At 37.7% G+C, this 72,089-nt stretch overlaps 1 protein-coding gene across 1 annotated transcript; it reads right to left on the bottom strand.

Moving 5' to 3' along the window:
* Positions 1 to 12,279: 12,279 nt before the first annotated feature.
* On the bottom strand, positions 12,280 to 59,015 carry FNDC1 (fibronectin type III domain containing 1). The gene is made up of 19 exons (XM_029285348.1): positions 58,820 to 59,015; positions 57,852 to 57,950; positions 56,286 to 56,403; positions 55,329 to 55,516; positions 53,986 to 54,093; positions 51,302 to 51,490; positions 46,342 to 49,011; positions 45,515 to 45,633; positions 45,314 to 45,425; positions 42,723 to 43,088; positions 36,501 to 36,566; positions 34,464 to 34,634; positions 29,834 to 30,064; positions 28,681 to 28,789; positions 22,603 to 22,682; positions 19,802 to 19,831; positions 16,900 to 17,061; positions 15,406 to 15,528; positions 12,280 to 13,152 (listed from the first exon to the last, which is right to left on the bottom strand). The coding sequence occupies exons 1-19, from the start codon at positions 58,872 to 58,874 to the stop codon at positions 13,037 to 13,039; spliced, it is 5,112 nt and encodes a 1,703-aa protein (XP_029141181.1). The 5' UTR covers positions 58,875 to 59,015; the 3' UTR covers positions 12,280 to 13,036.
* Positions 59,016 to 72,089: the final 13,074 nt, after the last annotated feature.

Consider the following 72,089-nt stretch of genomic DNA (forward strand, 5'->3'; position numbering starts at 1 on the left):
CTTATTCTCTGAAAAGATAGTGGTTTTAATTAGCGAATTAAACTGCAGATGAAGCCATAATTGCAAGACAATAACCAATTAAACTTCTCCATGTCCTTGGAGTTTGAAACAGATGATGACAAGAGACAAACAAACTATGTATTTCACACAAATGTATGCAAAAATACTTAAGTCACTTCTGAACAATAAAAAGCAATACTAATGGGAAACTGGAAAGAGGCAGTTTGGTATAGTGGTTAAGGCACCAGGCTAGAAGCAGGAAACTAGATTTTCTAGTCCCATCTTAGACACGAAGCCATATGGGTCACCTTGGGCCAGTGAATCCCTTGCCCTCAACCCTAGGAAGGAGAGAAGGGCAAACCACTTCCAAAAGTCTTGCTAAAAAAAACCCCCACAGGAATTAGTTTATGCAGTTGTCAGGATTTGACACAGACTTGAAGGCACATGCATGCAGACCCACACACACAGTGAGACAGACAGACAGACAGACAGACAGACAGACAGACAGACAGACAGACAGACAGACAGACAGACAGACATAGAAGCTGGAACAAATCCTGACAAACTCTTAAGTCAGAATGGAGGCTCATAAGATTTCTGATTGACTGATGAGGTATTTGGGCTGTCAGGAAACCAGATTAGGTGTCAAAGATCTGTGATTGTGTCTTAGCAATTCTGAAAATAACACACCATATACAGTGAATCACCAAATTTTGCTACCATGACCCTTTCAATTTGTAAAATATATGGACAATCATGTAAATCTACATTGTATGCCCTCTTGATTGACCCCACTCAGAAACACATTGAAATATCTGAGAAAAAATGGATATCTGGAGCAAGAAGGGAAATAGAGATCCAAAACACAACTAGGATTTATTTATTTTACCATATTTATACCTTCATGCCCCCAATCCAATTGGACCCTATGCAAGTCAACAAAGTCAAAATAAAACAGGAGGCTAAAATCCATATATAATTATAAAAAAATCAATACATCATAGATGTCATTGATTAAATTAACTGAAACAATGTCTTCTTTGGCTAGTTTTTGTAACACAAAAGGAAGGAATTTTCCATTTCTTCAGAATAGGAGTGGTCAACTATGGCCCCCTTACAACCTGCAGATGTGAACTCCCAAAATTCCATGCCATAAAGGGGCCATAATTGCCCACCCCTTCTTGAGAAGGAGATCTAGATATAGACGGACATCTTCAGGATTTTAATCATAAAAATTTTAAGAATGAAACATTCTTACAGTAGTCATTAACTGCAAATATTTTGATTGCTGCTTATACTGAACTAGATTTATAAAAAGCCCTATGAGACAACGGTATGTGACCTATCTAAATCAAACAGAAATGGGAAAATCAACCGATGCATTTCTTAGAAGTCTCGGTATGCTTCTAAGAATGAAAATAAGAAAGCAATGACACAATTGTGCACCGAAACACTGCATATTTATCTGACTGAACAAATATATCTTCGTATGATGATGGTGTATATTTCAACACATTCATAAAAAGCTCACTAGATATTTATACTTCCTTCACTAAATATATATATATATTGTTGAATATGAAAACATTTTTATGCTTGCTGCCATAATGGGAACCAGGCCAAGAATGGTTCGATTTCTGCTCAGTTAGTTCTATTTGGTATTGTTCTTTGGGGATTTCTGCTAGAGATAACAGAAATAATTTCTTCTGGCTATTGGGCTGGTAGTTATTTAGGAAGGAGCAATAAACTGTGGATTCTAATAAAGTTTCTACGAAGACGGAGACTGGAACACAAAACTATCTCTAGTATGAGAACAAAAGTGTATGCCAGTAATAACAGTTCTAACTTTACTTATGAATATTTGCACATTTATAGTGGAGCAATACAGACTCCAAAAACGATTCAGATGAAGTGTTTTAGACCTCACAAGTACATGTATGCAAGTGGCTGCTGATCATTCAAGCATCACAACTTTTTTTTTGAAAGTGTAAGCCTGAAAAAATATGAAATAAGTCAAATGGCACATTGGAAAAATATAAATAAATAATAAAGAAGCACTATTTCATTAATTCAGTTCAGCGCTTCATTTAAATCACTTTTGAAACATGACCAAGCTTAATGTGTAGCATTACCAATCAAAGGAATCGGTGTGTTTTTACTGCATGCGGGGCAGAACCTGGAAGAGGGAATTATGATTATTATTTTAATAAACTAAGTCCCTTAACTCTTGCAGCCTAATTGATATCAGATTGTGTCCATAATTACATGACTTATTTACAGAATCAAAGCAGAGTAATATTCTTTCCAGCCTTTTCTTGACCAGCTGGTTTTGTGTCTAAAGTGGAACTAGAACTCATGATCTCGATTCTAGCCTGATGCCTTAATCACTACACCAAACGGCTCTGTAATGTTGCATGGATACAATTTATTCTACAGACAAAAGAATAGGTAGGTAGGTAGGTAGGTAGGTAGGTAGGAAGGAAGGAAGGAAGGAAGGAAGGAAGGAAGGAAGGAAGGAAGGAAGGAAAAGGAGATAGGTAAAATGCTATTAATACAGTTATCCAAATAAGCCTAGAAATAAAAGATTAAGAAAAAAAGACAAACTGCATTGATGGGAAATCTTGAAGCTAAGGTATTCAACCTGTTTCGGGAATACTTTCAGGGCTAATTTGTTACTTAAACAGTAATCATTGTTTTCAGGATTTCTTGCACCAAAGTTTTTCCAGATAGACAAAAAATGAAGCATACAAGGACACAGTAAAGCCTGCTGGATTAACTGCTTCATCTTTACTTGACTGAATGGAACACTGCTGAGGAAATGGATCCAGTGTAGGCAGAGAAGTTGGTTTATTTTTACTTCTTTTTTGTTGCTGAGATGCTGAAAACATTTCCAAATTACTCTAACCTAGTAAGCAGACATTTCCTAATAAACCCAAACTATGACTGGTACCTTAGATACTTAAATATATCTAATTCTTCTGAGCTTGATGCACTTTTGCCTTGCAGTGTTGAAAGGACTTCTGCATCCCAATGATACTCTGAGCATCCCAGAAGAGTTACTGTAGAGGGGCTGGTCTTAGGTAAGTGGTCAGTCTAGGTCAGGGGTCTTCAAATGTGGCCGCTTTAAGACTTGTGGACTTCAACTCCCAGAATTCCTCAGCCAGCATGGCTGGCTGAGGAATTTTGGGAATTGAAGTCCACAAGTCTTAAAGAGACCACATTTGGAGACCCCTGGACTAAGTTATATCTGCTGGAGGAAAAAATGGCAACCCATTGCCATGAATCAGGATAAGGTCAATTTAATACAGGAAGGTGATCCCCTAGGTCAGAAAGTATCTAATGAATTATTGGAGAAGAGCAGAGGATATGTGCAAATAGCACTGGTGCTTCTAATATGGCAGGAAGGACATCCAGTTGCTGATGCTGCCAGAGGCAAAAAGAACATCTGATGTTATAAAAATTATGTATACCACTGGTATGTGAAATGTTAGAACAATAAATCAAGGCAAACTTAGTATTGGCAGAGCAGAAATGTCAAGACTGAATATTGACATTCCGGGAACCAGTGAACTGAAATGGACTGGAATGGGTCACTTCACTTCAGAGAATCACCAGATGTTCTGTAACATGAGCTTGCAAGAACTCGGAAGCAGTGACTGACAAACATTCCCAGCAAAATAACACCCATCCGAACATGGAAGCAACTGAACAAGTTAGCGAGAATAAAGTCCGTATGATTGCAGCTTCTTCTGATCAGTTAATTATAACTGTAAAACTTGCAGATAAACCAGAAAGCATCTACTGCTACAAAGTTAGGACATTGCACCAGGATATCAAATCTTGGCAAACTTGTAAGCCACCAGCAGTTTCTATGTTTTGCCATCAGATTACAAAGATTGAAAAGAATATCCGAAAAATTGTGGGCTTATCAGGAAAGCTCTTCATTTTGACATGTGTTGTTCATTTAGAGACATTATCAAAAATGTTCATATGCTGCCAAGGCGGGGCCCACATTTTACTCCATAAAAGCCCAAATTGGTGCCCAAATAAATTTTATAAAGTTAGGGCTTAATACATTTATTTGGTATAAAGCTGCATGCTTTGGTTGGCGGATATGAAATGCTTTCACTCCCAAGGAATCACATCATTGTCAAAAGAATCGACACATTGAATTATGGGTCTAGTCATGGCTCAAAAATGGAGAAAGTTTGTCAGAATAGATATTGCCCACAAATTCTGTTTAGAAAAGGTTTTGCACAATGGATGTTATATAAAATTTCATGTGAAATTTGGCACATACCAAAATAAAAAATGACCATGTTATTTTTGAAGAACAAACTGCTACATTTGTCATCCCTGCATTCATTTCCCTCATGTTATTAACACTTAAATAAAGCTGTAAAGACAAATTGTACTCTATTACAAAGCTTCTTTTTTTAAAAAAGGCAGACTTAGTATGGATCAATTTACATTTGGATTTACAGATAACAGGCAATAATGTAGAGACAGTACACTTTAAACTCAGCACCTAAGCAAGTAGATGTAACCTTTCAAATGACCTTTTAGTCATGTGTGCCTACAGAAGGAAATAAAGGCAGTTGATTTGTGAAAGTCAAATAATTTATTATGGAAACCCAGCTGACCTCCCTTGAATAATGAACATGCTTACAGAGTGGTAAGTCCCACCAACTTCAGCTGTTTCTACTAGCTGCAATTTCTTCATTTTCCCACTAGTCAAGCTGCTCAGTTGCTTCTTGCAATCAACATCATTCAGATACATAGATTTGTAAAAGCATGTTCTGTAAATTATCTATTCATGTGTATTCTGCTTTTCCATCCAAGCCAGTGGTTAAGAACACAGTAAAAATGAACAGAGAAATATATTTAAAAAATGTTTTAAATGCAATTCAAAGTATAACCAAACAAAAGGACGAAAAGGTAAAATCTGTACATGAACAGAAAAAGTATAAGTGCTCTAACTGTTCTAAAAGAAGCTAAACTTAAATATTTCCAGAAAATTTAACGTAAAAATGCTGTTGCCAAATTGCTGGTTGTGTGTGGATTCTTGATACATGTTATTTGATCTGTATTAGTTGTTTTTAGGTTGAACTCAAGATTCCGACTGGCTTGGAACTACATTTTTGAAGGACTAATTTCTCGTTTGTTCTAGCCTGGTCTTTCTCCTTAGTTTACTGTCAATTGGGCCTTTTTGGCCCTACCAGCTGCTACAATCTCTTGCCAAAGGAAGCCCAACTTGCCACAAACAATATACTTTCAGGTTCCAAGTGGAATTTGGCTCTTTCACAGACACTTGGAAGTGGCTGAAAGTTCTATTAGACATGTTGTCATGTTTTTCTGGGTTTAATTGCCATTTCTTATTTATCTTTTTCCACTGTTTTGGTTGATTAACTGGATTTTTTATATATATATCTATAAAGATAATAGATTGGTTACCACAGACAGTAGCTGACGGCTTAGCGGTAGCATTGGCAACACTATCTGACCTAAATTCCTGGAATTACTGGTGCTCCATTTTCATTCTGCTGGATTGGAGACATTGCATTCTGTGAAAATTAAAACAGCTCCAAGTAATCCTACTTCCCAGCCCCAACTCATGTGACAATCCTGTATTTGTTAATGTAATTATTACGTTAGACATTAGGAATTCTAGATTTTTTTCCCTCCTCTAGTCTAAGTATGCTCTAATTAGGTCACAAACAGAGGTACTACAGTAGGTAGTGGACATCATATGGACATCATATTCAAATGTTACATATTTATTTCTGGTTTGTCAGCTAATAAGAATAGACCTCCAAGGGGATTATAGTAAACACTCCAATAAAAAAAGATAGAATATCCAACTTCAAAAGTTTCTTGGACATAGGTAGAATATGTATTTTGAAAATAATCCTTCAGTTGTTTGTAATCTCAGATTACATATTAGAGCATTTTGAAGCTGAAAGAACAGCTCTGTGCAACAACTTTTCTCTTTTTTTGTCAAATTTTTGCCAATTTTTTTTTTTGCCAGCTGAATAACTTCATGATTTAAGGTAATATTCAATAGGAAAAAAATACAGTTCAATGAAGGTATAAGAAAAAGTAGAAGAGATGGAAAAGCAAGAAAAAGACAACTAAACTGCACAGCCAATAGGAGCATAAACATAATCAAGAACAGATTGTTGGTGTTAATTCAGAATAAAGTAAAGACAAGCAGTCCTAATTTTAAAAACATATTGACAGTACTCTTCTTATAGAGATAGTAAGACTCTTTTTTTTCCTTTCTTTTTTCCACATTTCAATATTAATTATGTTTTTTTTTCAAGAAATATGCCATCCTGTTAAGATTTTAACTAGGCTTTAGATGACCTTTCCCATAGTTCCCTCATAAAATCTGCCCCAAAAGTGAAGAATTGGATTATTATACACTATATTGCCCTGCTTATGATGCTAACACATTTTGAAAATTTTGAGTGAAACTTGTGAGCTCAAGATCCACCAAAGATTTGAGAAAACCAGTAACAGAAAACTTTCTGATGCTTACATGTAAGCAAGTGGAACTTATTTATGGGGGATGAGGATTAGTGTTAATGGATCTATTCAGTGCTTTTTTTTTTTTGTCATAGAACGCACCGGAACAGAGTTCCAGCACCTTTTTTCAACGGATTTTCCAAGTTTTAAAAGTAACTTTTGAAAATTTGATGTTTGGTCCACATGGACTTGAATCACCCTGTTGAGCGTAGCAGGTCGGTGGCAAAATCATTAAAACGGTGCATGCGAGCTGCTTGTGTGCCGAGTCCAATGCATGCGTATGTCGTCCGCGCTGATTGTGATGCCACTGCTCGGCTTGTGGCACTGCTCAGCTTGTGATTGGTTGTGTGGTCGCGCGCTGAGTGCTTACTGTGGAGAAGCGACCGTTATGTTTGTTACACAACTGACGTGTGGGTAGGTGTACAGTGATTGACTATGTGCGAAAGGTAAATAATTTCTTTATTTTAAAAAATTGTTGGTGAATTGAAAATCTTTTAAAAAAATTTAGTGTAAAAGTGTGACCCCAAATTTAAAAATGAAAAAAAAAATTACTAATTACTTCTCAACCACCGGTCCTGCTAAACTGAATATATCATTTTTTAAAATAAAAGATTAACAAGATGTGAGTTCTGGCACCTTTTTTCTTACAAAAAAAGCACTGGATCTATTAGAGGGGTCGGCAAAACTGAAACAATTTCAATATGGCTCCAGAAGGCAACATTTTCAATTGGTACATAGAAGCAAAATTTTATTTCTCCTGAGTATAATCCAAGGCAAGCAATAATCAAGGACTGGAACAGCAAAAAAAAAAAAATCAACATAAAACAGATAGCCATAGATAAATGCAATAAGAAGCAAGTCTGCAAAAAGTTGCTTAGGCTGAGATCACTTTGAATATTGAAAGTTACACATCTCTGAGTTTGATCGTGTACACCTGAATATATTTCTGAACTATAAACTCTTCCAGATGACTAACTCTTTCCATCTTCCAACTCTGCTGAATCAAAATTAAAAAAACACCTGGGGCTGAGCTGAATTGTTTTAACTATTTTTAGATTTGTTTGGAAAACTGGACCTTACACGCACATAGGCATGATAATATTTTTGTGCGACTAGAGCTTGTGGAGAACCCCGAATCAATGCTTACCATTCAAGCCAGCTTTCTGCTCTTGCTAAGCACAGAACAAAACCAGCCCATCAGTTGCTAGACCATTTCTGACTACTTAATCTTACTCAGGTCCAGAACTATACATCTCTTCAGGCTTTGTTTTCAAAACAAAATAGTATATGTTCCTGTGCATCCAGGGTTATCAGACATCTGGCAAAAGAAGGACATATCCTCATCTTCTCTGAAGGCATAGCCTTGAAAGCAAATCTTATCTAAATTTTTGAGTATTTAACAAGCTTATATTTTCCTGAGCCATTTTTCTCTGTGGTGTAGCACTCCCAGAATAAGAGGTCTGTTCTGTGACCTTAATTAGTTGATTAGTAACCTCTTCCTAGCTTGGACTGCTGCCTGAAATTTAATCAGTTAGGTGCTGAAGGCTTTTGCCTCCTAACTGGCCTTAGTACATTCCTCTCAAGATGTATTCCCCATTATGTTCCTGCCTACTCACTTGTAATCCTTTCCTCTCCTGTGAATATAAATGCAAATATTAAACAGGCAGCTTCTTCTCCTTTCCCCCATTTGTTCTTCTTTCCAACTGCCAGTCAGAAATATGGTAACTCTATGTGTACCTTTAATTTCCCACGGCAAATTTCTGATGCCTTCTGGTTTCTCATGCTGTCCCACTGGGCTAGCAGTTCTATACCTGGATTCCTTTAGCTAGGCTAGAATGCAGCTCTAATGCAGGGATGTCCAACTTTGGCAACTTTAAGACTTGGCAACTTTCAACTCCCAGAATCCCCATGGGTGGCTGGGGAATTCTGGGAGTTAAAGTCAACAGGTCTTAAAGTTGTCAAGGTTGGACACCCCTGCTCTAACGTGACCCATGAAGTGTGGCAAACCAAGAATATTCTCCAACAAGAGCAGAAATGGCTATTTCTGAAGCAGCATTTCTACATAGGTTCAGCACCAGTAGCCCTCGGGAATATCAGATTGTATTTATTTTATTTATTTCTATGCCGCTCATCTCCCCTACAAGGGCTGTTCATCCCACCCAGCTAATTGACTGCATATCCAACTGGAAGATCTCTCAAACAGAGGACATTTATCCTTCATAATATCAGATGTAGAATATAGATTACTGTAGGACCAAATATTTGCAAGTTATTTTATTTTAGAGCTTATGGACATAACACTGGCACTTTGAACAAACTAAGGAAAATGGTAACTTGTACTGCTGAGTCTGTTTCCAAAAGATCCCTTATCTATGAAAATAGAGAGATCAGCTTAAATGGCAGGCTTCATATGGTCTCTTTAGAAAGATGTGATGAGAGGAAAAGAAAGAAATATTTCTGAATATGGTTGCAAAGAGGCCTGAAAACAGTCAGAATGACAGTTGAACTCAAGGGAAATTGCTATTTCTGTTAGTAATATATCAATTGTGGCAATATCTTCCAGAAAGGCTACTGTCAAAGCAAAAGAAAATGGAATTTTTGTAATAAGTCATTTTATTACAGAGTGCATTGGGATGTTTGGCAGTTGAGATAAATTACCTGCTGTCTTCATATATTGAATGTGTTGAAATCCACAGTATAAAATATAGGAAGGTAGCAGGAAATAGCTTGACTAGAAAAATGGTGAATATTCCAGGAGTGTTCTTTTTTCCAAGACGCTGCTAGAAAAGGTGGAAAAAATAAAAATAAGTTGTAATAGAGAAGGATCTCCTATATTGGTGCTGCTTATTAACTCCCACAATTTGCACACTGTTACTATACTTTCACCCAGGAATCCTACCCTTTTGTTTTGCACTGCATTTCAAAAGCAGCAGATGGCAGAAAATCAGGTTCCATCTATGTGGGGAAAACATTATTGAATGGAAAGTGTTTGCTGGTTTTTTAAACAGGATGGATCCCTTAAGCCAGTCTCTCTTGGAAGTATAGCCAACTTGCTTGATTATTTGGGAAGAATGTAGGGTCTTAGCAACTCAGGGATGTTTTACAGTTATAGTTCTCTGATGGAGGCTGCCAGAAAGCACTTAACTATGAGTGTTTCACGTGCTGGAGACATAAACCAATGTTTTTCAAACTTGGCAACTTTAAGATATGTTGACTTCAACTCCCAGAATTCCTCAGTTCCTCCATGGCTAACTTTCTAGTGTTTTTCAAGAAAAAGCTCATATGGTCCTATTTGGGACAGTTCATGAACTTTTGGATTATAGTAGTGGCTTGTTATGCACCATTTATGTTCCAAAAAGAGAATTCCAGGTTTAAACAGGCGGTCAATGAAATCTGCTTTGAAGGAGGAGGTTTCCTACATTAGCAAGTCTTGTACAGAGTTTAGCAAATCTTGTACAGAGTTTCCAACTACAAGTTACTATGGCATCATTCAATATATCATTATACACTCTTATACGCTGTCCTCAGGACCACCCATGAAAACATATCTGGCAACCACATCGAGAAGTAGTGCCTCAAACACTTATCAGTATCCTCTGTTTGGGATTTGTCTGCCATTACATTTGCACAATGTCCCAGAGAGCTAAGGTTAGGGTTAATCCTATGGGTCAGTAATAAGGACTTATCAGTGATGTCAAGGCTCTGTAAGACTTGAATTGCTTTATCAAAGTACTGCATATTGGTGCCAGGCCTAATGTTTGCATCTACAAACCCACAACTAACTTGTTCTAGAAAAATACTGCATTGGCATAGGAAACACCCTCTGGAATACGCAATTCTGGTTTTAATGGAGATAATTGAAAAGTAAAATCCAATATGCAAAGTATGGACATAAACCAAAAATAATGATAAACAATCATTGCCTTCCAGTGTTTTCATACAGTAGTCATATTTGCCCATTGGCAATATCAAATGGGGCTCATAAACATGGAAGCCTGGAAACCACAAACTTTGTCACACTTTGGAAATTGGTTATTTACATCCAGCTCTGTGGATGCTTCCAATTCTTTATTGTTTATTGCTGGAAGAATCTGCTAGTTTGGCTTGAAATCAAGCGTTCTTCGTGATTTTTTTCCCACTTGCTTTATTTCCCAAAACTTTTGGTCTTTAATGGAGAGACACTACTCAATAAAGTGGCATCAGAAAGTATTATTTAGTATAAAAAGGTATACCGACTTTATTTCCAATTGATTACTTATAATATTATGTAGTGTCAACCAATCAATGCTAAAGAGATGTAAAGTCTGTCCTCATTACTGTAATTTTGGCATGATGTTGAATGGCTATAATTGACCAACACTGATACAATTGTGCAATACAAGAAAATTATACTAAAAAAAGATGCATAGTAAATTGGAAAGCAAAATTAACATTTAAATACCAGTTTAGTATCTATCCAGCTATATTTGCATCCTGTACTTTTTAAACACATATGAGAATTCTGTGTGTTCACAAGGTTCATCTGAGAAGAGGGTACATCATTATTTTTAACAATTTGGTTATACAGGAAGGATGTGACATAAACAGCTTGGTTCCACATGTGCACTGGAGAACTGCAAAGTATCTCAAATATCTCTTCTTAAAGAACAAGTAATGTATTGCCATACTAATAGGATTAGGATGTTAACAATATAAATTAAAATGTGAAAGTCCTGCATACTATATGGCTATATGCTAAATCAGGAATGGGCAGTTAATTTTCCCAAGAGGTCACATGAGCAACTGTTGTGGAGGGTCACTGCCGCCCTGCCTCCTGCCAATGATGCCACTTTGCTCCTCTTGCTGATGCCCCCCACCCCCTGCTGACGCCACTGATGCCACAAACACGACAGGGACAGCCAAAAGGCCAGATATGGTCCACGGGCAGTAAAATGCCCAGGTCTGTGCTAAATAGTTGGTGAGAGGCTTTGCTTCTGAAAAAAAAGAGATAGTCAAAATCTGAGTGACTCAAGTTACAGTTGGAGCTCTTGCATTTTTTTCCTTCTTTTGAAGCATGTGACTTCCAAGCAATATTGTGAACTGTTTTGAAACTGTCGTCCCTTCAAAAGTAACTTGATACTGTTTTTCATGAAAAATAAGCCTCAAATTGACCAGGTTGGTGGAATTAATTCTCAGAGTTTGATTTTTAGGTTAAATAAATATGTGTTTGAAAAAGACTAAAAAGTTTTCAGCAACTGAAGGCTTGATGTTCAATCTAAATTTTCAAATTTAAGCACATGTGCAGCCAGGGGACAGAGTATACTAGTTGTGATATTAAATATTAAAAATCACCACCTTGGAAAAGAGGGTATGTCTGAGGCCATGTGGGCAAGGGAAGAGAGAGGTAGAATTAATTTTTTAACTCTTCTGACATGATTTTGTGTAGCCTTCTTTGGTGTAAATGTACATAATATGACAGATTAAGCATACTTCACTGAAATCAAACTCTCTTTCTATTCCACTTAAGTAAGTTTGTGATTTAGAGTGTAAAAAGCATCTAAAGTACCTTTAATGTACACTTGGTTAAATTTATACTGAAGTTGGAATTTTAGCCACATTAGAATATGGACCAAATAACCCACTGTTGCTGAAACATGCCATACTCAATAGTTTGATGATGAAATTTCCCATTTTTTTCTTGTTGTTTTTCTGTTTTCTATTTCATTATAATTCAACACCATCTACAAGAATAAAAGCCTGAGTCATGTATGATTAATGTATTGTGCATAGTATATTTTTCACAGAATATTTTCAGAAGACTTGTTATGAATAGCACCTTTTACATAAACATTAACCCATAAACGTATTTATCTAAATTCTTTTCTTTACACAATCTCAGTTTAAAAAGTATTTCTGCAACTATAGTGTACTGGTTGTTCATTGTTTGTGCTAGCTGAATTTACAGAGTGACCTGGTATTTTGTTCAGCAATGTGCAAACCCCCAGAAGAAGCTGTGAGCAACACTTCCATTTGGTTTTCAGGGGCGTTTTGTAACATAGTGCAGCTGTAAGCTAACATTCTGAAGCTCACAACCCAAAGTGGATAACAACAAAGAATTCTATTAATAGCAGTGGAAAGTGGTTAACATTCCATAATGCAAGCACAGCATGCTTAAGTCATCTTCTTGCAAGATATATCACAATTCCATTTTTTTCTGTGTGGTTAATCAAATATATTAGGCTTCACTGAGCATAGATAACTGCTCATTTCAGTTACGTCCCCAGGCCTATTAGAACCAAGGAGAAAAAGGCAGGACAACCCCAAATTCATCCTATATATGTCCTGAAGCAAAATAACCAAGCAGCACCATTGATTTAGGATAAGGACATCATTGAGTTCCAGTGAGCTTCTCTTGTTTCTTCTTTGAGGGATTTTTGTTTTCTTTCATTCCCAGATGCAGTTGCTCCAAGTCCTTCAATGGTAGTTATTCAAAAGTTGTGGTTACGATCTGCAGAGGACCGTAGCACAGCTACCACTTCCCTGGAATTGTTACACCACACTCATACCAGCCCACATAGTAATAGGGTGTCATAAAGCCAATGCGTCCGAATGATACAGGCTCTTGTCGATACTGGCGGTAATAACCTGAAGGAACCAAAATATTGAAGTTACTATCTTAACCTTGAGGGATGTAACTATTAATTTTACTTAATAATTTTAATTTTAGTTCAATAATTACTTAATTACTGTAAAGAAAATGGAGATGGGGGAAAATAAGTGAGATACACCTTGCTAACTGAGCATTCCTCAGAAAAATCCAATTGTTTCCTTGTGTTATTCCTTATGGCATAAAACGTATCCTGTTCTAGAAGCAGTTTAAATACAGTTTGTACTGTTCTACTGTATACAGAAGGTTTGAAGTAGAAGGGAAGTAAAGTTTCTTGGCTTGCAATTCTTGTGAACTTTCTTATTGGCGTGTATCACCAGCTCTTCTTCCTCTTCATCTTTTTTGCTGCATAGCCTCTGCTAACAATAATCCTGTGCTTCACTTGATCTTTGGTTACTTCTCTTTCTACATTACAGATTTTTCCAGTTTTGCTGTTGACTGAAGGCCCCTTTCTGAAACAAATGGTAGTGGTGTGGGGCCAGCCTATTTTCTTTCTGACACATAGAAGTTCTTTCACTCATTAATTCATTGTTTAGGTTTCCTTTCTTGGCTACTGCAAGAAGTGGTGCCTGGTACTTCAAATCTGAAAGAAAGCTGTTGAATCCAGATAGATCTTTACATTTATACCCTACCAATCTGCCACACAGATCTCCTTCTATAACTGTAGATCAGTTGGAAAACTACCAGCCAGACAAAAGGGAGGGATCAAGCAGGGAATTAGTCTTGAGTCATTGCGCATCCACAAAAGTCCTAAGTTCTCCTAAGTTCCATGGCACCTTATCTGTTTGTTCCCAAGAGAAGGCAAGCAGTCTGAGCAGATTTTTGTATTATAACTAGAATACAATAAACTAGCCAACCTACACCCTTCACGTGCACATTGCTTGTGCCTGACAAGATAAGGGCCAGAGAAATATGTTGCATAACTGCATTTCCATTCTAAAAATTGCTTGAGTGCATATTCCAAGGCACTGTCTGGGTTATTGTGAGAATTAGAACAACCCAAAGTAATATATGCCGATTTGAAGAGACAGAAACAATATGTATCACATAATACAAGTTTGCCATTTCACATGTTAGTGGGACTTATTCCAAACTAATAGGCAGAGACAGCTGTGTCCTGTTCTGATGTACCACTAATACCAATAATGCTTTCATGTCCTTTGTATTAAAGTAGGAATGGCTCTTGCCAGCTAAATAAAATTACACTAGTGTTTTAGCAGATCATAGCATTAAGAGCCTTGAAGGTGCAGTGGTTAGAATGTAGTATTGCAGGCTAATTCTGCCAATTGCCAGCTGCCAGCAATTCAGCAGTTTGATTCTCACCAGCTCAAGGTTGACTCAATCTCCCATCCTCCTGAGATTGGTAAAATGAGAACCCAGATTGTTGGGGACAATATACTGACTCTGTAAACTGCTTAGACAGGGCTGTAAAGTGGTATATAAGTCTAGGTGCTATTGCTATTGCTATTTTTCTTGCAACCTGAAAAAAGTTGCAGAGGTGCGTTCTGGCTCTGCCCCACCAATCATAGATGACCAATGGAAAGAAGAGAACACAGAAGGCAGAAATATCAGTGCTAGCAATAAAAAAGGGTAAAATTAAGAAATCAAAAGGAATCAAAGATAACCATTTTCAAATGATAGACAAGCCGGTAGAAAGAAGTGGAATGTTTAAAATGTTAACAATTCTCAGCACTCCTTTCCACATGGATGGAGGGCTACCTGAAATGCTGTCTTCTATGCTATGTCCATTACTTCAGGGTATTTTGTGATTCTTCTCCGTAGTCAGCCCTATCTGGATCACTCACTCTTGCATAGAAAGCAAAGTACAGCATGAAACTAGCATTTCAGTAATTATTTCCTTTTACGTGCTAAAATGCCAAGGTTCTAAAAAGTCTGCCAGTCACTGCCTAGACTGGAAATGAAATAATTTGCCATAAGCTTCCCCAGCGTGGTGCTTTGCTAATGTGTTCCGTCTCTAATTCTGTTGCTGGTTGGGAATTGACACCCCAACAGATGTGGAGAGTACATTGAGGGAAGACTGGCTTATAATACTGAACTGCCTGAACACATTTGCTGATGCATTGGGGGGACCTGGGAACAGAAAGTCCAACTTTAGTATTACAAAAATCACAGTTTTTGAAGAACCAGGCATAAACTGCCTTTATTCTACAACTTGTATGGAATGTAAATCTCCAGACCCCCATCAAATTAATGTTGCACTTATTTTTTACCTTGAATAGGAGGCAGAGCATTCACATAGGACTGTGGTCCTGTTCGTCCATCCAGGTGTGAATCTACAAACTGACAGTGATCTTCACCTCTTCCCCAACTATCCCCAATGCTGTAAAACATATCTGGAAAAAAGTGAAGAGGGTGAGAAGCACTTAGAATGGGTTTGCTGCAGCCAAGACTATAAATCCAGAGAGAAGAATCTCCTGTTCCTTCCTTGGTAGTAACTTATTTATTATATTTATGAATTTCTGCAATAATAGGAGCATTATAATGAAATAATCCACTGGCACAGTATGAAAGTGAACCAGTTGTCCTTGCCAACATTCCTGCATTCGGTCAAAAATAGTTGGCTGAGAATCACGGTTAAAGTTTCTTGCCTTCAAGTGGCACATTTGCCATTGGGCTGGCAGCACTCTTTTTGTATCGTGGTTACCTTTTTTCAATGTGTTAGGAGCAATAAATATGTATAAAATTAAGAACTTGCACTAAAATGAGGTAGCAGTATTCTTATTCCACATAAAACAGAAGATGATACAAAAATGCATACATGAATGTATACAGAAATATTCTTCTCTAACTCATTGAACAGAACCAAGTCTAAGAATTACAATTAGAGATGAGTAAATGAGTTTATTTCCAGGCAGTTTTCCCCCCATGTGTAAACCCTTAAGTCCACTTCATTCTGTTTCTACTGTATGATAACTTTTTTTTTAAAAAAAAATCACTTCTAGGTTACACACATACTATTTTAAGCATTTCCCCCTAAAAACAATCCATTTAAAATGTTTTCTATAATGATTTAAAAATTAAAACACAATTGTTGCTTCTTGGTCTGGTTCTGATATGCAATGTTTCCTTTTAAAACGATAGGACTGATTCCATTTAGATCTGAGTTAAAACATTACAGCATCTCATTATGCACTTGCTGAAAATAAAGTAGTAGTTCTCAGATTTTCAAAGATTGTGAGGGAATGAGAAATCTCCAAATTTCCAAAACTGTGGTGAACTTAGCTGAAATGATTGAAACTGAACTGATATTTTGTATTATGTGACAAAGTGTAAATCTATTTGTCTTGAATGATCTTACTAGGACATAGCACTGTTCAAACCAAAGCATTATGGAATGATACCATAGCCTACTAAGACACAGGATTGCAACTCTTTGTAGGGGGGCCCAAATCAAAATTTTAACACTGCAAAATATGGCTTTTGTTTTGTTCCTGCTGCATCTCACTCACTTGAAAGTGGATAGAGAACTCAAATAATAGAATTTCAGATTACCCCAAATTATTAAAACTGACTGGGAGACAATCCAAAGTGTTTTCAATACAGTATATATCTTGGATAGGATTAAAAGAAATGGGCAAAAAAGACTGAACTATTTACTGTACTCCAGCCAATAGTTTGGATACATTTTAATCATACAAGGTAATCACATTTATTTTTGAGGCTTTACTATATCTTACTCCAGCGCTGACAGATCAAATACATACCTCTTAGATCATCACTGAGGTAAATCTTGTATCTCAATGAATTACAAAGAACAACACCTACAAATTTCCTGTACCACGTCCGTTTCACATATTGTTTTCCACTGCATTCTGAGTATGTAGGATCGTATCTAAAATTGAATGGGATCCAGATGGGTTCACCACCTACAAAACAGATTAAAATCTTGACTATGAAATATGATCATATTAACTTAAGAATAACTTACTAAATGTTACTACTTGACCAGACCAGTACACAATCTACTAAAATGGATTTACTTTGATTCGGAAGTGATCATGCACCCATAAGTGATATAAGTGGAAGTAGATTACTAAATGGTGAGGAAGCTTTTTGTTTCCTTCATTATGGCTCTCCATACCACTGCAAATTGTCTGGAAGGAGTCTGAATGAATAATAAGCCTGAATAACACATTCTACTAGAGAGAAATTCCCTGAAGATGGGCTCCAGCACAAGTCCAAAAGCTCAGAAGGCTAAACTCTGGTCCTGGTGACCAACCCAGATTGGATCCTGCAACATTATCCTGGGACACGTATATTTGCCTTCATTCGAAGTCTGAATGGTTACACAGCAAACCACAATCTGGGCACCATGGACCAAGAAACTCTTCAATGTGTATTCAACATTCACCACAAAATCTGGCAACCTACAATACGCTCCAAAAGATTATAGGAATTATCTGTCTTTTTGAAATCAACTGTTCTTATTTTGCAGCCTGTGTGCTCTGGCATGTAAACTTAAGCACGAATGGACTCTCCTAATTTTTAAAATTATTAGAGTTTAGAAGTACAAAAGAAAACACCGGAGAACTGCCTTCTCAGCCTTAAAAATCAGGGTAGTCTATGTGTGTGGGAGAGACCGCTGCCTGCATCAGTGCAGGAAATCATTAGGTTAATTTGCACAAAATACTTCCAATTTAAGCATCTGATCTAGCAGGTAATATAATAGCACATAAAAGTGTATTCTTGCTTACAATGGCTTTTGCTTCTAAAATACGAGCTTTCCCTATATTCTCTGCTCTCTTGCACTGGTGGCAGCGGTCCCATGGCTTGAGAATCATATTTTTTTTAAAGGAGGGGAAACACCTACCACAGCACTATTTGGCCTTTTCAACTTGGAAAAAGGCTTAAGCCTATAGACAGACTTCAAATGACGAATAACATGCAAAGATAAGCCCATTGAGCTCTGACTGAAATTTCTACGCCAAGCTTCTCACTTTTCCTAGCATTTCAGCCACAATGTTATTTGAAAAAGGAGAAAAAGGAAAGGAGAAAGAGACCTATACAATGAATCTGGATCACAACATTCCACATTCTTGTGCTCTTCATCAGCAGAGTGGTTTCCCATGAAGAGGTGCCAGTGAAATCGACCATATACCACTACAGTTGCAGTTGTGAAGCCAGCCATATGGTTTCTGTTAGGCACTCAAAACAACTTGCAAGAATTATTTGGCACTTTCTGCATTTTAAATATTAAACATGAAAACCCAGGAACAAATTATGATTCCAAGACACAATTTTAATCCATTGTATGATAACATTGTGCTAAAAATATATTAAGTGTCAAGTTAAGCAGTCATTATCTTGAATTATATAAGGAAAGATGCACTGCAATATTCTATCTAGATTGCTTCTAGAACTGTAACAAACACACAAAAGTCACTAACCTGAAATATTGTTTACTAACTTGACAAACAGACATAGAATTCTGCTCTTCCTCTACTCTAAGAACTGATGAACTCCTTGGAGTTTTCTGGAGTGTAGCCACTCCGTCAAATTTTGATGTTATATTGGAACTTTTAGTGTGACAGAAAGCAAAATGACTAATTGTATAGAGAGACAATTATACTGATAGTCCTTAAATTTTAATTAGTCTAATCTAATTATAATAAACTGGATTAAACAAAGTGTAGGTCTCCTTCAGATGGCTCCATTAAAATGCTATCCACTAGTCATTTTTAAGGTAGACTAGACTAAGATGCTAGAGGTATGAATGCTAATACATGATGATGATGATGATGATGATGAGGAGGAGGAGGAGGAGGAGGAGGAAGAGGATAATGATAATGATGATGCCACAGTAAAGAATCTTGCATCTCTGAATGTGTGCTTCCCCTCTTTCTCCCTTTATCTTTATGAGAATTAGGAAGGAACATGTCTGAGATGCTACTCAAATTATATTTCTGTCCTGGACTCAAATTCCTTTTATCTAACCATTGTCTTGGTTGTGGTTTTTTCACTGGTTCCTCCAAGTTATTCCTACTGCCCATTATTGTATACATTTGGAGCGGGGTGTGTGTGTGGCTCTCAGAAGCCTAAGTGATCAATAGGACCTGAACGAATCCTAATTCCTGAATGTCATGCATCAATGAAGCATGCCAGATCAGGTTGACAGTCAATGATATGTTGGGAGAAAAGAGAAAATATTACTTTGGAACAGGCTCCCTCAGATAGTAGAGGTGGATGAGACAAAGGCAACATCATGAGACACAGCAGAAAAAAGGAGTAACTGTAGTATATTCATGCAATGGTTAGAGAATTGTGAAGAAGCTGTCCTGACTTAACACCTGTCATTTCATTATTTCAAGAGCAAGTGTGGCTCTCAAACTAAATAAAGTTCTGCGATTATGCTGTAAGGGTTCTTAAGGTGAGGATACTCTTCCAAACTTTGATTTCCACTGATTTCCTTCCTTCCTTCCTTCCTTCCTTCCTTCCTTCCTTCCTTCCTTCCTTCCTTCCTTCCTGCCTTTCCTTCCTTCCTTCCTTCCTTCCTCTCCTCTCCTCTCCTCTCCTCTCCTCGTCATCATAGATATTAAATCACAATTTTAATCTATGCCACTCTCAGGAGAAAGTAACAAAGCACCAGAAAGCAAAACTGAGACTTACCTGGAGGTCTGACAATAAGAAGAGGATTATCTGAAAGGAAATAACAAGGAAATGTTTCAATTATTTACTCTAAAATTCAGCATCCTCAGCCAAAATATGACAACAGGTAATTTCTAAATCTTGTTTATTTGTATAATTCGTATCCTGCTTAATTTCATAAACTCTGAATGGCTCACATACAATATCATATAGAAATCAATTAAAGCAACAAATGAAATTAAAAACAGTATGACATACTTCAAAAAAACCTGACAAAACAGCAGCATTTTTACCACCTTCTTACACTGGAGGGTCATTTTTTATTTTATTTTATTTTATTTTATGCTCCCACTCCTCTTAATATCTCTGATGAAGGAGACCTGAAGCAGTGCTATCCTTTGTAATTTCTCCACTATTTTAAAATATATAATCATTAAACATCATCTCCTTTGACTCCTCTTCCTTGGCTTTTTCTTTTAAAGTCTCTACATACACTACATCCCTTTCTTCATTGCACTTACCATATTTTACCTCTTTTTTATTGATTTTATTGTAGTTTTTTATTGCTGTGAGCTGCCCAGCCATTGAGAGTCAGGCAGCATACAAGTTTAATAAATTAATATGGTTTGTTGCACAGTCAGCCAGATGTTTAGAATGGATTAGGCATTTTATCCACCAGCTGAGCCTTTCCCATGGACCTGGGATAGGTAGATATTATTTGATGGTATTAAAGGTTATTGTTGCAAGATGTAAGCTGTTCTAAGCAAGCTGCATTTTGCAAATGACTGATGGTGACCTTATCAATGCTGATGGTGATCAAGTGGTGCTCCAGCTGCTTTGCGATTTTATTCTATTTTTGACAATGAAATTTCCATATCTGAACTTTTCACTGCCATGGATGGTAATCATATGATAGTTACACAGGCTCTTTATTAAAATACTGGTATTAATAGAATATACATTTACTACTAATTCAGTGAAATGATTCTTTAGTAAGTGTAAAAGCTTATTTTAAAAGTCTCTTTTAATCAATCTAATCAACCTAAGTATCTGCAGGCTCCTGTTGCTTTCAAGACAATTAGGGAAACAACATCACTGCTCCATGCTTCAGTCTGTGCCTCTTTTCATGTGCACGGGACCTCACTGTGTATATACACAAAAAGGGCAGGGCTTGCAGTACAATGATGTAATTGCTGTCTTTGTCAAGCAGACCTGTTGATTCCCTTGCAGATATAGGTGCTAACTAATTAAGGCAGGGGTGTCAAACTGCTGGCCCACGGGCTGGCTGTGTCATGCCGAAACCGCGCCCACCCCATTGCTGGCAATGGAAAAAAGGTCGCGATACGTCACGACATGTCACATGACATTGCGAGTTTGACACCCCTGAATTAAGGCTTCAACTCATTTTGTCCAGGAATCAATGTGGGAGTACTCAATTGGACATTACTTTTACATCCCACATATGCAAAGATTCCTACTCTAAATCCATAACAAGAACTATTAAATTGATTTGGAGGCAGATTTTTTGAAAGATAGTTATGTACATTGTTGGGATTTTCTGCTATGGTCAAGTAACTTTGCTTTGCATTAAATGTAGATTTATTGTCAGAACCTGACAATAAATCTACATTTAATGCAAAGCAAAGTTACTGAACACTTCCTCATGTATGTTGCAAAATAAAAAGGAGAACACAGGATACGCCCTGGTTCACTTGTCCAGAGGATAGCCTGTATGTTGTCTTCTCTTGTCAGTCAAGATTCATGAGTGACCCCACCCTAATGTGGCAAGCCTGAAAACGCCACAGTACATGAATTCCAAGTCAGGAACTCAAGAATCTAAGGTTAGGGGGAAAAATAACCTTGGAGTTATCCAGAGTTAGTTTAAGGTGTCAACCCCATTGTGTTTTGTTGTTACATTGTGCCAAATGACCTATGCTCAACCTTGCAAGTAAAAATAGCATGGAAAAACATGTCTATCACTGGACATATTTTGAAATTATTTAAAAGCCTTTGATTTCAAAGAACAGGATCAGCTTTATGAAATGAAAACAAGCTTCAACCCAGAAGGAGGAAAAATCTAAAAGAAAAATTGTTTCCCAAACTTTTTTTGCAGACGCAATTGCTTCAAATTACTCATCTGCTCAGGATTAAAAGAAAGAAAGAAAAACTATTCTGCAAGCAGCAGAAATGGAATTTCCTCTTTTCATTTTTTAATTTAATCTTTTTTCCACTATCAGGGTAAAAATATATAGGTAAACTTTTTTTTGTGCTGAGATTGACCCCTGATGACCTAATGGAAACAGCCATGTAGTTTTCCTGAGAAGAAAATAGAACTGGTCTGCCATTCATTTTCTTTATTACCAGGATAGCAAAGACTAAATCCACATTGGGCAACCTGAGAAGCTATTAGAAAACATTGATGTTGGCTCTCTGCATAGAAAAAACCAAACCTGAAGCACAAACTCACTCCTGTTTGGCCGGAGACAATCAGCACTTTGTTATTTTGTTTTCATTACTTTGATTCTTAACCAGCCCCCTCTGATTGGTACTGTCCAGATGTGCAAATTCAAATCCCAGAATTCTCAACAATAGCCATTCTGGCCGGAGAAGTTTAGAAATAAACCCACATATCTGAAGAAAGTTCAGGTTGGGCAAAGCTGTCTTTATTTCTTAACATTATTCCTCCTCCTTTACTGTATAGTCCTTTGAATATTCCTGTTGTCCTTTGTTTTTATTCTGAAGTCTTAATACACATTGGATTCTGGTTGACAGTGCAGTTTAAAACTTGTTTTATATTTTAATATTATATGAAACCACCATACCAGATTCAGTGACATAGGAGATAGATGAACTTATAGGACCATAACCATATGGATTCGTTGCTTGGACCTTAAAGTAATACCTAAATCAAGGAAAGAGAGAAAATGAGCATCCATTAAAATGGCAGAATAATAACAGCTTATGGTAATATAATTAGACAAATTCCGAACAGGCTTTAGAAGGAATGCTGAAAAGTTCCACAAAAGATATTAAATACACCTTGGGTTTTTTTGAGGCACTTCTAATGATAGCTTCATCAAAAAGTTTTATTCAGTCATGAAACCATGCAAGAACCAACAAAATTTGATAATGAGCAAAGAGCAGACAGTGGTGAAACACAATAGGTGAAGTGTTTAAATATCCGGCATTATCTCAAGCACTATGTTTACTTTCTGTGAGATTGGTTGATGTAGACAGATGGAAGTCATCAAATGTTAAACAGCCATATTAAATTCTGTGGCATGGGCACATCCATGAATTAGCCCATACTTTCTTTGGAAGGAGATGTATCAATATCTTCCCAAAGAGTTGGGGGCAAAAGAAAAATCTGGTGAATAAAAATAGTCTTCTGCATATCCCTTGTAATGTATATAAAAGCCACCTTGTCAATTTGAGCGGCTCCAATTGCCGGCCTTATTTTAATTCTGAGCTGGAAAGATAAACTGTCTGATATCTGGTTTAAACTAAGCCCTCGGTTGTTCTACATGCATTGTTATCTAACCAGGGCACATGCAGCCAAGATACTTTATGTGAATGAAATGGACATGAGGAAAATTAGCGAAGAAACTTAAAATGTAAACAATTAATTTTTGAGGAAGAACAGCAACAATAATAATATGTTACCAAAAAGTCTTATTTCCCAAGAACATTGATTTTATGGCAAGACATGCATTGAAACTTGTGATTAACTGTAGGAAAATATATTATTTTGATAAATGTCCAGTTGACATAATATCCAAAAGCTGCCTCTGCACATGTATTTAGGCCCAGCCACTTCAGATTGTTTGGAAGAAAGAGAAGTACATCCCTTGATCAATGAATTATATATTAACACTTGCCATATTCTCAAATATCCAAATGAAAGGTAGGTGTCCTTTCAAAACTCTCAGAACCATGGAATTGAAAGGGCTATAAATTCTCATATTGAAGGAAAAGAGAAACTATTAAAGATAAACTTTGAGTTCTAGTACTGCGTTAGGCACAAAGAAAGTTTGGGCCAGTCACTCTCAGCTCCTGGAAGATTGCAGTGACAAACTACCTCTGAAAATCTTTCCAAAAAAAAACAAAAAAAACCCTACAGGAACTAGTTTAGATGGTCACTAGGAATTAACAGTGATTTGAAGGCACACAGATCTTCAAAGGCACAAACTCTAAGGCACAAAGTCATAATGCAATATAAGGACATTTTAATAGAAGAATTGTGGTATTGTAGGGGTTCTTTAAGCTTGATTTTTTATTTACAGGTGTTTCACTTCTCTAGAGGCTACTCTAGTAAGTAGCCTCATCAATATAGAAATTTTGGGGAAAGACTTCTATAATTTCCCAGTTGATCTTTTTAAATAACAGTCTTTGACAGAGAAAATGCCACCCAAAATTGGGTGAATCCCATTGCCAACATCCTCTTCAATTTCTAATTGTTTTACAGACAAATCTGATATGAATACAGTTCAGGTCCTAGGACTTCAGACTAGAAGTTGGGCTGAAGAGAAATAATAATAAAAAAACTAATATTGAAAACATCGTAAATGATTCATTTTTGGACAAAAATTACATTCAGTAATTAGAAAAAGAACTGCCATAACAAACACGGGTTTGTTAAAAACAGATCATGCCAAACCAATCTTATTTCATTCTTTGATAAAGTGACTAAACTAGTAGACCAGCAAAATGCTGTGGACGTAGCATACTTAGATTTCAGTAAGGCATTTGATAAAATAGACCACAACCTACTCCTTGATAAGCTAGAAAAAGGTGGAATAGACAACATATCCACCAGATGGATCTGTAGCTGGCTGGCAAACTGTACTCAACGAGTAGTCCTCAATGGCACTACATCCACATGGAGAGAAGTAAGCAGTGGGGTACCACTGGGCTCTGTCTTAGGCCCAGTACTCTTCAATATCTTCATAAATGACTTAGATGAGGGAATTGAAGGGGAACTCATCAAATTTGTAGATGATACCAAACTGGCAGGAGTAGCCAACACCCCAGAAGACAAACTCAGGATCCAAAAAGATCTTGACAAACTTGAACAATGGGCCCTATCCAACAAAATGAATTTCAATGTGAAGAAAAGCAGTGTCTTACATTTAGGCAGGAAAAATCAAAGGTACAAGTACAGATTAGGCGAGACCTGACTTAAAAACAGTGATTGTAAGAGGGACCTTGGAGTCCTAGTAGACGATCACTTGACTATGAGCCAGCAGTGTGCAACAGCAGCCCAAAAAGCTAATATAATCCTGGATTGTATAAACAGAGGCATAGAATCAATAATACACGAAGTATTAATACCGTTTTATAAAACCCTAGTAAGACCACACCTGGAATACTGCAGCCAGTTTTGGTCACCATATCACAAAAAAAGATATTGAGAATCTGGAAAAGTTCAGAGAAGAGCAACTAAGATGATCAAAGGCCTGGAGACTAAAATATACGAAGAACGGCTGCAGGATTTGGGTTTGGCTAGTCTAAAGAAAAGAAGAAATAGGGGAGACATAATAGCAGTATTCCAGTATTTGAGGGGCTGCCACAAAGAAGAGGGGGTTACATTATTCACCAAAGCACCAGAGGGCAGAACCAGAAACAATGGTTGGAAACTGATCAAAGAGAGAAGCAACCTGGAATTAAGGAGAAACTTCCTGATAGTGAGGACAATTAACCAGTGAAACAGCTTGCCTTGAGAAATCATGAGTGCTCCATCACTGGAGATTTTCAAGAAGAGGCTAGACAATCACTTGTCTGAGATAGTATAGGTTCTCTTGCTTCAGCAGGGGGCAGGACTAGAAGATCTCCAAGGTCCCTTCCAGCTCTATTCTATTCTATTCTATTCTATTCTATTCTATTCTATTCTATTCTATTCTATTCTATTCTATTCTATTCTATTCTATTCTATTGTAGTCTAGTCTAGTCTAGTCTAGTCTAGTCGAAGATAAATCAAGTAATTAATTGAATTGCACACAGTATTATAATTCCTATTTGGTTTTGGACTTGATTACTACTTCTGAAATTCATTAATGGTGACTTTATATTGCCAGAGTTCCAATATGATGGAAAGCAAAAACAAATTCCTTAATTTTAATTGAAGAAAATATTAAAATATATTATTTGATCCACAGATCTGGTTTAATTATTTAAAACCTATCCTGTAGTCTGTTTTCCAAAAAGAAAAAATACAGATCAGTCTAGACACAATATTCCTTGTCTTCCAATACTGTAAAATAAAAATTAATTAAGAAAGAATCATAGTAGAATAAGAAAACTCTAAGGAGTATTTAAAGTTGAATTTTACCCAAAATCTGAATATATAAAGCAGCATTCAGTTGCAATTGCAAAATTGCAAATTGGAGGGATCCTAGTTACAAGAAAGCAACTGACTTTGTTTAAGAAGGGCAACTTTTTAAAATAATAAAATATTTCAGTTTATAGATGCTCTGGATAGCTGAGACAACCTATCCATTTTAAAAGTAAATTATATTAAAAATAAAACCATACTCTTCCTTTCAGAGAAATAAATACAGTATAAACACGATGGCAAAGTATTTTAAACTTGATAGATTAAGCAATTTGCAACATAGTTCGAGATTTAGCACAATCCATCATGATTCTGAGTTCCAAATTTTTTTAGCCAACCTTGGCTGATCCTTGGTTAAACAGGATTGGCCCTGATTAGAAGTTGGATGGAGGAACGCCTGGGAATTCCAGAGCTTCTGACTAGACTGGAAAGTTGGAAAAACACAGCAAATTACTGGTGTAACACTGCCACGAACGTCGGCGGGAAAGAGTAATCAGGAATTAAGCTCAACATGAAGGTGTTTATGCTTCTACTTAAGTGTCTACAGATTATTTTTACATGTTGCTAAGTGTGAATTTTAAGTAGGTAAGATCTGAGGTGTTAGAAGGCAGCTATCAAACGGCTGCAGAGCTTAGAAGGTACAGAGGATAATAATAAGCAAGAAGAAGAAGAAAATCTTAACTCTTGTATTGCATTAAAACAATGGTGTGTCAGTTATTTGTATATTTTAATCTATTTCTGGCTATATTAAAATTTATACTAAATGAATGACTGCACAGATAAAAAAATACTTTATCCAGGTATTTAGCAAGCAACAGTCTAAAACTCAATTGAACAAGTAGGCATAAGATCCTTCAATCAGGAACCACAACAAAGTGGGAGGACCGCACTGCAGGCAGCTCAGTTTCTGTGAATCAGAGTTTCCTCACAATCTGCACATAATCATCAACACATGGACTGAAGCTAGCTTAAACTCCCAGTTCAGGTTGCTAAATTGCAGAAATTTTACAGTGGTTGAGGGGCAATTTTAAAGTCACAAGACAAGGGGCTATGTTTGCCTGGGAGAAACACTGCACTGGTGGTGCAGATGATAGTTAGCTGTCAAAGAAAAGACAAAGGCTTCAATCCTATCCTGAAATTCTGTTTCCTTATTATACAATCTAGAGCGGGAGTAACTTGGTTAACAAATATAAGCAACTGAGCAGAATGACTTGAGTACAAATGAGCTCTTGGTGCTTTCTGAGCTTGGTTGAACCAAGCTCAGAGAGCACCAAGGGTCCCTCATTTCACGTCTGAGCTACACTGTAGAGAGAGAGGTCATGTAGAGGCCGTGTGCAGCACACTGCCGCGGCCCAAATACCTACATGATCTCACCAAGTTCACACCACCAGGATGTTGCAGAACACTGCCCCTGGCTGGTGCCCCCTGGCTGATATATTCTTAAGGATTGGCGAGGAGAATCCACCAATAAAAATGCTGTTGCTATTTTATCTTATGCTGCTTAGAAAAACTGTAAAAAAGCAATAAACACTGCGAAGGCAGTCAGACATCTTTACACCTGCAATGATTGGTCTCTGATTCCATCACTACACATGTTCTCCTTTATTGGTATTAATGAGTTCCTCATATGCTAGTGTCACTGCTACATTTTTTAATATGTTGTTGTGATTCCGGATCGTTCCCCAGATTCTGAAAGATGAACATCTTTGCCTACAACATCCCCCCACAATTGGGTATTGTTAGACTCAGATGCTTGGCCTTATTCTCAGCACTGTGGGTACAAAAACGATTGTGCCCAACAAGGAGCAGAGGGAAAATGCTTAACAGCTACAAAATGCTCCAATGAAACTCTATGGAGATACTCAATCATCCAGATCATCGTAGTCCCAAAAGTGCTTTTCAAAAGGCTACTGGACTTTCTTTCCAGTTGCCTTTTGAAAGGCACCTTTGGTCTCCAATGAAAGACTCCAAGTGGAGAATACTGGAGCTTAGTGGAAAAGAGGACACAAGCAGTGGTATTCATAACAAGCCATAATGATATCACAATGACAACGTACAAAATGGCATCACTTACATTATGACATCATAGCCCTTGATGCAAGTACATTTGAAGGGGAGGCAAAAATCAAGTTTAAGTTAACTTTCCATGCTGAATTTTTTTGAGTCTGCCTAAATCTTTGTGCTCATCAGAGATTCTGGACACTGTCCTTCCTATTCATCTGGGTAAATTATTTAGGAGTACAAAGAAAACACATGATATTTTCAGTTCCTCCTGCAACTTTGATAACTTGTGAAAGGGTACAGGAGGAGATTAAGTAGCAGATAAAAGAGCTGGTACAAATCCAAGATCGACTTGGTGACTGAGTTGGATTCATAACGGTTATGGGATTTCTGAAAGCCTACTCAGTTCCTGACTTCAAATGGTTAAGACATGGATTTCTGCACTGCAGGATGGGTGTGGTATGTGTGTGTTAGATATGATGATTTCCAAGACATCTTTCAACTGTAAATATGTTTCTATATCCATTTCCCTTCCCACCCCTCCAAATCGTGTCTTTTGGAATAATACCTTGTATTTGGCTTCAGGTTTTCAATGGGTAAATTAGTGCTTGCTGCACTCTTGGTTGACCATTTGTTCCTAATGACATCTTCATAGGATGCGCTGTAAACTAAATAACCTGTCAAAAAAAAGATGACATGGATTTATTAGACTCCAGTGTACTTCAGTAGCCTAATACATCATGCAGCATCATATGTTCAAAGTTGGAAAGAATTCCTTTTTCTGCCAAGAAGACATGGCAGCAAAGCTAGGTGGGGAACAGGGCGCAATCAACATCATGCAAGTAGGCATTAGCTATTTATGTGCATTAACTATGCCCATGTTCAATAAAGATGTAGAACACTTTGGATTCTATCAGAAAAAATGCTTCAAAATGTGCATCATTAAAGCATCGGACCTTTTCCCAAGATCATATGGCTCCTATAAACCTTTGAAAAATCCTAAGGTCCACATTCCTAATGTCACATTCTCTCAGCCCCCAGAAGAAGGCAATAGCAAGCCACTCCTAAAGCTCTTGCCAAGAAGACTCAAGGACTAGTCCGGGCATTTGCTAGAAGTCAAGACTGACTTGATGGTGTCAATAAATAAATTTGTATTAGTGGAGGAAGAAAATAATAGCCATAGATAAGTGATCTTAGGCTTCTAAGGGTATTGAATCCTTCAACACTGTAATTTCCTACCTCTTTAGCAGCTTCTGGACTTTCCCATCAAGTAAAAGGGGTTCTGAATCCAGAAAATAAATTAGCAGTTTTTATGAAAGCAAAATGTAGAACACATACAAGACTGCCTATGTATCCTCAAATGAGAGCCTTTTCCAAGTACTATCAGATGTTGAAGTCTGATGTATATTTATAAGAGGAAGGGATCAATCAATAAAGCCTCTCAAAAACAACGTGTATAAAGTAGAGAGACTGATCCTCACATTATAATTTTTCAGTTGCATGTCAAGACACGTTTTATTTATTTAGTCATCTTAAAAAGAGATTAGCTCTGTAATTTAGGCCAAAATTTATTTCGTATTGGAAAGAAACCTGGAATATGATTGAATGAAAGGCATCAGGGAATTTATTGCAAAATAAAATGCAGACAAGAAATAATAAAAAAGTTCTGTTCAATTCAGCCTCTATGACCAGTCCAACCTTTGCAACAAGCATTAGTGTACCTGTTACCAGATCTCCATGGGTAGGTGCAGCCCAGTCAACAATCACAAAAGAATGGCAGCCTTCCACAGCTACTATGGTGATGTTGTGAGGAGTCTTTGGAGGTTGCATCCCTGTATTCTTTAAGTTATTGGGAACAAGTTCATCCAGGCTCTCTACTTGGAAGTGATCTAGTGCCTCTGTCAAAGAGCATGGAGCTGCTGGGTCTTTATTTAGATAAGTCACATAAGGAGCTGGAAAAAAATCACAAAAGGAGATCATTCAGTTTAAAAGTTTGCGGTGGTGATAGATTAGTAAAAGGAACACACAGTTTTGACATTCAGACAACTTTCCAAGACTAATTGAAAGTGCAAATTGGTTAAAATATGCATTAAAAAGGACAGTTCCAGAGCCTAGGAATTATCTATTTTCCTATCATTTGCTAACTTTGCAAACTGGAAAGAAGATTTATTTTAAGTCTACAAAAAGAAAGAAACAGAAATTTAAGGGGATTTATTTAAAAGATGCACAAAAATGGATTTAGGCACTGCACATATTTGTAGCAATGAATGAGGGCAAGTTTCTGTAAGTGTAGAAAAATGAGTCCTGAAAACATATTGCATATATAAAGGAATGCTGTGTCTGTTTGTTTTTAAAACTACAAATTATGATATAATACCTATTAAAAATGTACTGATGATGTTATCTAGTTTGAATAATGAAATGCCTGCAAGAAAACAACCAAGTTCAGAGAGCACCAAGGATCCCTCATACCAGGGGTCTTCAAACTTGGCCCTTTTATGACTTGTGGATTTCAACTCCCAGAATTCCTCAGCCAGTGTGCCTGGCTAAGGAATTCTGGGAGTCGAAGTCCACAAATCATAAAAGGGCCAAGTTTGAAGACCCCTGCCTCATACCTATTAAAATGCCTGTACAGCAAATAAAGGGATTTACAAAGCTGTCTATATTAAACAAAGTTGCAAGCAACTACAAGGTTGGATTTTTTTAAAAAAAGCATCAGAATATACAATATATATATACCAATTTTAACAGGTTTCTGTTTAATGTTCCCACATAAATTGAGCTTTATCTTTTTTTTGAATAAACTCAGTACAACAGGTAAGCAATTGGTAGTATTAAATGTTGGCTCTTTTAGCAGCTACACCATCCTTAGAAGGAAGTTTAGGAAATAAGTAGGGTCTTATTAGTAACATATTTAAGTAGTAGTAAGGCTGCTATTTGCATATTTGGTTATTTATTTGTTAAATTTATATGCTGCCCATCTCACTATCCAAATGATTCTGGGTAGCTTATAATGACATAAAACATAACTATAAAAGCATTAACATTAACGACAATTAAATAATGGTTAAAAGCCAAGAGAATGGTTGTGATTATGATAGTCTCAACTAGGGATCACTATATTTTCAAACATGTGCTTAGAATCTGAGTACTTAAAGGTTAACCATAATGCTCAGAATACTGCAGAGAAGGTACACTATGGATTTGAAGCAATTTTATGGTTATTTTTTTCTCTCTACAGCTACAGCTGAGATGTGAAATGATTAAATGATCCCTGATTGGCTGCATCACGCTTAAGAAACTCATGAGGTTTCAACTGTACTTTTATGGCTGCAAATCTTGACTTATCTTTTTAACCATACCTTGCAAACAGCCTTAAGCAGCAACCTACAGAAATAATGAAGATAAATAAATAGCAGCATTTAGCAAGTAGGCAAGAATGCCAGTTTGGTTTCCTCCTGAGATATGAAGTTCACCTTCCAAATTCTATGAAGAATATTGCTACCCCAGCTCCATTTATCACTTTTGTATTTTATACCAGTAAGAAGGGCTCAGGCAAACAGATCTTGTAAATTAATGGGCATACATATTATCTCAAAAGGTCAGGTTGAGGATGAAAAATCTCTTTGCACTAGTCAGTGGAAATATTTATTCTGCTATAGTTTACAGTTCTTGTTAGAACATTTTTTCCCTTTCTCCTCATGAATGCGACAAAATGTTTATAAGAAAAGAATGTCTGTTAATCTCGTTAGATCTGGTCATTCTGAAGGAATTATTTCCAAGTATGCATTTATTTTTAAGCGAAGGGATTGCTTTTTGTTCCCAAATGACCTGATCTCGTTGGTGAGAGAAAAGGAAGACTTCTTGACAGCTTGATAGACATACCTAGTCAGAGGCTTGATTGAAACCAAAGCAAAAAGTAATTTCTTCAAAGGAACAAACTGATTCAAATTCACCACCTAAAAATCATCTTTAGAAGCACTTTTTCCCCTTTAAAAACAGCTTTCTCTGGGACAAACTTTACACGCAGTTAGTTCCATGTCCTGTTATATAGATTGGATTTTAAAAATGAAAGTAATACTATCAGCTCTCTCTCTCTCTCTCTCTCTCTCTCTCTCTGTTTTTGTGTGTGTTTGTGTGTGAAAGAGAAAGAGAGATTGTTAATAAATGGTGTCATAAGAAAGGAAATTCAGCTATTTCCTCTCCTGTTGCAAACCTTTAAAAAAAATCTTGTTTTGAAGAGAACATTTGCTTTGAGAGAAATCTCCCTACTTGGCATTGAACTGCAAAGGATCACCTTCTGAGATAATAATAAACTTTGGATATTGTTCTTCTTTTCCTTTTCACATGATGCAATTCTTAATCCAGAAGTACAGCATTTTTCTATTATTTTTCAAAAATACAAGTTTAGATTTGTTTTGTTCATAGATGTAAGGGGTGTGCCATTTATAGCATTATAAAGAACTTTTTAAAAAAATTATGCATCACAGCATAAAACAAAATCAAAGGCTTGCAATTACACTGAGGAGCAGAACATGATGTCCATCATTTCATAACTGTCCTTCCAGTCTCTTTGTTATGCACAAAGGTTTGCATTGATGAAAAAAAACAAACAAAACCTGAAGAAATGGTATTTACTTTGACCACTCTTCTCATATTAGGTTTAGAGTTAAACTGTGGAGCAGCAACATAGTACATAATGTTAAAATCACAAGTTCATATTGTGGGAAGTCAGCCCCCCCCCCCCGAGAAAGAAATATTTTGGGGAATATTAAAAAGGCAGAAACTTCTCCCTCCCCCTCAGCAGAAACCAGGCCTGTAGAAATGCAAATTCAACAATCCTTTCAGAAAGGTTGGAGACAGGAAGCTAGAAGCTGATGAGATTAAAAAGACAAAGATCCCTAGAATCAACAACCCAAGAAATCCAACACAGGAAGTAAGCCATCAGCCACAGTCCCAGAGAAGCAGGATATGACCTTTGGGACATAATAGGATTAACCCACCACCATCAGAATACCAGAAAGGCACACTGAAGCTCAGGTCAAGGTTCATGCCACAGGAACAGGAAACAACCTCAAAAGCCCAAGAAGGTATAAAAGCCCACCACTTCCAGCAACATGTGGTCAGTTTTTCTCAGAGTCCTCTGTCTGGCTCTGCTCTTCAATAAACTACAACCTTCTTTCTAAAGCAGTCTCCATTTTGTTTATTCCCAGCTTGGACTGGACCCCAATGAAGATTTTTCTTTCAACAATATGAAGCTGAATCTTCTTCAAAAGAAGGGAAATGAATTGCCAGCTGAAAGACACCTACTGGACTGAAAGAATTATTCATACATTTCTTCCTATATAGGCCAACGTCTACATTGGAACAAGATACTGCATTTACTGTATAATTTCCACTTTTTCACGAGGTTGATGAATACTGTACAGATTTTGAGAAAATATTCTTCTCTTTGCCAATTCCAGGGGGAAAATACCTTTTAACATTTACCACAGAATATGCTTTATTCTTAGAAGGAGCAGACTCAATTTTTCTCCTCCAAGCTCTTCCAAAGAGGATCAGAATTGGGAATACTATGTTGTCAAGATCAGAATGAAAACCAGAATAATTTCTTTACAACTAAAGGCAACAATGTTTGAATTACTTAGTTTAGGTGGGGAAAAATCTGTGTAAAAAGGGATAGAATTGATTAAAAGCCAACAAACTTTGACAGGCCTTTTCCATTTCAAACCTTACGTGGGAAAAGATTGCAAGAGCTTTTCATGTCCTCTTAGGCAAGATCATGTACATTTCAAAAAAAAATGCATAAAGCCAGAAAAGTTTCATAAGATTTTGTCAGTCCGGTAAAGTGAGCATTCTAGTGCAAGGTGTTAGATTTTATAATCTAATTATAAAAATTAATGATAATTATACAAATTATAAAATTATAAAAAAAAATATAAAAAATGATAAAACACACGATTTCATAACTTTGTAAGAATTCAGAATTTTACAGTTTTACTTTATGAGCAGGGAGGGGGAATTCCTATAGGGAGAAGGATCCAGCAAAAGTCCTGATGCTCATAGACACACCAAGCAGGTCCTTCTGAAAGATGTTTAAAATATGAATTTATAACTCTATCAATGGTGTAGAGTAGTGTATTTTTTATTTCCTCTATTTGACTATGATTCTTATTATGATCTCATAAAACAAATGGTTCCCAGGTGATGTGCACAGGACATGTTTGCCATTAACAAAATAATCTTGCTGACAAGACTGACAGTCTAGTATTCTGGTCTAGTATTTAGCTTCAGAAGCTCTTATCAGAGGACTGGTAATCTTTGTTCTTTTAACAGACGTTTCAGACTTACCAGTAAATCGTTTCTTTCCAGCAGAATCATATTCTGATAAAGGATCTGTGCCCGTGACACTAAACTCTGGAAAGTTGTTTTCAGGCAATGATTCAGTGGTGGTAGTAGTAGTAGTGGTGGTGGTTGTGGTGGTGGTGTATGGTGGCAAAGTAGTTTCAAAAAACTCATAATCTAGACAAAAGAAAATAAAATAAAATGTGATGCATTTGTTTAAAGAGTGCCCAAGGTTGGTCATAGGCCACTGAAGAAGCAGAAAAGTTATTTGGTCTATACTTCTATTGAAGAGGTCTACATAGCATCTCTGACCATTCACTCTCTGTTTGAAGACCTTTAGTAAAGGAGAATTTATGATTTTATGTGCATTCTGTTCCACTGTCAACTTCCACCATCAGGAATTCCCCCCCCTTTTTTTCTTTACTTTTAACTTTTAACTCACTGGTTCCAATTCTGTCCTCTGAGGTAACAGAGAACAATCTACTTGCTTTTCTGCAATCATATTTCCTTTCATCATCTTTTCTGTAGGCTCAGTGTGCCAGGATTCTTTAACTGTTTCTTGGATCCCAGAACTCTCTGCAATTGTCACCATCCTGGTAGTCCTGTTTTAAATTTGTTCTTTTTTAACATTCTGGAATGCTCTGCCTTTGAAAGTATGAGGAACCTACTATACGTATTGTAGATCACTGCTGAAAACTCCTTCTTTACCCAAATCTTCCTGGGTGAAGGTTGCATAAGTGGTTTCTGTTTTGTTTTCCTACCATCTTTTTTAAAATAAATACGTTGTTTTTATAGTACTTTTAAACATGTTTATATTATTGCATTTTAATTGTTACATTGTAAACTCCTTTGAGCTGAGAAGTGATATATAAATAAATTATGGCATTGAAGTCCGAAGTATACTGTGCATATCCAGAGCTCCAAGTGGACAGATAGTTAATAATTGGAGAGAAGCTTGGAGAGACATAGGGGAACCCATCAAGTGTAATTGGCCAAAGGCCCCATAAAATATGGAGATGGATTTGCATCATGGATTGCCTTCTCACATGTGTTCAGCAACTAAAACAGTCGCAGGAGGACCTCTAGCTATTTGTGCCTGCAAGTTGGACCAGAGTTCTTGGCATTGCACAACAATTGTGGTGGGTGAGCTGGGATTCCTCTTGGGTGTCCAGCTGTTGCTTAATTTACAGTGATTGGTTTTATGGGTAACTTCACTCATACAAGATGGTTTGTGTCTTTTGCTTGGAATGTTTACTTAGAGAACTTTAAATTTCTTGCTTGAATGACCCAAGGAATAAAACAAACACAACAAAAAGTGTCCTTGGCCAATCTGATAGCCACTGGTGAAGGACAGCAGCACTGTGATATTTTTCCAGAAGGCACAATCTCTGGAAGAACAAGACACAGAAATATGATCAATATTATTAATTCCAGGAGCAAAACAGATCACTGGGATATTTGCTCTTGATTATTTTTATCTGTTTTGCCTTCTGTTATGTAAAAAAAAAAAAAGCTCCATGCCAATTTTAATGACAAAAATCCATTTAAGCCAAGATTAAAAAACTCCTTCTGGTATACAATTTGTATTTACTTATTTTCTCCTATACGTTAATGGCATTATCCAAGCTTAATATAAAAAATGAGCATGAATAAAAATAAGATATAAGAAAGAAAGTAATGAATGAGGTAACTCTTAATCAGTAGCCCCCTCCAGCTATTAAAATCTGCTTACACCATCCTCTTTCTACATGGTTGGAAAGATTGCCATTTAAAATTTTGTTTAAACACACATCTCTGTCTGTCAAGTGTATGTTTATATAGAAAGTCATGATGCCTGCAGACCTGCTAATTTTTGTTTGGCCTGGAGACACTAAAATCAGAATGTGGAAGTCAGTGTTCCCGTTTAGACATATTTAGATTGGAATTCTGTCTAGGCTACCAGTGCGTTCGTAGAAACTCATTATATCTTTCTGGAAATGCATTTCTAGAAGCAAATGAAAGGTAAAACCCATTTTGGAAAAGGACTTTTCAAGTAACCAGTACCTTCGTCATAAACCACGTACGATTCTGTAGTTCCTGTTATATCTGCATCAAACCCTGAGAATACATCTATGGAAAAAAGAATACATTCAAACAGTGAAACAGATCCCTTTTCATTCAATGGCTAGTGATTATCCCTATCTAAAGCCAATGGCTTCTATTGTAACGTGCCGATCAAACAACAAATTGATTTCTATGCTGAACTGCTTTGGAAGTATAAAGAGCAAGTGGGAATTTGTGGAGAGAAATTCAGGTGCATTATTTTGCCAAAATATCACCTTCCATCTAACTAGCTGCCAATATGGTAGCGAAAAGTTGGGCGGGGAGGAGATATTTTGTTTGCATTTTGTTGAATTTTGCCCTCACTACAACGTATCTGTTTTCCCATAGGAATCAGCATTAGCTACTCACTTACATGATATTAATAAATAGAGGGATGGAAGGATATTCCATGAATAATTATTGACCATTAAGAAGCACCCCCAGCTCCTGCCTTTCTGCATTCTCTCTATCAGAATGAAAGTTTAGAATTTACTTTTGCATAGTTAAACATATTTAACAGCAATCTATTTCAAAACATTAAGTTATAAATATTGATCTGTAAGCAGCACAATGAGACAAAAGATGGCAGATATAGATCTAGAAACGCATATCATGTCTGTCTGGGGTTACTATATTACACTTTTAAAGGTCTATATAAGATACTCATTGCCACCCAAACGATAGTCAACTGCTAGAAAAAAATTCACATGAATCAGAATCATTGTTAAGCCAGTCTTCTTCAGTTTGATATTCTCCAATGTGTTGGCTAAGACCAATGAGCATACTGGCAAAGGATGATGGGAAATGTTGTCCAACATCTCTGGAAGATTTTACAACATGGAAGCAGGTAAATCCAAACTAGTCCACTTCAATTATTCAACATCAATTGCAACACAATCCGAACAATTTCCTCATTTCTAAGCCTAAGCACTGTCACTTCATCTCAGGCGACTTTCAGACTTAAGAAGAAAAATACAATTTTAGGAGCTATGTCAAAGCAAATCCTGGGAAGGGCAAAACAAAATTGACCATTCATTTTTCTATAGCTGAGTTGCCAGTAATTCTTCTTTGGCATATATTACCTACTTCCTTCCTTCCCAGATCTCTCCATAGACTGAACTCAACATGTATAAAGGATCAAAAAGGATAATCTAAGCAGAAAAGGTAATCTAAAGGGTCATCCACAGTCTCATGAATTCTGAGTGCAGCTAGTTCGAGTGAATGCTTGCTTTACTAAACTTTAAAAGAAAAAAGAAAAAAATGCAGCCTAGAAACTACTGGTTCCTTAATAAGCTCATAACTGTTCATGTTTACGGGCCTCTATTTTCCAGTAACATGATAGCAGCAGTTATAAAAGTGGCTTTTAATGTTGACTATAGTTCTTCAAAGATGTTGAACCGTCTGGGATTTCACTGCTGCATCACTTGGACTTCCCAAATGTTCCTTGTCTGTGGAACACAACCGTCTCTGCTAAACTCATTTTTATAAAACCCCAAGGAGAAAATTGGACCAAAAGATTTTAGCAAAACCCACAGCAGCATTCTTTTCGCACCGCATTTCCCTGAGTCCATTTGGAAGCTGTCAATTGATCGGATTCCTGAGAAATGACAAAGTGTTTGACCCAAGATGCCGCTGCATTTTTCCATCCTAAGAGAACTTTCTGGAAGGGCCACTGGAAGATTATATTGATTGCATTTGGCAGGACTGTGGTAAAGCTGTTATCTATCCTCCAACACCACACAGGGATAGATAACATTCTTGCAATACATTGGCCACTGCTTCTGTCATCTAGCCGTTGTTCAGAAAATGCTCATCACATTCAATGAGAGCTGTCCAGGGACACCTCAGGTGCTCAATCAGTCCATAGCAAAAATAGCTCACTTAACATCTGGCCTGTCGGCCTGTCGGCATGTCCATCTGAATGACTTGAAAACCCAAAGTTCTTGAAATCCTGGTCCTTTGAACAGAGTCAGGTTTTGTATATTCCAGACTGGTTCTTGTACTGCTGTGCTTTCAACCATGAATGACAGTATGTAAAGAGTGATGTTAAAGCCGTTGGAGAAGTGGTAGCTGGAAAGATGAGAGATAGAGAGATTGCATTTCAAAATATGATTTAGGCAAGTCTCCTCTGCATATGCATCACCAAAACAAACTTCTCTGCATACATAAACATTAATTTTTATTACAGAGAGAATTCCACTGACATCTGTGTTCTCATTTACTCTCTCTGCATCTATAATAGTCTTTTTCTTAATTTAGAATACGTATGTACTGCCTGATCCTATAAGTTTTAAACTATGAGTCATGAAATGTTCAAGTGCACTACATTGACTTTTTCAGTTCTAATATCAGTATTAAGACTTTGTGCACCATTCCTTATTATTACTGTACTGCTGTTGTTGACATATATTCCACTTTTCTTCTAAGAATTCTAAGAATCCAAGACAATCAACATAGTAGACTCCTCTTGGGTCACTATAAGCTGACATGCACATCATGACATAATCATATAAAAGCTGCCACTATAGACTTCTGTCAGGACAGCTGAGGGAAATAGATGAATTGCAGCATACACATCATGCCCATGTTGGCATTCCCCTCTACCCACCTTGTCCTCCCTTCTATTTGAGCCATTGTAACATGTCATAAAATATAAAATATGCTCTAGAAAGACAGATAGATATTGCAGGATCCAATCTGGGTTGGTCACCGGGCCAGAGATGACCGACCCAGATTGGATCCTGCAACATTATCCTGGGACACATATATTTGCTTTCATTTGTGACAGATAGATATTGATACATAAGTTCAAGATAACATGAGAGAACTAAATCTGTGGGTTCTTTATAACCATAGTTTTCTAAAAATGACTTTTAATTGTTGTTTACACTCATAACATCATGATGGCTTAAAAATTCTATTCTCTGTCATGAACACTGGAAATCTCTACCAATAGCCTTTCATAAGAGCAAGCATATAACTTTTCAGAAAACGGCATTTGTTGGTTTTTTAAAAAAACAACAGATATGTACATGGGTTTGTCTTCTCTCTACTGAAAAACACCATTTGAAATGATGATGTTTTCTAACAGCTAAAGAATTATTTGTGGCTTGCCATTTTTTTTAAACTTTTACTAAATGTAAGTAATTTGTTCATTATTTTACCTTATGCACCTGCAGTAGTGGCCAAAATTATGGAAACCTTTTGGGAAAAGTGTACAGTAGAAATGCCACCTTTGGTTAAGTTTCCACCAATTTTTCTTCTCATTTTTTTATAACTGTAGCCTTGTTCACTTAATAATACTATTTTACATCGCTTTCTGGGTGACCAGTCAACTCTTTGCACCATTACTTTAATTTTATTACGTTTTACAAGCTCACTAAATGAAAGAACACAAAAAAAACCCAACCAACTTGATAGCGATCACATAACACACTGACAAATGTCCTCCTTTCAGCTTCAATACATGACATCAATAACTGAATCCTACTGTGATCTGATTGACTCATTGCCAAAACAAGATGACACCTGATTGGCTCTCTAAACACTCATGCTCATTGGCTACAATCAGATGAAGGAAAGCTACCTGATATCAACCTAAACAAGTTGTGCTTCCTTTTTCTGGTTATTTGGCTATAACTTTTCATAGAATACAGTACAGATAATTGAACAAACTTTGTTGCATTACATTCTTGATTAAATTATCTTTCCATTGATATATAATTTTATGGTACTACTCCAAAAAAGTGGTGTTATTAGCCATCAAACCTCAAAAATACACTTTTCCCAAAAGGTTTCCACAATTTTGGCCACTACTGTAATTAGCTTTAGAAAAGCTACCACCAAATTAGTTCTTCCCAGATGTGTTGATCTATGGCCACACATGTGGAAATTATAGAAATTGTAGACCAGCATATTTTGAAGGCACCAAGTTGGGAAAGCTGAATTAGCACTTTCTTCCTATGATCATTACTGCTATAATGCCCTTTTAATAATGGCCTTTCTTTGTTTCTGTTGCATATCTTAGCAGAGCAAATTACATACTCATAATTTAAATAGTGTTGCATGAGAGAGGACTGCTTAATGTTGCATGTAGGCAACTTTTAAAACAATTTGTAGTGCAACACAGCTTCTATAAACAGCAAAGTCCATGGCAGATGTTGCTGATATCCAGTTTCTAGTAAACCTTATCATAGATCATACTGAGTAGGTTGTTAGGAGTTGCAATTAACTCCACAGTGGTACTAAAAATCAATAAGTAATGCTATTCAGGAAAAAAAAACATGCAAAACATGCTGACTTACCTAATATCATTTTGGAGGTAAGAAAACTTTGGCCATCTCTTGCTTTCATGCTGCAATTTTGGTTTATCCTTCAAAATCATTGTCAATTGTTTAGTCCTTTGACTCTAGTTTCTTCTGGGTTGCCTTTAAAGGATTCCAGATCCCACACTTTGAGGCATTTTTTGTAGGTGAGGTCTGGAAATAGTTTATCACCCTGCTAAATGTAAGTAACCATTTCATGATGTTACATTTATTTACTTATAGCATTTACTTATTTATCACTTTTTCCCCCTCTACAGCACTTACAATATATGCCACTCCAATGAAAAACTCTGGACATTTCACATATCAAATACTAACACGTTCAGTAAAACCAACCGATTAAATCATCCATAAATAAATGGCAGCTGGCTCAATATTTTGCATTCTACACTCCAAAGGCCCATTCCACCTTCTCAGAAATCAACAGAAAGGGGGCTATCCTGGGCCCAGGGTATAAGCTGTCCATAAGGCAAGAGAAGGGCCTGTGGGATAGGGGTAGAAATCTTCAACACAGCTTCTCAATTTACACACACAGTTTGGGCATCGTCCAATTGGGGAAGATGGTCCCGAGGTCATAAGAGCTTTATACTTCATAACTAGCACACTGGAAACATATTGGCAACCAACTCAGTATAAGTGTTACCTTGGTGAACTGGCTCTTGTATTACGTTCTGGTCCAACAGGAGTTTCTGAGGAGTCAAAGGTAGCCTATTGTGCACGGTCGCAATTCAAGCACAGCGTCATAAAGGCACGAACATCCGTCACTAATGCATTAGGCATGAAGGCCAGTTGCGTGACTTTGGGGCAATCACTGTCTCTTAACCCAACTTACTCCGCAGAGGGAAAACAGGAAGAGAAAGGAGTATGCTTGCTACCTTGAGTTATTTATAAAAATAATAAAGATGGGATAGGAATCTAATTAATTAATTAAATAAGTTTGCTCCAAGAATGTTTGCAATTGGCAAACTCGTTGAAGTTGGACAAATTCTGTCCTGGATTTCACTGGCTGTTCCAGCAGGACCTGCATGTCCAGAACCACCAGATTGCCTCCTGCTCCTTCAGGAGGAGTGAAATCCTACCCCAAAAGAAGCAAGCAAGGAGCCAGATGGTTTCTAAATAAACAACAAACTAAGTGGGCATTCAAATGTGAACAGGAAAAAAAATCTTCTCTGTTCCTTCAAATGATGAGGGAAAATCTTTCTCTTCTTCTAAAATCCGAAGCATTTTCCTTAAGATTTAATTAAGGATACACCACAGAGAACTTACCCTTGATAAATGGTCAATTACAGTATACCAATGCTCTGTCAGTGTGGGAAGTGATACTACACATTATAGGGACTGACAGAAGAGTTTTAAGTGACTTCTGCATGATCAATGTACAGGAGAGCTAAGACACTGATTCTATGAACAGAAGTCAGCTTTGAGAGATATTATTACATGCAACATGCTCTCAGGGGCTGATGAGATACAAGCTTACCACAGAACAGAAGCCCCACTTGAAAATGAACTGTTTTGTATAGTTAATGTTTTTCTCCTGAGTTTAACTTTTGCTTAAAAACTATCTACATAAAGGTCTACATCTGCCTAAAGCACGCTTTAAAGAATTTTGGGCTTTATTTCTCCATTTTGCTGGTTTAAACAGCTCAACAATTTATCGTTGCAACAGATGTGAGAGAACAAGAAATTATTTCTTCTTCCACAACCGCTAATTCAAGCTTTTGATAGCTTGAATCTTACCTGTTTTGTAAGCCCAGCAACTGTAAAGCTGGAAAATAGATGCCTTTCCCCCGCATCACAACTTTTGATGTAGGTATATTCAAAGGTATTACTGATCTTTAGCCAACGTAAGAAAGGGTACCTTCAGAATAGCATTCAGGCAGACCATCTGGGTCTAATACAAGATTCCCTTGTTCATCGTTCTCTGTATGGGTGCCTGGAGGACAGGTAGGTGGTGGTTTCTCTGTTGGCGGCTCAGTAGTTGTAGGTTCAGGAGTAGTTGTAGCAATTGTAGTTGTAGGTTCAGGAGTCGTCGTAGGTTCAGGAGTTGTTGTAGTTGTTGTTGTATAAGGAGTGGTGGTTTTTTTAACCATTTCAAGGCCTATCAACGGCTTACCTCCAAGACTTATTATTGGCTTGTCCTGTGCATTTGCTACAGGTTTGCTAAACCTTCCATGTCCAAACAAAGGTAAGCCATCTGGACTTACTACTGGAGCTCCTTTAGAATCTATCAGAAGACAAGAAGAGGGAAATGTACTTCAATCACTGCCTTAGGACATTAGGAATTGGGAAGTACTGGATTTAAGTGAGGTCATTGTCTAGAAAACTGGACACATGCCATTTAAGATGCCGGAACTATTGAATATTTAAGTAATCATTCTCAGGGCTGTACCACAGGTAGTCCTCGACTTATGACCACAAGTGAGCCCAACATTTCTGCTGTTAAGTGAGATGTTTGTTAAGTGAGTTTTGCCCCATTTTACAACCTTGTCACAGTTGTTAAGTGAATCACTGCAGTTGATAAGTTAGTAACCCACTTGTTAAGTGAATCTGGCTTCCCCATTGACTTTGCTTGACAGAAGGTTGCAAAAGGTGATCACCTGACCTTGGGACACAGCAACGGTCATAAGTATGAATCAGTTGCCAAGCATCTGAATTTTGATCACATGATTGTGGGGATGCTGCAAAAGTCATAACTGTGAAAAACGGTCATAAGTCACATTTTTCAGTGTTGTAACTTTGAGAAGTCGCTAAACAAAATGTTGTAAGTTGAGGAGTGCCTGCATACAAAATGTTTATACCCTTAGTACCCCCTCCTAATATACTGACTTCTTCCAGGCAGCCCTCTTTAGCTTCAATCGTTATTTTCCATATGGTGCACAGACTTTTTAATAAAAAGACTGATGAAGCAACTATTCATTGTGATCAAAATGCCTTTCGTAAGACACGCAGCAGCCATTACGAGTCCTCTCCAACCTTATTTAATTTTGTGAGAAACAGCAGATTCTTGAGGCTACCACTGTTATCCAATTAAATACAGCAGATATTGAAAAGAGACCAGGTTGTGTCACCAAACTACAAAAAGGCCAGTGGTATCTTTCACAAGGAACGCTACTTCAAGGCAGTGACACATTTACCCAAATCATTTATTTTTTGCGGGGGAGGGGGGCAGAGGGTGTAAAGGCTCCATTTTAGCAAACTATGCAATGACATCCAAAGAGCAGTAAACAGAGACGCACATTTTTAAATCTTTTGATGGCTTCCTGGTATACATTTTGCTTGACAGAAGAGTTTGAGAGGTGGGGGGAAAAAAGGCTCATATGATCAGATGCCTTTGCCTGGTCCTAGGTACGTTATCTGAATAATGTGACACCTCTGTTCTATGAGCTGCATTGGCTTCCAGTATGTTTCCAGGTACAATTCAAACTACTGGTTGTCACCTTTAAAGCCCTTCATGACTTAGGGCCAGGTTATTTACAAGTCTATCTCGCTCCAATTGTTTCTACCTGCCCTGTCCAATCTGGTAGGGTGGGCATGCTCCAGGTATCATCAGCAAGAGAGTGTCAGCTGGCAGGGCCTTTTCTGCTGTGGCCCCCCTTCCATCTGAGTTTAGATTGGCTTCATCCAATCCAAAGGCTGTGAAAACCTGGTTTTATGCTCAAGCCAGGAGCCAGGAGCCCTGGGCATGAGTTAGAGCCCATCGCCTGATTGTATGGATGGCGAATTAGATCAGAGGTCACCAACCTTTTCATGCTGGAGACCCGGAGGGAAAGAAAACAGCTGGGAAACTTGTGCATGCGGAAATGGTGTCACATGCAATGACATGGCCCATAGGTTGGGGAGCCCTGAATTAGATCATGCCCAGTTGCTATGTGTTTTTATTTTGGTTCTCTATTACGGGTACTCCTTGATTTCTGACCACAATTGAGCCCCAAATTTCTGTTGCTAAGCGAGATAGTTGTTAAGTGAATTTTGCTCCATTTTGCAACTTTTCTTGCCACAGTTGTTAAGTGAATCACTGCAGTTAGCAGCACAGTTGTTAAGTGAATCTAGCTTCCCCATTGACTTTGCTTGTCGGAAGGTGGCCAAAGGTGATGACATGGCTCCAGGACGCGACTCCTACTGTCCAAATTTCGATTGTGTGACTGTGGAGATGGTCCAACAGTCACATGGAAAAGGGTCACAGGTCACTTTTTTCAGCGTCGTCGTAACTTTGGATGGTCACTAAATGAACTGTTGTAAGTCAAGGATCCCCTGTATCCATTTCACATTTTCATTTGTTTTATTGCAAGCTGCCTAGAGTCACATAAAAGTGAAATGGGCAGGTATATAAATCAAGTAAGTAAACAAATAATTTACTTACTTTCAGAATTTATCACAATGTAGAACTCTCTGGGAAGTTTACTGAACAAAAAAAAGGCCTTAATTATAGAACATAAGAATACAACATACCAACAACGGTGCGGCCATCCCCGCCTAATTTTACTCTGAGAGGTTTTCCTTGGGAATCTTGGAGATATCTCCCTTCAGCATTCAGCACCAGCCCTCGGTCAAGATCTACAATCTAAAAGCAATATGTTGATTGAAAGGTCCTCCAACTCAAAGGAATATAAAATAAAATCTTTCAGACATTTTAAAAGAAGGTCTCCCTACCCACTTTGCACCTTGTGGACCACTTATTATTTTTTGTCCATTTCGTTTTCCATTATTATTTGGAACTATTTTATTATTTAGGTCTGTTTTTGTCATCACATTGGGTCTCCTACCATTACCTGAAACATACATGGTGAAAACATACAGCAATCAGACATTTTGCCCATTCAGGGAAATGACAATTAAATTCAAATCATTCCAACATGACAAAATACATTTTATAAATGAGCATGCATAAAAGTGTCTTTCAGGCATACATATACTGCTTAAACTAGGTTACCCAATCATATTGGAGTTAATAATTGTAAATGTATCTCTACAAAATGTGTTTCTATGTTTCATATGGCCACTACTATTTTAGTGTTTGTTTACACATTACATTTGCCTACAAAACATGTTCATCACACATTAATTTTTTTCATGAGATTTTTTTTTGCTTTGCTTTACAATTCTATATACTACCTAAGTATGTAAAACTTATGTGCTATCTAATAAATATGTTTATTTAATTAACCTAGGATAGGCACTACGTGAAACATCTAAAAAACATCTACCAGGAATTAAGACTATCTAATATGATTATTGATTCCTACACAAAAATATGGCTTTCTTAGTGAGAGATGATGACAAAATGATTTTCACTGAAAGACTGGTTCAATGTTATCTGTCTGCAGAACTGTGCAAAAGTTCAGAGACTACAAGTCTTTATAACACAAAACTAGGAGATGGCTCCAAAACAAATCAGTTTCCCTAATGAGATTCTTACTGCCTAAACGTAAAACTTTTCTCTTTCAATTTAAATAGAAAGTTTATGAATTATACTTCACCTTGTCTATGAGGAAATCGAAATTGATGTCGTTGAGAAGGATTTAATAATCTTGAGTTCTGTATTCGTTGAATAGGAGGCACTGAGGGAGAAGTTGAGGAATGTGTTGGAGAAACACTAGAAGTCAAGCGACTATGAGAAGACACAAATTCAGAGGTGTGTGGCAAAGCCAAGTTTAATTTAGGCAAGGATTTCACTTTGTTAGAAATTTGTGAAGTCTTGGCTGATGAAGACAAAATAGGATCTTTCTCTACATCTGATTGGTCATAGTCTTCGTAATCACCATCACTATTTGAAATTGACTGATGTATTTTAGAGGAGGGCAGTTTTGGAGATAGTTCAACCTTTGTAGGGGTTGGCTGGAAAAGTCCATGCTTTTTGTTTATTTGGGATGCTACCCTACTTGAAATTCTAGACCCAGATGGATAATGAGGCTCTGAAAGATGAGTTTGTTTCAAAGAAGTTTCTCTACTGTGTTGATAGTCTCTGATTGTGTCTTTGGAAGAGGTAGATGTTGGTTGTAAATATTTAGATTTTTGAGAAGATGAAGATGAAGGCAATTTATATGTATTAGAGGTAACTTCAGTAGAAGTTATAACCCTTGACCCAGCTTGTTTTTCTGGTAACAACTGAGTTGGAGATCTTTCATCAGTTCTATCAAACCGAGAATTAAAATGCTTTGAAAGAGAGCGGGTTCTTCCCTGAGACAAAGATGTAGATATTCTTCTAGATGTGGGAACTCCTTTGGCAGGTGTTAAAGGAGATCCTCTTTGCTCCTCTTTAACATTTGTTTCCTTGTCTTCTGAACTGTCATTATCAGTAAGTTCTTTATTATTCTTTGAAAGCGACATCAGATCACTTCTTGAGTTTAAAGAGGATCGGACTTGTGCCCAATCAGTTAATGCTTTTGAGGAACGAATGGATTCTGGCTGTACAATTTTATGGGCTAAAGCAGTGTTTGGTTTCTTTGACAAAGATGATGTTTGTTTTGTCCTAGGAGATGTAGTCTTGATCTTGCCATCATCAAGTTGAGACCAGGAAGTAGGAGAATGTAGAGGAAATGATTTTTCTGCAGATATTCTTGAGGAATCTGTATCTGTGGTTTCTTTTTCTTTATTATGGTTATTTTCTTGGGTGTTTACAAGATTAGGTTTGTTAGTTGGTGTAACTCTGTGGTGACTCTTAGTTTCAGCCACAGGTTTCCTTTTGAAATCATCTACTGAAGAAGACTGCTTAGAAAATGGTGGTGAGTAACTACGGAGAGGAGTGGATGGTAGAGGATTTTCATTTTTACTCCTCTGTTTTTTATCGATATTGAAATTAGACCTAAGACTGGTACTGCCAGGTGCTATACGAGAACGAAATTGAGGATGAACTTTGGAAGGCTGTGTAGCAGAAGGATCTTTGGGTGGTTGCATTCTTGCATCATGGTTATTGGTAACTCTATTTGCAAATCTGTTAGAAGTAATAACAGATCTATATTTTAATAAATCAAAGCGTTCCGAGGTAGCCAGACCTGAAGAGGGCCTAAAATTTGGTCTAGAATATGATGACCCTTGTTTGTCTTCTTCATCGCCTTCTCTTTCACTCTTTTCATTTTCACTGTCATCAGAATTATCTCTTCCCTTGGACTTATGTTTATCAGAAGATAAAACACGTGAATGAGGTAAAGTATGAGTAGCAGCAGCAGAAACAGCAGAGGTAGTTATTTTTGGATCTCTCAAGGCATGGCGATTAGAATATGTGAGAGGCTTTGTTTGCACAGATGGAGATGAACCTCCCTGGGGAGAAGACGCCCTGGAATTTAATTTCTGCTCTCTTTTTTCTGTTCCTCTGCTCTTATCACTATTGAGAATATCGCCGGTATCAGGCGTAATTGGTTTGTAAGAGAAGTGATGTGAATGATTTTGAGACCTTGCAGCTGCGGTTGGTGAAGGAGATTTAACTGATATAGAAGGGAAACGCAATTTGGTGGGTCTACTATGAGTTGTCTTCCGAGATGCAGACAGTTGCTTACTTGAAAGTAAAACTGAATGGCTCTCTTCTGGAGTTCTAGGCTTATCCTCCAGATTGTCTAGTTGGTTGTTACTTTCATTATCTACAGGCAAATTATCTACAGTAGCTTTAGGCACAGGAGAAAGGTTAGGTCTGTCCTGTCCTAGATCCTTTGTTTCATCCTCTGTATGTTTGGGAAGGGAAGAAGATGGTAGTGATCTAGGCGTATCAGGATTTGTTTGTCCTACCCTTACTAACGTTCGTGTCCTGAGAGGTGCTTTATCTGAGGATGTGAAAGTGTGTGCAGGTTTAATGGCGGAATGGGATTTAACATTCCCTTTAATATTCTGAACTTTGGATTGCATTGTTGATGTTGCCTTGACAGAATCAACCAAATCTTCTGTAGAATGAGAAGCCATTTTCAGCTCTGCTTCTTTTTTTGAACCATCTGAGACTTTATTTTTCGGATCAGAAACTGGATATTTTGAATCTACCTCATCAGGAAAAGTAACTGAGTGACTAGAAAAATGCTTAGAAGACGAGGATGGTGAAGCACTTTGAGACAAGGCAGAAGAAGTTAGAAAAGGGGAAGAAGGCATAATTTTCAAAGACATTTTAGGTTCCAAATCTTCTTCTGTATTTGTTTGTTGATTTGTCTTCAATTCATCTATATTGGCTAAACAAAGAGACAAGAGAACACAAATATAAAAAAATATAAAAAATAAACAATTATGAAAAAAAGAAAAGAGAGAGAGAGAAAAAGAAAGAGAAAGAAAGAAAGAAAGAAAGAAAAAGAAAGAAAGAAAGAAAGAAAGAAAGAAAAGATTTACTAATAAAACATATTGCAGTAAATCTAATAAAACATATTGCATTGTAATTATCTCTAGTTTTTAAAATTATAATTATGGTAGTATATTAATTCAGAATTGTTTACTGACAGGGATTAAAAGCTGATATAAATATTAATAAAATATTTCAAAATCTAGAAAGAGTACAGAGAAGAGCAACAAAGATGATTAGGGGACTGGAGACTAAAACATATAAGGAACGGTTGCTGGAATTGGGTATGTCTAGTTTAATGAAGAGAAGGACGAGGGGGGGACATGATAGCAGTGTTCCAATATCTCAGGGGCTGCCACAAAGAAGAGGGAGTCAAGCTATTTTCCAAAGCACCTGAGGGCAGGACAAGAAGCAACAGATGGAAACTAATCAAGGAGAGAAGCAACCTAGAACTAAGGAGAAACTTCCTGACAATTAGATAAATTAACCAGTGGAACAACCTGCCTCCAGAAGCGGTGAATGCTCCAACACTGGACGTTTTTAAGAAGAGACTGGACAGCCATTTGTCCAAAATGGTGTAGGGTTTCCTGCCTGAGCAGGGGGTTGGACTAGATGACCTCCAAAGTCCCTTCCAACTTTATTATTATTATTATTATTATTATTATTATTATTATTATTATTATTATTATTATTATTATTATTATTATTATTATTATTATTATTATTATTATTATTAATTATTGTTGTTGTTACTGTTACTGTTACTGTTGTTATTGTTATTGTTGTTAAAATCTGTTTTCTGAACATGAAAATTTAGCTTAACACATCAATTTTTAAAGACTTCTAGACTTTACTGCTTTTTTATTCTTGAAAAGGAAGGAAGGAAAAAAATGTTAGTTACTCAGCATTAGGACAAACGAAATGCCATCAGCTGTGCTTTTAGAAATGATATCTGATGTTAAATGCCACACAATACGATCACTATCAAAGTAAAATATTATTCAGTTTCAAATATAACTGTCAGATATTTATTTAGGGAATATAGTCAAACATCGGAATCAGGAAACAAAGAAAAACATTTTGATGATATAAATTTGTTTCTGAACATTCTGATTTTCACAGTCTTACAATATTTTAATTACCCAGTGCAAAATGGAAATAGTACATATATAGCTTCTGGATTAACCAATGAAATATGCCTAACTTCTGCCACCATCTAGGCCACGGGTGTCAAACTCGCCACGTCACATGACGTGTCACGACGTATCACAACTCTTTTTGCATTGCCAGCAATGGGGTGGATGCGGCTTCAGTACGATGAAACTGGCCCGTGGGCCAGCAGTTTGACACCCCTGATCTAGGCTCTGGAATTTAACTTAAAATCCCTGCAGAACATTATGCCTAAAAAAAGACGTTTTAGGATCCATCCGACTAAATATGGGAAAACTTTGCTCTGTCAAAAACAACATTTTTTCAGAGAGTATGTGCTGGAGGACCCCGTGGCAAGAAGGGGTGCAGCTGAAGCCACTAGTGGGTAGGGTGTTAGGCAGGGTGTGCAGGAGCTGACTTCTGAGAGCCAATTGTTAATATATATTTTTTAATCTTTTGAGCCAGTTGACAGCAGAAATGAGCCTCAATGCCTAATTTATCCCTCAGATGTTCTATGGAGAAGCGTGGTTGCTGAAGCCAGTAATCAGCTCTTAAATATTAGCAGCACACCTTTGATTATATAGGCCAGGGGTAGGCAACCTTGGCTCTTTTATGACTCGTGGACTTCAACTCCCAGAATTCCTGAGCCAGCCATGCTGAGGGGAAAGGGAGAGTTTCCAAGCGGAGCCATGCTGGCTCAGGAATTCTGGGAGTTGAAGTCCATGAGACATAAAAGAGCCAAGGTTGCCTACCCCTGATATAGGCAAAGTCCTCTTCAATATTTTCACTCTTTCTCTTTTTATCACCTCATTTACCTGTCTCCCTTTTAAAAAACCTCCAGGGTCTGAAATTAGTGGGAGAGGAGGCGACAGAGATTTAAGAGCCGTATCTGCATTAAAGATTTCCTACCCCTTGCCTACCCCCTCAAACTACTCGATCATCTGGAAAGGAGCAGGGATTGTTCCAAAATTATCAAGATGTGATGAATTTAAAAAAGGCAACAAGACGTTTGTGAACAATGGAGCCACTGTACTTACTTGCTGGCAGGGCGACACTGAAGGCTTTCGACTGAGGGCCTTGGCCCCTCCTGTTTGCAGCACGAATTTTGAAAACATAGCGCTCCCCAGGCTGCAGACCCTCCACTGAAGCAGATGTAGTCTCTCCCGGGTAGGAAATGGACTTTGCGCCGAAGGGTTTGAGTGCCGGGGCGTATGAGAGAATGTATTCTGAAACAATTTGGCAGACGGTTGGAAGTAGGAAACTGAAAACAATCCTGTTTCCAGTGGACAGACTGTATGGGTAGGATGAATTAGAACGTGCATTACTAAAATTAATACACTGGCAATGCACGTCAAAACAAAAGCTGGGGTATTAAAGATGCTGCATTTTATATATATATAGGTAGCAGTGATAGTCAATTCTAATGTATCAGGCAAGTGAATCTGTTCATCTTAATACATATACATTAATACAAGTTGAACATTTTGTGTGTGTGTGCTATGTATGTATGTATGTATGTGTGTCTGTGTATGTGTGCATAAGATGAACTTACACTAAGATGAACATATTCACTTGCCCAGAGCGTTAGCATTGATACTACCACTGCTATCTTAAGCATGAAAAGATATTGCATGTACATCATGAATGAAACTAATTAAATCCAAAACAAAGACTAAAGATCCACAAGGATGGTGACACCGGTGGTGACATCTAGGATACTTCTAAGGCTTGATACGTGTTACCTCATTAAAAAATTGTTCTTCCCTTGCAATCCTTATTGCACAAGCAAAGCATAACGTTGCTAAGGGTTTTGTGAAAAAAACCCAATGTAAAGTAGACTTGTTTTCACAAATTTATAATACAGTATGACTGAATGACTTTTACAGTTCATTAAAACAATTTGCATTTGGAACACTAGAAAGAAGAAATTATAAGGGAGATTGGTTTTCATTCAAAGTTCTTTATTCATCATGCAAAATTTTTTCCGTTTGTATGGGAAAACATATTCATACATGTAATCTTTCCCCATAGCCTGTAATTTTATAGTTCAGAATTCATATGAAAAAAAAACTTAGGAAGCATAAACAGTAAGAGAACAATATCAATTAACTATTCAAATAAAACTTTAGGCCATGGAATTACGATCCATCAATATCATCATAAGACTAATGAATATGCATCTTCTGTTTATGTATTATTTATTTTTGGGTTTATAACATTCTTAAAATCACAAGAGTTTTCCTTTTTCATATTAAAGATTGCCTTCTGTTTATTTCTCATGTTGACTTTGCAATATGAAAAGAGCTGATTTTGCAGCTAATAGAATACAATATTGATGCCTATTTACGCCTTTATTTGAATAGGTATTATTTTCAAATTATAAGTGTAACTTATAATTTATAAATATTTTTGTGCATTCTTTTATGGCTTGTACAAATCCAACACCTAAGTCATAAACAAGCAAAGAACAGACTTCACATGAAAATGGAAAAGGACGTAGAACACTCTGTAATTGGCATCTCTCTTTTTTTAGTTAAAAAGGTAAATGATGTTAATAGGGTTTCTGATTACAGAATGAAACAATTCTGTTGCTTGCTAGTTGGAAGTACTTGAGCTGGATGTATTTTTAATATCAGTTGTTGGATTATTATTTTTGAGTGTTATCTCTACCCATCATTTCATTATATTTTCCATAAACTCTGTATCATTTTTAGGTCAAAGGTCTGAAAGTTGCAACCCATTGGCTGCATGTGACAATCCCATTCATTTGCTGAGGCTGCAAGGAGATACAGGAAGGAATGGGCCCAAGTTATGGAGGGGACCTCAACTGGACAGGTGGGCCAGCAACTTGCTGATCTTGGCTAGATGCTGTGGCTAGATGCTTCTTTAGTTTGCCATACAACTGGCAAACTAAAGAAGCAAGAGCCACATGGGTTTCAGAAATGCAAGTCTGAATTTAAAATTATAATCTTGAAAACTCTAAAGGGAAATTGAATGAATGAATGAATGATCATTCCCCATTTCTCTTGCATTCTTGAACTTTGTTGTCTATGCCCTCTTTCTCACAGTCACCTAATTCTGAAGGTGTGTCTCCATGCCTAGAAGGAGCACTTGGGAAGTTGGCTCTTTCCTAGCCCTGCTTCTCCACACTGTAGTGGTGAACACAAAGCGGCTGCAGCTCCCCCTTGTTGCTTTGTGTTGTGGGCCATAAATTCCACAAGCAGCTGCATTCCTAGCTTTGCACTATTGTGCCATTGTGGTCGGGACTGGTTCCTAGGGTGGAAGTGGCTATTTCCTGGGGGGGGGGGTGTTATATCAGTTTGTTGGTGGCATGCCATGAAGCTTTTTATTTTCAGCTTGCTGAGACGTGAGTTGGGGTGTGTGTGTGTGTGTGTGTGTTCAGTGTTGCAATCCTAAGACTGGTGGTCTCATCCTGACTTAGATTATAGATACCAGAATTCAAAGTACAACTATATTCTTTTGCTTTTCAGCATATGAATGCCCCCCCAGCAACAATGTGAACTGCTAATGTCGTTTCAGGTTTTTAGCAGACCCCTGCATCCCTCTCTAAAAAAAGGGAGAAGCATTTGAGGGCAATGCATCTGTTCAATTTGCTGATTTAGATCAGGATTGTGCATGTAGTTTTCTCCTTTTGCCATTTTTTTTTTTTGGGTCAATGAAATCAGCACATGAGGTTCTCTAATTTATTTCCCCCATTTACCTTTGACTTTTCCTTCACTTTCTGCAAGGGCATCCCAGGTAGCCACAACAGAAGGAGTTTGGCCTTTAATTGGCCACACATTGAGGTTTTCTGGGGCACTAGCAGGAGCTGCAAAATAAACAGCAAATATGGGAAGGAGAAGGTGGAAGGAAGGAAGGAAGGAAGGAAGGAAGGAAGGAAGGAAGGAAGGAAGGAAGGAAGGAAGGAAGGAAGGAAGGAAGGAAGGAAGGAAGGAAGGAAGGAAGGAAGGAAGGAAGGAAGGACAATTCATAAATAAACACTTCCTTTAATGCCCAATAGGCTCCCTGTCTCCTATATTTCTTCATATGAGACACTGGGATGTTTCATTCCTAAATATTTGCCTCCAGAATTTTTTATTTCCAGTAATGCCTCTGGACTCTGAAGAGAACCCACAACTTTTCTTATAAAACAAAAGTGATGGATTACTGCACTCTAGTGTTTTTTTAATTTGGAAATGTGCCCTCATGCCAGGAATAGGACACTAGCTAAAGACTAGGAACATTCTGATGGAGGGGGGGTTGATGAGTGGCAAACAGCTGTCTGATAAAATGATGCTCTGCAATTGATTATAAACATGTAGCAGATATTCAGTGAGACAGCAAGCATCCTTCTGGTAGATATTTTACAAAAGCATCTACCACATGTCCTTCAATTTCCAAACATGCCTGTCATTTACAAAATGCTGGGGATTGCTTGCTGTCCATGCTACACTTTTACAGTATAATATAAACAATTCAGAGAAGTTCTAAACCAGGGGTCTTCAAACTTGGCCCTTTTACGACTTGTGGACTTCAACTCCCAGAATTCCTCAACCAGGCCCGCTGGCTGAGGAATTCTGGGAGTTGAAGTCCACAAGTCATAAAAGGGCCACGTTTGAAGACCCCTGTTCTAAAACCCATGCATGCCTGTCAGTACAGTACTGCTTTGATGATAAGACAGACAGATAGCCAATTAAAGACCAGAGGGAGAGAAAGTTATTTTTATTGAGAAATTACTGAAGCAGCTGGTCCTATTGGTTAAAGATGAAGAAAATCAAAAGCAAACTGACATATAAAACAGTATGCCTGCTTTGCCCAACTAGATAGCAGCTCTTAGCCAAACTTGGCTGATTTTAAAACAGAAGCTAAGCAGACGCTGAGCTTGTATGTCAGACTGGGAGAGTAGAAACCCTATCCTGGGAGAAGTAATGGCAAATCATGTTCATATTGTTGCTAAGAAAATTAGCTTAACATGACGATTTTATTTGGGGTTTTTTGGACTGGAACCTTAACAATTCCAAAAAAGATTTAACAGGCACAATTTTGATACTACTTAATACATACCAGTTTCTGGGGTTCTTTGGTAAACTGAAACACTCCACTTGCCCTCCCTTTCTCCTTGTGAGATTTTAACTGCAAATTCATACATAGTGTCTGGAATTAGTTTATCCACCAAGACCCGCTTGTTGGATACTTGTTTGTAATCCCACCTTGCCGATTCCCCTTTCTCTCTGTAACGGACAGTGTATTGCCTAGAAATAATGTGACAGAAGAATGCAGGATTAACCCAATGCACAATAGCAAAGGTTCAGATATGACTACTTTACATGCAGAGTGCACCCAACTTCTGAAGAACCTGGCAAATTCTTCAAGGATAGCAGAATACTCTTGGTCAGAATATTCAGGATGTGACAGCAGAAGAATAATCTCAGAATGAAATTCAATTTAATACATGTTGAACTCCACATTACAGCCATCCAGCAAGCCTAAAGTTTAAGAGATGGCTTTGTAAACAGCCAGCTGCAGATTTTTCCATCAGTGAAAAAAAATCCCTGTCCACTGATTCATATGAAGTACCAGTAGTTAAAGAGAAACTAAGAGAGTCTACATGACTGCAGCTTAATATACTGGAATATAATGATTCCAAATTAGATACTGTTCACTTGCTGAAATTCTTGCAACTCTATCCCTTTCAACAAATCTTGTTAAAGAATGCTTCACAAGAATCTTCTGCATGGAAGAAATACTTTTAATTTGAGAGGAAGAAATACTTTTAATTTGAGACAACTGCCCAAAGCTTCACAATAGAGTTTAGACACTCAATTACTGTCCCTATATTGGACATGGCACTAGGACTGTAAAGTTGTATTGGCTCTGTGGTTAAGGGGCAATAAATCAGTCAGATTGGTTTTTCCTTTAAGTATTCCCCAGTCATGCTAGATTTCCAAAGCTGCAAGCAACAAGCTAGAATTGGCATACCTGTGGCAAGCTTATGTAAAGAGCCCAGATAATGCTTAGTACCTAGAGGGGATTGGTCTTTTCTGCTTTTCACTGAAGGGATCTGTCCATGTGACCAGTACTGAATGAGAGGACATGACTCGAACAGAAATGTCTTTCGTTTCTTCCAGTCCATCTTCCTCTGAAATGAGACAAAGGGATTTATGAGTGTTTGGGACATGAATATGGAAGTTGATTTTAAGAAGGGAGAAGTTTACATAGTCAGTGGGGTAAGGATTAGATCCAAATTCCTCTAGACAAAGAGTCAGCATTCTGACTATTGGCTAAGAATCCAATATGTGAAAAAAATAGTCTGAATTGGCTTTTCTCCTCCTCCTTAACTTTCAAAAGTAGAAAAACATCAAATTCCATCCCAGATTTCTAAAACCACCAAAAATTGTTTTAAGAAAAACATTTATTTATTTACACATTTACTGGTTTATTTTGAAGCAGTATCTTCAGAGGAAACAACACAGGATGCTATGATTTATTTTTTATTACAGTGCAAATGGCCATTTCCAAGCCTTCAATGCACAATATTTGGTTCCACCCAAACACTAATTGGACAAGGAAAAATAAAATACTTAGCATTTATTTGGAAGCTTTTTTTCCCAAAACTACGTACCAGATGTGTTGAATTGCAACTCTTATACTTTCCAATGAAGATAACAATCGAAATGTCTTCGTAACAGTTTCAAGACAATTTAAAATTAAATGTAGCATAAAGCACAAATCTGTCTAGCCATCTCTACAGTGGGTCTCTGGAGTTCCTAGATAGAGGATAGGCAGCCTAGTGCATCCTTCTTTGATTTCAGTTCCCATCATCCTGACCAGTATTATGCTGATGCTAAGAGATTGTGGGATTTGTGGTCTAAAATATATGAAAGCACTAGATTGTCTTCCCTTGTATTAATTATAACAGAATAACGGAGTTGGAAGGGACCTTGGAGGTCATCTGGTCCTACCCCCTGCTCTGGCAGGAAACCCTACCCCATTTCAGTCAAATGACCATCCAGTCTCTTCTTAAAAACTTCCAGTGTTGGAGCATTCACCGCTTCTGGAGGCAAGACATTCCACTGATTAATTATTCTAACTGTCAGGAAATTTTTCCTTAGTTTTAGACTGATTCTCCCCTTGATTAGTTTTCATCCACTGCTTCTTGTCCTTCCTTCAGGTGCTTTGGAGAATAGCTTGACTCCCTCTTCTTTGTGGCAGCCCCTGAGATATTGGAACACTGCTATCATGTCCCCCACCCCGTCCTTCTCTTCATTAAACTAGACATACCCAATTCCAGCAACCGTTCCTTATATGTTTTAGCCTCCAGTCTCCTGATCATCTTTGTTGCTCTTCTCTGCACTCTTTGTAGAGTCTCAACTTCTATTTTACATCAAGGCGACCAAAACTGGCTGCAGTAGTCCAAGTGTGGTCTTACCAAGGCATTGTAAAGTGGTATTAACACTTCACATGTTCTTGATTCTAGCCCTCTGTTAATTTTCACTTTGTAGCCAAATTTTACTTTCTAGCAAAAAAAAAAAAAGTCAGTATGCAATAATATGTCTTGCCAGTTTGCACACTGATTTCAAAACTGACCTGGGACTTTCCTCTTGGTTAATACAACCTGATGTACTGGTTGCGTCCGCCCTTGAAAGTTTCTTGAATGCGGTGAAACCAGATATACTGATTCAGATGCTGCATACAACAACAGGAAACACATATACTATTTTAATACATTTCATTACTGCAAAGATTAAAAGTCAACAGTGCTTGGCTTGTTAAGAACGAAAGCCTCCATTTCAAAGAATTGTAACTGATTGCCCTTGACAACCACCGCAGTCAGAACAAGCACTAGTACCAATGTTGTCAGCTATGGTGGCCAGGGGTCTCCATAGCAAGGGTGAAACAATATCAAAATGGCAGGTGTAACTAGATCTCAGATCTGCCCCTATTTATATGTGTGCAATTCAAGCGATGCACATTAAAAAGGGGTGAGACACTGACAACTAAAAAAAGAGGAAAAAAATTGCCTCAACCTGAAGCTTCATTTATTTAAATTGTTCTGATATGAATACCATCAACCCCACCCAACTAATTAATTAATTTAATAAATAGCTAGCAATATATGTCAGAATTTATTTCTGATGTAGGTAAGTTAGAAGTGAAATAAACTTGGGTTGCAAATGTTCCACTTAATTGTAACGTTGCAAAAATACCTCTTTTTTGAAGTCACTGCAATTTTAATCAAGTCTTTTATTAGCAATGTATGTGCCTTTCTTTCTGAGTGCTCCATCATATTTCCTCTTTTTTATAACATACAATTGTTATTTTATTTCTTGGTGGCCATGGGTGAACTTTGGCTTGACTTTGTTCTTCGCAGTTTAGAACTACTATAATCAATTTTATGATTGATAACGAATGATATAATCATTCATTCTGGTGAATGAAATAACAAACACATTAAAAAGGAGAAGAGATCAAATGATTTTTCATAGCACATAAAACAACATAACAGCGAGAACAATAAGCAGATGATCAAAAACTTTCACTAGATACACACTTACCTATTTTTTTAGCATAATGGGCTCTTTCTTCTTTTGGCAGAGATTTAAAACTCATTTTTCTGTTGCTCTCCCAATATCCACGAAGATAACCTGGATATCTCCGTGGGCTCGAGTTTGCCGAATGGGATGGTCTCCACTGAATGGGCGACCTGCCAGATGATGAACGGAAGCGTGTTCTCAAAGGTCTGTTTGGCACTTTCTTTTCTTAAAAAAAAATGTAAAAAACACACAAGCACACAAGTAAACAGTTACTCTGATGCATTCTTTCTGCGTCCACACTGAAGAACCAACTTTTCAAAACTGTAGTATTCATTAATTGAAGAAGGAACTGCTAACATGGGGATCTTGAATGAAAACAGAGAAATTCTGCTCTGGAAAGCAGAAGGATACAAATAGAGCAGGTTGCTGCTTTTAAATACTCCAGGGTGTCAGAGACACCTGGAATGCACATCACATAGTACAGTTAACCCTAAGAACCCCAAATGCTATTAAACATTTTTTGTTACACAGATGAAGATATAATGATCCCCTGTGACACCAAACTCTGAAGCCAAATCTGCTGCAGCGCAGAAGTAAGAATTTATGCAAAAAATGTGCTGGAATCAATGCAAACACATTTTTTTGAGTTCTCACTACACTGAATGGACCTTCAAATGTCCAATTAAGAGTTGAGAGAGGAGTGTCCAAAATCCAGGTAAGGGCCTGGAAGATGGGGATAAGCTCCTGGTTGTAAATCCATTTTTTTCCCAGCTGGACCGATCTCTTTAATTTTCACAGATAACTTCCCTTCTCCAAGCAACAGATTATGCAGCAGGAGTTAGCATTATATGAGTTTTCTACACCATTCCTAATCTCCCTAGGAAATGACCAAGCTAAGCAATTGCTCATACAAGATATGGAGTTAACAAATTAATAAGCTGCCTCTACATGGCAGAAATTGGATAAATCAGGGCGTTTGGGAACAATATTTACAGAATCTTATTTTCCCCAGACTGAGAACTGCATTCTTTAAAGTCAGGCACAATTAGCTTACAACCCACACAGAAAGGCAGGTATCTAAAATTCCATTAAATCAAGCGCATCTACCTGTGTGGTAACAAAGAAAGATAAACCATTTTGCACAAATTATTACACCATACATTTTACAGGGATATTAGGTCTATTTAAGTTGCCCCTAATAAATAGATCCCCAGGAAGATCCCATATTTCCACATGAATCTTCTCTCAGAAGACATGAAACCTACCATTAACTGCATAATTGCCCATTTTTACACTGCTGTAATGAAAATAAGAAAATATAATACGACATAACCAGTTCCAGTGCTGATTGCTTTGAATTATTTCTTATTAAAGATCTTAAAAATCTGCAAATTTCTAATTACTCTACATAGTTTTAGGTAATTTCAGCCCCCGGGATTTCAAACTGTCCATATCAGAACTGCTCCTGTGGATCTCTCCCCTAAATACAAACATAAAATGTTTTGTGTATCTACTGCATAACATATCATACAGATCTTTTTCGACGGTCCAAATGAGACATCTTTTTGGCCAACAGAATCTTCCAGCCTTCAAATTCCTAACCTCAGTCTCACATCCTCCCTTTTCCAGATTCAGATTTTTAGGTGATAGTGACACTACAAAAATGTTGCACATTTTTTGAATATATGCTCCAACTTTTTATTCATTTCCTCGGTTCTTTACCGAAATATCTGTTCTTATGAAATATATTGATAAGAAATACTACCTGGATAACTGATCTGGTAGGTGCTTTATTGGTGTTTGCATTTCACAGCAGCTACCCAGCATTCAACTTCATTCAACCTACATGTCTTTCCTGTGAGCAAGGGACCCATTGCAAGGTTTGCCAATCATTTACTGCCTAGGACAGTGATGGCGAACCTTTTAGAGACCGAGTGCCCCAAAACCGGTCCCACCTGCCCCCACTCCACTCCCGCTCTGCCCCATCCCACCCTCTCTGCCCCGCTCCGCCCCCAGCCCAGCCCAGCCCCACCCGCCCGCAGAGCCACCCACTGCCTCCACGGCCCGCTGCAGATTGCCCAGGTGGCCCAGCAGCGCCATGGTGGCCATGCCCTCCGCCAGCACCCCACAGCATCATCTGCACGCAATGGGGCACAAGGGCGGAGTCTTATCCCTGCTGCCTGGCTGCCATGTCCTTGGCTGTGCTGCTCCGCGCCGGCTGTGCTCAGGGGCGTCGCTCCTCTGGGGGGGCTGCTGATGAGGAGGGGGCCATGGGGGAGGTAAGGCTGGGGTGAGGATGTGAGTGCCCACAGAGAGGGCTCTGAGTGCCGCCTCTGGCACTCGTGCCATAGGTTCGCCACCACTGGCCTAGGATACCATTCCACAATGTACATTTGATCTATTTCAAACATGTAGTCACAGAGGTGGCACTGTTTGCCAATCTTGTTAGGTCTCAGAGGAGGAGGAGGAGGTAATGGTAGTGGTTCTGCTCATAATCTTCTGCTGCTAATTTTGCGTTTAGTTTCCTGAATAACATTAGGAAATCCCAAGATGTGAGCTAAATTAGAAGGTTGTTAGTCAATATTGGATTTGTTGCAGACAACTGGAATAATGATCACAGAGCAAGACAGTGCAAACCACTTTTGTATTGTGCCGAGAAAACTATATGAACGTGGCCCTTCTTGCCTCGAAGACAAGATCAGTTCAAGGGAGTCCTTAAAAATACAGTATGAATTGGCCTTTGATTTGTTACATGACAAGAGGCTTGTTTTTGTAGCTGTCCAGTTCCATTTGGCTACCTTAAGTAGAAAAGAACACTAGAATAAGTCTAGAATAGCAGTTACTTCCAAATGGCCAAATCGTTGGAAAAAAAACTGGTGGAAATAAGCCAAGCTAAAGGTCTGCTGAGATGATAAAAATCAGTTGGCTCAAAACTAGGTTTTCAGAACAATAGGAAATTAAAGACTTCTGAGATATCAAAGAATTAACAGTAGAAAAGGAGTAACTTTTCCTCCAAGAAGAATAAATTATTTTAGATACATAAATGAAGATTGATGTAGGACATTCCAACATGCTTATTCTATGAAATAAGCATGCGTGCTCAGATGGAACCAATGGTATCCAGATGCACCAATATGTGTTTGGCGCAACATAAAAATCAAAGTGCCAAATACATTTCTGATATGCTACAAAAGTACATAAGAGTCAGCTGACGTGCTTACACAGCAACAAAACACCTATTTGTTCATTGAGGAACATTGTATAAGGCCACTAAAGGCAAACTAAGTAGACACAGGTTGTACAGTATGGTGAGTTTGTAATCTACAACAGCTCCCAAGATACATTAGCTGCATTTTCAGTATTTGCCAAGCATATATCCATATACCATTACTTCCCTTAATAAAACTGTTAGTTGAAATACTGTACAGATTATGAAAAACCACAATGAGAAAAGGCCAAAAAAAAATAGCAATCAAGAGTCAAGGCATGCATTTAAACTGGCTGAGCTACAGAAACAAACCACATGAGTTGAGGGGGAAAAAAATCACCAGCCCAGGTTGTTAATGAGAAGATTTGACATGTAATCTTCTAACCGCTAGTAGATAGATACAAACGCTAGCACATACAATGGAGATGAAATAAGAGGCAATATAATGAATTCAAGATCCAAGCCATTAAGGTATTCCAATAGTGGAACAAAATTGAAAGGGCTCAAACATGTGGGTGTGGAAACCAATGGTGGTAAATTAAGTGGTAGGAAAATTGCAAGTCATATGTAGTGTAGCCACAGAATAGAAAAGAGCACAAACATATTGGTAGATAACTGAAAAGGCTATTCAGCTATTTATAGGCAATCCCAAACATTGATGGTGGGTGGCTTAAATTCAGGTAAAAACAAACAAAAATGCAGATATTTATGTAGAACAGAATGGGCAACTATGGCCCTGAGGAATTCTGGGAGTTGAAGTCCACAGGTCAAAAAGGGACCATAGTTGCCCACCCTTGATTTAGAAGAAATACATCCAATTCCACCATAAAACCATACACTAAAAAACCAGTACTGAATAAAATGAATAGCACTTACCAAGGCTAGCAATCTACATTCCAACTGAATGAACAAACCACTGAATGCAACACCTAGAGAAATGTGCTCTTCGGGTGTACTAAACAGTTCAATGGACCCAACAGGACTGAGTGAAAATGAATTTCATGACTCATGAAAAGTGTATGCAATCATCTGACATAGGATTGATCTCAAACTCTCATCAAGCAGATCAAATAATGACTTAGAAATTATTGCTCATGAAATAAGGCCAAAGAAGGACCACATATCTATATAAGAAGATACAGGGCAATTATCCTTTGAACTACTGTTTGGTAGGTTAGGAGAAACTATTCTCATTTTTCTACAATGATCTGGAACTACGCTACAATCAAAACGGTACCAGGAGTAACTAAGGCCATGCCGAGTGCTGACTGTTGGACTGACCATAGACTCATCATTTCCAAGTTAAATATTCACATCAAGCCAAAGAATCGTCCACAGGGAAACAGAGTTGTGATGAAAAAGATCAACGTCAGTACACTGGAAAACCCCGACGTGGTAGCTTCATTAGTAAAAGATCTTGACAATCAACTCTCAGAGCTGCAAATATAGGAAAATGCTGAGAAGGACTGGAAATGTTTCCGGGACATCTTGCACTCCTGCCTTAAACAGTTTGCACAGGATCTAGAATACAAAATCTCTAAAGGAAGAGTCCCCAACTCTGGCACTGGTCCGCGGCTTGCCAGCAACTGGTCCATGCAAACAAGCAAAGCCCCATCCACAGGATGCAGGCATTATGCAAAACTAACCCCCCTCCGGTCCGTGGAAAAACCTCTCTCCAATGAACCGGTTCCTGGTGCACAAAATGTTGGGGGGCACTGCTCTAAAGGACTCCTTTGATGAAACCGCAGTGCATATGTTGTTTATCTGGACTTCCAGAACAAAGCTGGGGGTGGGCAGGGCTGAACTCAGCTGCCAAGGAGGACATCATGGGAAACAACAGCAGAGAGGCGATAGTAGCATTGGTATAAATGCTCCATGTGAAAAAGCTCTATTTCTCCTGGAAAATATAGCAAAAAACTAAATGCTCCTTAAGTCTAAAAAATTGTATCTGCTCCCTCCCTCCTTAGCACACCAGCAAATATTCTGAAACTCACAAGGGGGGTACAACTACTGTGGACCCATATAATAATGTGTGTATATTGAGCAGCTTAAACTTTTTTAAATTCCTGGCAAGTGGATCAACCACCTCTTCATGCGGTTGGCAAGCAGATCAGTCATAAAAGCTATTATTGACTTTTCTGTGCACAAGAAAAATGTCAGTAAGATTTTTATCTGATGCATAGTTTGAAAATTAGACAGTCCATAGACAGACTGTTAAAAATCAGTCCATTTGATATTCCTCCAAAAAGCCACAGAGATGTTGTAATAAGCCTGCTTACCTGCCAGTGAAACTGAATTTAAAGATGTTATGGCTTGTAATATATATCTCACCTGGATAGAGCAGTAGCTGTGAATCCTCTTAAAGAGCAATTTTGCTGGCAACTCTAATATGTCAACCTTCTATTAAATAGCCATATCTGAAGGTTCTATGGGCTTGGCGCTTTCATATCCTGCCATAACTCCTTGATTTTCACTTTGCAATAAATCAGACTTATTGCTGATCCTTGACAAAGACTGAATACATTGCTACTGGCCACATAATTTAATTGAACTTCTGCTGGTCTGGTTTGGCAGGAAGGAAGTCTGCAATCAATCAGCTTCTTCTGCACCAGTTATAGATACCCTTTTCCAACTGGAATTGGTATAAAGACTCTTCGTGGAACAGAGGGCATGAGAAATACTAAAGCAGCCAAAAAGCCATATGGAAAGTATATCCATTTAAAATAAATGTGGCTATAGACAAGGATTTGCTTCTCTATCCTAGTTTTCTTTGCAGGCTTTTAAAAAGGGAGAGCAATATGAAACATTCTATGGAGGTCTTAATATGAATTCTTCCCTGTAGATTTACTGCCCACTGCATTTGCCTGTCAGTCTGGTTTCCAAGACATGGCAGCACCTATTTCTACCCACCCCAATGAACCATGAAATAAGCTGCTTGATAGAAGACATGGCACTACAGCTACATGGAGGGAAGTGTGTAGTGGGGTGCCCCAGGGCTCTCTTCTAGGCCCAGTGCTCTTCAACACCTTCATCAATGACTTGGACGAGGGGATAGATGGGGAACTCATCAAATTTGCGGATGACATCAAGCTGGCAGGAATAGCCAACACTCCAGAAGACAGGCTTAAGATACAGGAGGACCTGGACAGACTTGAACACTGGGCGCTATCTAACAAAATGAAATTCAATGGTGAAAAAAGTAAGGTTCTACATTTAGGCAAGAAAAACCAAATGTACAGGTATAATATAGGGGGTACCTTGCTCAATAGTAGTAACTGTGAGAGGGATCTCAGAGTCCTAGTGGACAATCACTTAAATATGAGACAGCAGTGTGCTGCAGCTGCCAAAAAAGTCAACACAGTGCTGGGCTGCATTAACAGAGGAATAGACTCAAGATCACGTGAAGTATTAATACTTTACAATGCCTTAGTAAGGCCACACTTGGAATACTGCATCCAGTTTTGGTCACCACGATGTAAAAAAGATGCTGAGACTCTAGAAAGAGTACAAAGATGATTACGGGACTGGAGGCTAAAACATATAAGGAACGGTTGCTGGAATTGGGAATGTCTAGTTTAATGAAGAGAAGGACGAGGGGGGACATGATAGCAGTGTTCCAATATCTCAGGGGCTGCCACAAAGAAGAGGGAGTCAAGCTATTCTCCAAGGCACCTGAAGGCAGGACGAGAACAACGGATGGAAACTGATCAAGGAGAGAAGCCACTTAGAACTAAGGAGAAACTTCCTGACAGAACAATTAACCAGTGGAACAACCTGTCTCCAGAAGCGGTGAATGCTCCAACACTGGAAGTTTTTAAGAAGAGACTGGACAGCCATTTGTCTGAAATGGTGTAGTGTTCCTGCCTGAACAGGAGGTTGGACTCGATGACCTCCAAGGTCCCTTCCAACTTTATTATTATTATTATTATTATTATTATTATTATTATTATTATTATTATTATTATTATTATTATTATTATTATTATTATTATTATTATTTTCTTGCCTTCCTGACTGAACAGGGATATGAACCTGGATCTCTTTAGTCAACATTCAATGTTTTCTCTGTCCTGTACCAACCTCAGAGCAAATCACCACAATATTAACAAAAGCATAGGTTCGAAGCTAAGGAAAAGAGAATGACTTAGAACTGAAATGCTATGGAATTTTTACATAGCACTAATCCCATGGTATGCAGTGGCATGTACCCTTAAGTAAACATGTGTCAATAGAAGAAGAATTTTAGAATAGAAGAAATGGATCAACCCTGAGTAATTTAAAGTCACTTAACAGACATATCCCTGGATCTCTGAAGAACCTGAGACTATCTACATTATAGATTTCTAGCACCATCTATCCACTACTTTGGAGATATATGCCTAATGCAGACACAGTTTACATTGCCACAGTAATTGCAGGGTAGTACTATAAATTGTTAAAGTATTGAGGGTATTCTGGGTCAAAAATATCTCTATTTTATACAGAAAAGGGATTTATTCCAGCTTTTATTTATAAACCACACTTCTACATCTGTTTCTCCAAAAGTTTTGTTTTTTTTGAAATGAGCAATTATACCTTCTTTCTTAAAAATCTAAATCACTCAACAGCCATACCACAGCTATTTAGTCATTATATTGAAAGGTCTGCCAGCTCAAGCATTTCATCCAATGGATTCTTAGATCTCCCAGTTTTCCCAGTACTCAGAAAAACTGTAGGGCTAGCAAATTAGAAAGCCAACCTAACTACCTTCCAATGGTTGTTGATTCACAGAGACCACCATGTTTTCAAAAGTAGAAATATTTTATGTGACAAGAAAACAAAACCGAATGAAGACTTGCGGTGAAAGATGGGGAAGATCAGAAAGGATGTAGAATATCTTACACTATTAATGCAAATGCATAAATAGAGTAAATACTGATGAAATAGGCCCACATAGAATAATTCCACAAAAATAGATGAGATAATCTGTTTTAAGAAGCAGGCTAATCTTGTAGACTAAAAAAAAAGCACAGATTTATAATTTTCATGTCTCCCCTTGAAGAATCTTGGAAACTTTCATTTTCGAACTGATAGCCAAAACCAAATGTTGGGGGGAAACCCTTTTATGGAAACCTTCATGCAGTAAAGGTGTCACACATCTGGAGAAGATATCACGAGAACCGTTAAATAGTCCAACTCACATGATTCCTGCTAAAAATCATGACATATCATGCGAAGATAAGTATATCGCCAGGTGTTCCCTGAGAATGAGATCCTTTTCTGATTTTAGCTTCACAGCCAGAAGGAACATGCTGCTCCTATACTGGTGGGCCTTCTTTATGGAATTATACCTTCTCATCTGAAGCAGATCCTTCATTCATCTCAGATGTTCTAGCACTGAAAGCTATGTGAGGAAAAGATGAAGTGCCATAGAGCAGGGGTCCCCAACCCCCGGTCTGTGGACCAGTACTGGGCCACAGCATGCCAGCAACCAGTCCGCACAAACAAGCAAAGCCCCATCCAAAGGATGCAGGCAGCACACAAAACCATGCCTCCTCCAGTCCGCGGAAAAACCTCTCTCCATGGAATGGGTCCCTGATGCCCAAAGAGACCAAGTTGGCCTATAAGAAAGACCAAATAGAAGAGACATGGTAAAACGAAGTATTGCATGGCCAGTTACATACCAAAAGCTAGCAGGCAAAGCAGATAACAACAAGACCTGGCAAGAGTTAAGAGCAAGGTAGCTGATGAAAGAGACAGAGGAGCTAATTTTGGCTGCACAAGATTAAATCTCAAGAACAAATGCATAGAAAGCCCGGATTGAGAAGACAGTACAGACAGCAAATGTCGCCTCTGCAAAGAAGCTGAAGAACCTAGTTAGCTACTGCAAGATCACACAAACCGACTACAAACAACAGCATGACAAAGTAGCAACAATGATGCACTGGAATATTTGCAAGAAATACCATTTGCCTGCAAGCAAGAACTGGGGGACCACAAAATAGACGAAGTAAGAGAAAATGAAGAAGCTAAATGCTTTGGGACTTTAGAATTCAAACAGAGAAGTATCTGCTACACAACACCTCACACTTAACAATTGTTGATAAGAAATACAAAAGAAATTGTGGAGAGTGGACATTGCAATACCTGGAGACAGCAGAAGGGAAGAGAAAGAACTGGGGGGGGGGGAATCATAAAATATAAACAACTGCAAATAGAAATAGAATGACCGTGGCAAAATAAGCAAAGCTAGTACTAATAGTAACAGGCACCTTGGATGCAATTCCAAAACTTCTGGAGCAACACCTGAACACCATAGGCACTGACAAAATAACCATCAATCACTTTCAACAGGCAGTTTTACTTGGAACAGCTTACAACCTGTGACAATACATTTAATATTATTAAGCAACATCTGCCTATCCCAGATCCTTGAGAAGGATTCAGTAGATGGACAAAAATGCCAGTTAAAACTTCTTGTTGACTGTGTGATCAATTGTAGTAATAATAATAGAAGTGACAGGGGCTTGCAATGGAGGGGACTTAGTAAGTAACCACTAACTCGTGTCAATCAAGTATGAATTCACTCATAAATCAGTGACATCCAATTTCCACACCTGCCTGCAATTTTAAACAGCACAAAATTTCACCTCTAATAACACATGCTTTGTTGGCAACGTTTACTGTATATTATTTTGCATTCAATGTTTCTTTATTGACATGGTTTTGCATGGTATTTTTGAGCCTGTTGCTGACTCCAAAACAGTAAGGAAAGCCATACATATTTGGATCAATTTATGATTCAAAGAATAACTATATTCCATTTGTCACAGTAATTCAAATTAGGGTAAATGTCACAGTAATTCAAATTAGGGTAAAAAAAATGCATGAAAGGAATTTCTTCCCTGTTACTAGTTACTAGGCCCAAAGCTGACAGAGAAATATTTTGTTTGGTATAATAGATCTTTCAGTCCATGAACTAATTACATTTCTTGCTTTCTATCTTTTTTCCCTTCTTCAAGTCAGACTTCAATTCTGGCAACTTCCTGGCTAAGCTTCTGAGATTTTATAGGGGAGATTTCAGAAGTGACTTGCCCATGTCATCTTCCTAGAGCTGAGAGAGAGTAATCTAAATTGGGACTAAAACTCATGGCCTCTGGTTTTTAGCCTGATGCCTTAATCAATACATCCAACTGGCTCTCATATCTTTTAAGTGTTGATAACTCCTTCTGGTTCGTAAGTTTTTATTGATTCCAGAACTGTACAGCATATATTTGTGACATAATACTAACAGTAGCTGAAAAATTCCAGATGTCCAACACATATCTGAAGCTAGATGAAACTTTTCCTTGGTAGGTCAAGTTTAGTATGTCTTGTAATTCATTTTGTACATTCTATAATCCATCCATTTATTTTGCACATGGATTTTGGATAGAAGCTCAAAAAGCTTGCCTCTCTGTATCAAGCCTGGTCTAGGCTGGCAAATGGACACTGACTGAGCGAGACCACACCACCATGGGTGAATACTATATATGCTGATTCTACATCCCCAGATGATGAGAGAGAGGGGGGAGGGAGGGAGGGAGAGAGAGAGAGAGAAGAAAGAAAGAAAGAAAGAAAGAAAGAAAGAAAGAAAGAAAGAAAGAAAGAAAGAAAGAAAGAAAGAAAGAAAGAAAGAAAGCCATACAACCTCTCAATGTTTCTGGGTGTCATAGGCTGTCAAAAAAAATCCTCACAAAATTACTTTACATCCCATCCTAACCCACACCCTGGGGAAACAGTCAGTTCTTTGAGGCTTTTTCAAAGAACATTTGATGCATGTGACATATCTGTGAGAAACCATTTCTGGCTACAGCTATCATTTGCTCTTTCAGAAAGAGCTAAGAATTCTGGAAGATCCTCATATGACATATTAGTGTTATTTGGAGAAGTGCAACCCCATTTAGAACTAGAGTCAGAAAAGTCCCTGGATCTGGAAGGATCCATTGCCACTTGGTTTTGTTAGACCTGAGCTTAACTCTAATCCTCTCCATCCAAACCTATATTATGACTCATTCCCTGCAACATTTTGAAATGGGATCACCACTGTAAGATGAACTACTAAAATATAAATTTAGATTTATTTTTCATTTTTCAGTGAAATAGGGAAAAATAAATAAAAAGCTGGATACAATGAAATAATGATGATCAAAGAATGCATCCACACTTTTATGCATTTCTGTGTCTGATAGCTTTTCATTTGAAAGAAAGAAATATATCCACACTTTAAGTTTTCCAATTAGCACAACTCACCACACAAGGTTGCTGTTGTGAGAGAAAGAGGCATAATACTGTGTGTTAAGTAACACACATTCCAGTGTGTCGAGCAAAGTTAATTATAAGATGTTTTCTTTCAAGTCCTTTTAGAAGAAAATTAACATTGTTCCTTAAGACTTTACCCAAAACAATTAATGCAGGGGTCCTCAACCTTGGCAACTTTAAAACCTGGGGACTTCAACTCTCAGAATTCACAGCCAGCACAGCTAGCTGAGGAATTTTGGGAGTTGAAGTCCACAAGCGTTAAAGTTGCCAAAGTTGAGGACCCCTGAATTTATGGACAAAAGTCTAACTTCAGAATTCAAAAGGACAAATTAATATCAGAGCCTTTTATCCATCAAGGATGCTCCATTGCAGATTTTACAGAAGCCTCATGACCATGTTGGGTTATGATGATGAGACCTGACTACTGTAGGAAGTCAACCCCCTCCCCCCAGACAAAGAAATATTTTTGGAAATATTTAAAAGACAGAATATATTTCCCTAAAGGATTTTAAAAGCAGAAACCAACCCCGCCCCCGAGTCTCTCTGTCCCAAACAGAAACCAAGTCTACAGAATTGCAGATGTGATAATCTTGTCAGAAAGACTGGAGTCAGGAAACTGAGATTAGGAAGAAAGATCCCTAGAATCAACAGTCCCTCACACCAAAAATCTAAGAGTCATCAGCCCCAGGGAAGCAGGATTGACCTTTGGGACATAATAGGATTAACCCACGACCATCAGAATACCAGACTCAGGTCAAAGTTCATGCCACAGGAACAACTCCAAACAAAAGGCTCAAGAAGGTATAAAACCCACTCCCTACATGTGCTCTCTCTCTTTTCTTCCAGAGCCATCTTTCTGACTGGCTCTCCTCTGCAACCTTCTTTCTAAAGCAGTCACCATGTTGTTTATTCCCGGCTTGAACTGAACCATGATGAAGACTTTTTCTTCAACACTACAAAATATTCTTCTACTTTGTGTTACAAGAAGACATTTTTTGCCCACCTAAGAAAGATTGATGTTTATAGAAAGGTTTTCCACTCCATCTCTACTGTGCAAGTTCAATTTTCCACTGGTTCTTGCCAACATTCTTTCAGAAATCTGAAAAAATGTCAAGGAAGACATACTCAAGCTTTAACATGCACTTGATGAAGAAATCTAACATTCTTGTTAGTTGTACTTTTAATAGTAAACACAACTAATAAATCAGCAATATCGGATGCATCTTTTCTAGGGATTAGGAAACATCCTCCTTTGCCAAAGTCCAAACTATAAAATATCAAAACAGGCAAATTATATAAAAACATTTTTTATCTTTGTAAAATGTAAGTTGAGTGCATTTTGTTCTTTTCTGTATTGCGACTTACAGTAGCCACTCATCAGTTTTACAGAGACAATTTTGAAGGTTGTTTCCTTAAAGCCACGTTTTAGTTTTAATATAAAAAACCTGAAGTTATTTTCACAATGCATGAATGTTATTGCATTTTGGTGCATGTTTTACCCAATAAGGCAGTTATATTTCACAGTATATAATTTTTTTAAAAAAAGCACCCTATTAAATACTTTATTCAATATTTTATGTATTTACATTTAAGTATTTATTTATTTACAAAAGTGAGACTTATGAAAACTGTTTTTCACAAAGCAGTTTTGATGTCTTCAAAAGCTAACTAATATTTTGTGTTAAGTTTTCAAGATAAAAATAAATTTCTTAGATATAAAATGTTTTAAGAAAATCACAGATATTATCCATTGAACTTAAGGTTATATTCTGGAGTTTTTCATAATAAGCAAGAAAGACTGTT

This window comes from Protobothrops mucrosquamatus, unplaced genomic scaffold (assembly GCF_001527695.2).
Source record: "Protobothrops mucrosquamatus isolate PMUCROS unplaced genomic scaffold, P.Mucros_1.0 scaffold1546, whole genome shotgun sequence".
NCBI lineage: Eukaryota > Metazoa > Chordata > Lepidosauria > Squamata > Viperidae > Protobothrops > Protobothrops mucrosquamatus.

Coding starts and splice junctions, on each gene's coding strand:
- FNDC1 (XM_029285348.1), bottom strand. CDS start 58,874: ATGAGTTTTAAATCTCTGCCAAAAGAAGAAAGAGCCCATTATGCTAAA. Junction 55,517..56,285: donor AAAAGACCAATCCCCTCTAG/GTACTAAGCATT, acceptor CATTATTTCTAG/GCAATACACTGTCCGTTACA. Junction 45,426..45,514: donor GTCCACAAGGTGCAAAGTGG/GTAGGGAGACCT, acceptor TATTGCTTTTAG/ATTGTAGATCTTGACCGAGG.